Source organism: Lactuca saligna, chromosome 2 (genome assembly GCF_052625555.1).
Source record: "Lactuca saligna cultivar CGN05327 chromosome 2, ASM5262555v1, whole genome shotgun sequence".
NCBI classification, from domain to species: domain Eukaryota; kingdom Viridiplantae; phylum Streptophyta; class Magnoliopsida; order Asterales; family Asteraceae; genus Lactuca; species Lactuca saligna.
In genome coordinates, this window is record NC_136418.1 from 174,781,454 (window position 1) to 174,853,542 (window position 72,089).

At 34.8% G+C, this 72,089-nt stretch overlaps 1 protein-coding gene and 1 long non-coding RNA gene across 7 annotated transcripts; both read right to left on the reverse strand.

The window, feature by feature from the left end:
• Nucleotides 1-6,842: 6,842 nt before the first annotated feature.
• Nucleotides 6,843-9,878, reverse strand: LOC145032884 (uncharacterized). 5 transcript variants are annotated; one of them, XR_013677224.1, is made up of 6 exons: nt 9,336-9,878; nt 9,026-9,107; nt 8,891-8,942; nt 8,414-8,609; nt 8,177-8,306; nt 6,843-7,257 (listed from the first exon to the last, which is right to left on the reverse strand). It is a non-coding gene; the product is annotated as an uncharacterized LOC145032884 (long non-coding RNA). The 5 variants fall into 5 exon arrangements; XR_013677225.1 differs by lacking the exon at nt 6,843-7,257 and adding an exon at nt 7,790-7,882; XR_013677226.1 differs by lacking the exon at nt 6,843-7,257 and having other exon boundaries at nt 7,790-8,306; nt 9,037-9,107; nt 9,336-9,877.
• Nucleotides 9,879-29,361: 19,483 nt separating this feature from the next.
• On the reverse strand, nt 29,362-31,404 carry LOC145032885 (uncharacterized). Of its 2 annotated transcripts, none has more exons than XM_078981843.1 (4): nt 31,036-31,404; nt 30,374-30,941; nt 30,003-30,116; nt 29,362-29,913 (listed from the first exon to the last, which is right to left on the reverse strand). In XM_078981843.1, exons 1-4 carry the CDS (start codon nt 31,267-31,269, stop codon nt 29,783-29,785), a joined length of 1,047 nt encoding a protein of 348 aa, XP_078837969.1. In that variant the 5' UTR covers nt 31,270-31,404; the 3' UTR covers nt 29,362-29,782. The 2 variants fall into 2 exon arrangements, with proteins under 2 accessions (XP_078837969.1, XP_078837968.1); XM_078981842.1 differs by having other exon boundaries at nt 30,374-30,944; nt 31,036-31,402.
• Between the last annotated feature and the right edge of the window lie 40,685 nt (nt 31,405-72,089).

Consider the following 72,089-nt stretch of genomic DNA (forward strand, 5'->3'; position numbering starts at 1 on the left):
CCCAACTCCAAAAGGATGGAGTGTTGGAGTCATTCGACCTTAGGGAAGATGACACATGCGAGTCTTGTTTACTTGGAAAGATGACTAAGTCACCCTTCACGAGTACTTGTGAAAGGGGTGAGGGACTATTGGACCTAATACATACCGATGTATGTGGACCCTTTAGATCAACCACGAAGGATGGGAACCGCTTCTATGTGACTTTTACCGATGACTATAGTAGATATGGGTATATCTACTTAATCAAGCAAAAGTCAGAAACTTTTGAAAAGTTCAAAGAGTTCAAGAATGAAGTGGAGATTCAATTGGGCAGGAAAATCAAGATGCTTCGATCCGATCGAGGAGGAGAGTACCTAAGTCTTGAATTCCACGATTATCTCAAGGAGTGTGGAATAGTTTCGCAATTGACGCCTCCTAGGACACCGCAGTTGAATGGTGTGGCAGAAAGGCGTAATCGAACCTTATTGGATATGGTTCGCTCTATGATGAGTCGTGCTTCACTACCTATCTTCTTTTGGGGGTATGCCTTAGAGACTGCCGCCCATATCCTTAACCGAGTCCCAACTAAGAAGGTTGCCAAAACACCTCACGAGATGTGGACATGGAAAGCTCCCTCGTTGGCACATATCAAGGTTTGGGGTTGCGAGGCTTTCGTAAGACGAGATACGCACGACAAGCTTGAACCTCGAAGTGAGCGATGTATTTTCATCGGCTACCCGCAAACTTCCTTTGGATATCTCTTCTATAGACCGAAAGACAATATTGTTTTTGTTGCGAGGAGAGAAGTTTTCCGAGAGCGAGAACTCATAAGCCAAGGAGACAGTGGGAGGCAAATCGAACTTGAAGAGATTCAAGAGTCGATAGATGAAGGAACCTCTACCGCTGGCATTCAACCCGAGGAGGAAACTCCGGTTGAACCGATTGACGAATCCTTACCTCTTAGACGTTCCGATAGAGTTAGAGTTCATCCCCAGTTTTATGGTTTTCATATTACTACCGAAGGGGACACATATATTAGTGATGGTACACTAGTAAATCTTGATGAACCTAATAGCTATAAGGAAGCCATGGCAGGCCCGGAGTCTGCGAAATGGAAAGAGGCGATGGATAGCGAGATCCAATCCATGTACGATAACCAAGTTTGGAATTTGGTTGATTATGTGCCCGAACATAAGACCGTAGGGTGCAAGTGGATCTTCAAGAAGAAGACCGACGTGCATGGGAACGTACACACATATAAGGCGCGATTGGTCGTGAAGGGCTTTACTCAAACTCCCGGAGTTGACTATGATGAGACCTTCTCACCAGTTGCGAAGATTAAATCTATTAGAGTGATGCTAGCAATTGCCGCATTTCATGATTATGAGATTTGGCAAATGGATGTCAAGACCGCTTTCCTTAACGGAAAGTTGGCTGAGGATGTTTACATGGCTCAGCCAGAGGGGTTTGTGGATCCGAAGCATTCGAATAGAGTGTGTAAGCTTGAGAAGTCCATTTATGGACTTAAACAAGCGTCTCGCAGATGGAATCTTTGCTTCGATGAGAAAGTCAAAGAGTTTGGATTTGTACGAAGCGAAGACGAATCTTGTGTATATGTCAAAGCCAGTGGGAGTATAGTAAGCTTTCTCGTGCTATATGTCGATGACATATTACTCATAGGGAACGACATCCCGACTCTGCAGGAGGTTAAGTCCTGTCTCGGGAAGTGTTTCGCTATGAAGGACCTCGGAGAGGCTTCTTACATTTTGGGAATAAGGATAGTAAGAGAAAGAAGTAAGAGACTAATTGGACTTAGTCAGAATACTTACTTAGAGAAGGTACTAAAACGTTTTAGTATGGAAAACTCAAAGAAGGGAGAACTACCGATACAAGGAAATGCCAAGTTGAGTAAGACTCAAAGTCCGAGTACCGAAGCTGAGATAGCAGAAATGAGCCGAGTACCATACGCTTCCGCAGTTGGCTCAATCATGTACGCTATGACTTGTACTCGCCCTGATGTAGCCTTCGCTTTGAGCATGGTTAGCAGATATCAAGGGAACCCTGGCAAAGCACATTCGATTGCGGTGAAGAACATCCTTAAGTACCTTCGGAGGACGAAAGAATGGTTCTTAGTCCTTGGAGGGAGTGATGACTTGAAGGTGCGAGGGTATAGTGACGCCAGCTTTCAGACCGACAGGGACAACTACCGTTCGCAGTCGGGCTGGGTCTTTACCCTAAATGGAGGAGCAGTGGCTTGGAAGAGTTCCAAGCAAGAAACCGTAGCTGATTCAACGTGCGAATCAGAGTACATCGCAGCGAGCGAAGCGTCGAAGGAGGCAATATGGCTAAAGAACTTCATTGGTGATCTTGGAGTTGTACCGGCCATAAAGGAGCCTATGGAGATTTTCTGTGATAACGAAGGTGCGGTTGCCTTGACCAAGGAACCGAGGGATCATGGTAGATCTCGACATATCGACAGAAAATATCACTTCATTAGACATCGTGTAGAAGAAGGACAACTCGTAGTGAAGAGGATATCATCAGAAGATAACCCAGCAGATCCGCTTACGAAGGGACTGAGTAGGGTTAAGCACTTGCAGCATGCTAGGAGTATTGGGCTGAAGGATGATATTAGTATAGATTAGATAGTATTAGAAATGTATAATAGATAAATGTAATTAACATTTGATGATTAAATAAAGGAGTTTTATTTATGAGTAAAGTTACTGTCACATGTTAGTTGTTTAACTATTGTTTCACTTTGCATGTTTTGACTTCCAGAATAATTGAGTTTATTAGGAATAATCGAATTATTCAAATGGTCCACAATCGTTCATATGTTGGGAGTAGATATGAATGAAGATTGTCATGAATTGGTGTGTAGAATGTATAAATGGTGTTAGACATAGCAAGGGTTGCTGCAACGTTCATGAGTGCTTATGAACTGGTTTTGAGCATTGGAATAAACCCGCGCTTGCTGGAATCACCTTATGGAATACGATATAAAAGGTGATCGCAAGACGATAATATCATATAGTCTTAAAACCTAGATATATGGTTTATTATTTGTTAATTGATTGTGCATTGATAATGCGAAAACGCATCAGTAACTTGATGTTATAAAACGCATTATTGTGTATTGTTGGTTAATGAATAAGTAAATGCATATAAGTCGAAGTTTATCTGTAAATTTTATCCTAAGAGGGTAGAAGAGATATTTTGGCCACTCGATGATTTGATTTGACTTATGTGCCGGGCCCGGTCAGAACTAAATTGATGTGTTCGATTAAGTTCTATGTCGAATAAATCGGAGATCGAGAAATTTAAATGCATGACTAACCATTCCATAGGATTGTCAGCATGATATTCAACAGAGGACTGTACGATCCCTTATCTAAAGGACAAGATTGATTAGATCAGAGTTGACAGCGTCTTTGAGAGCTACGATTGCAAACCGAATTGTACTTGTATAGTTACTAGACTTATCCAAGTGGGAGACTGTTGGAATAGTGTCTAAGGCTATAACTATATCCGGTTGTGCATGGTCCTTTTGGGTTGCCTTCACCATAGCAACTTGAAGGATGATTTGTTAAGAGAGAGTAAATATTATAAGGAATAATATATGGCTATTTGATTAATATAAGTCATAAATTAATTGGTATTAATTTGGTGGCTTAAAGAGATTAATTAAATAAGAGGGTATAAACCGTCAATTGTTTGATAGTTACACTTTAGACTGTAAATCCTTATCCTAGATAGGATGGACGATTTCTAGGGCTTGGATAAGCCAAAATCGTCCATAGGGTTATCTATGGAATGGATTTGGATAGCCTTAAGAGAAGATTATCCAATTAGGGTTTAGGTTGTAACCCTTAAGGAGTCTACAAGTATAAATAGACCCTAGGGGTGAGGGAATTCGACACACAACCTAAAGCAAGGAACCTCTGGCCGAATTCCTCCCCTCTCCTCTCTCCTAAATCATCTTGCTTGCTATTGGTGTTTGTAAGCCATTAGAGGAGTGACATTTGTGACTCTAGAAGCTCCAAGACAAACAAGATCAACAAGGAACTCAAAGGTATGATTCTAGATCTGTTTCATCATTGTTATTTAACCTAATTAGCTATTAGAAGTCTTGGATTCAAAGCATGTTTAATTAGAAAGCCTAGATCCGAGCAATAGGGTTTTGCATGCGCACATAGGAAAGTTCTTATGGCTAAAACCCATCACATATTGCCTTCCGGCCCATAACATAAATAGCATACATAACATAACAGAACATAGAACAGCCATGCATATCGGGTCTACTATGTGACTGATCCGCCGTATCGGCCTTCAGCCCACCCTCCGTGTCTAGTCATGTCCCTCGAGTCTGCAATGTGGTTGGTCCGCCCGCACCGGGCCTTCAACCCACTGGTCCACTCTCTGAGTCTACAGTATGACTGGTCCGCCCACATCGGGCCTTCAGTCGGCCGGGTCCACTCTCCGAGCCTTGGCACGCCTGGTCCACCCTCGTGGGGCCTACAGCCTATCCGGACCGCTCGCTGGGCCTTCGGAACAACCGGTCCACCCTGGGTATCTTGGCCTACAGCACAAAGTAGGACCCGCCTCAACCCAACTCCAGTCCAAACAACCATGTGCACATAACATACAATCATATAACAGTTCATAGTCCATAAACCGATCAAGCAGATCACATAACATATCATTACCCTAACCAGGATACCGACCTAACTGGTCACTAGCATAGCATCACTCTACATATCGGGAAATCGACCTTAACCAGGTCTCTAGCATATACCATCCTAGCTACTAGGATGCAGACATATCAAAGCAATAACATAACAACCATATCCGAATCTCAATCCAATAAAGGGTTGGCCTTGGTGCCTTAAACCCTGTCGATATAGTGAGGATAACTCACCTTGCAAATGTCGATACTCTGAATTGAAGAAGCAGACTCTCGAACCACCAACTCACTGCAAATCCCGAACTAACCAACATAACAAGCATAAGTATTAGGTCAAACATACTTCCACTGATCGGGCCAAGACCAAAGTCCAAATCTCACACAAGGTCCAACATTGGCCCAATTTACCAAATTGGGCCCACCTCACCAAATGGGCCTAGATCCAATGTCCATAACATTAATTAGGCCCAAAATACTCTATTCATAATTTCCATACTTAGCCCAAACACCAACAACCCACAAATGGCCCAAACTCAAAAGGCCCAAAATGAAAGTCCACAGGAGGAGTACGTTGGGCGTACCCTCCTTGGTACGTTGGGCGTACTGCAATGATCACCAAAAGAAAACGGGGCACTAGCCCGCTACACGGGGCATACTCAGAGGTTACGCGGGGCGTAACTGCAATGCTCATAAAGTCCTTTTAACCTCTTAATGGCTTAAGCTCTTAAGCCCAAACTTCAGATCCATAGGTCAAATATGATTAGAATTCATAAAGTCTCAGACTTTATCACTTGGGACGTCCTTAAGCTCTTAATCCAAGGTCTTAATCCATTAAGACCTATATATCTCATACATGGAACAACTACAGCCCTTGGGACCTCATTTTTATCACTCAAGACCTCTCCAAAGGTCTGAAAGGACAGATAATCTTGACCAAATCGAAATATGCAACAAGGTGAGGACTTTTGGGACAAGAATGGTGACAAAGCTTCAAAATACATAGATCTATGCAATATGAAGGTCAAGCAAGTAGCTTTATACCTCAAACAAGCTTCAAAGGGTGGTATCTCTTCAGATCTACAAGCCTCACACGTTCTTCTTCTTCTTTGAAAACTTCTCTTTTCTCCTTCAAGCCTTTCTTTTGCCAAAAAGAGTTTTCCAATGTCAAACACACCCAACAATGGAGGAATACGGGTCTTCTAGGGTTTTCTAAGGTTAAGGATGAGTATAAGGAGGCTAAGGGGTGAACCAACATGTTCCTTATATAGTGGCTGACCCTAAATTAGGGTTTGGAGTTTCTGAGAGTACGTTGGGCGTACCTCTAGTACGTTGGGCGTACTCACCCAGCCAACCCGCATCATTCACCCTATTACGCTGGGCGTACCCAGCCAAACTTCAAAATACATGCAAGCATGCCATGCATGCATGGGACCTTTTCCCCACTTACTCCACAAAGAACTATAAACAATAATCATCTTCAAAACACCGTAACTCCTCTAATCTAAACCCGCTCCCAAATAACTTTACATTCATACGAGGGTGACGAGAAGCCCAATGCTTCTAACAACATACACCAGCCCGAAACTTTCTCGGATAGAACCCATTTCCCGAAAAGGACCAGAATTACCCTTCCTCTAAAATCTCAGGGACTCATAATCTAACACTTAAAGAACGGGGTGTTACAACTGTCCACCGTCGACCCCGTCCCGAAATTAAAACAAGGGTTAACAAATACCCTCATACGGGATCGGGTCCCACAAAACTTTTTAACATCCATAAAATTATATAAAAAGAACTAGACACCTCCAATCTGCCTCTTATATTTGTCTAAACCTATCACTTCTCATCCTTTTATAAGAGAACCCACATCGCAAGATTACAATGCCACCTATTCACTTTTTTTTGCCACATAAGACATGTCCTTGCTAATATAGCAAGCCTTGCAAAATGATTTTTAATATTAAATAATGTTTTTTTCATTTAATATTTATTTATTTAAACTATATAATTATAATAACACACACACACACACACATATATATATATATATACTATTTGTTTACCGGTGCCAAGCGACGGGTGCGAATAATTGATTTCAAAAATTAGTTTCTTGATGTGATTAGGATTTTTGAGCAAATAGTTAGTACATCTAGACAATTATCAATAAGATTCATGATAGCATAAATGAATTCAATAAGAATTAAAAATAAAAAGTTGGAATTGTTCACAAACGTACATGAAATCGAGATTGATTGTGCATTTTTAATCGTACAACACTTCTTTATACACCACATTCGATGTATAGACTTCATTGCCTTTAAATTGTTTTCCATACTTCATTAATATTTTTGTATTGATACGTGATATCCCTCTGAATAATGTCACATAAAGTTGGTCATGAAGAAAATCGGTTCTAAAAGATAAATACCCACATTCGAAGTTTTTTGTCCCTATGCTTTATTTATTGTCATCGTGAAACGTAATCGAATTGGAAATTCTTTCTCTTTGGCTTGAATGAGAACATGACATTTTCATACAGACATAGAGGAATCCTTGGCAGCAATAAGCTCTTTCAGCATGTTTCCCATGACCTATTTCATCATCAATAATATAGTGCTGAAAACTTTACATATCAATCAGGTATCGTTACATGATCCATTTGATGAGTCAAAGATCATGTAACAATATTATTAAGCATTCAACTTTCATTTAAAGGTAATGAGGGGGTAAATGACTAACAATGAGCGTGTTCAAAAATTCTACAGGATAGAAATATTTATATCGTCTATTGCTTCATCAAAACTATAGTAAATTCTCTCTTCTCCATGGACATCTTAATTGTTTTTCCATGACTAAAGAGCTACAGAAGGGTAAAACAATCATATGTCATTCAACACTAAGGCCAAACGCAAGGGTAAAACAGTCATTTAGGGTCGTTTGGCAGTAACTGTATGGGGGGGGGGGGGGGGGGGGGGGGGGGGAGATGCAAGGGACAAATAGGCATTTCTTATTTAACATTAATTCCATATTGGGTGCACTTCGGTTTTGTCAAGTCTACAAATGAACAAAATTATATCTGGAAACAATAAAGATCAGGGAAAAAATAGATATTAACATGCAGTATACACAAGATCCTTGATAGATTTAGGCATATAAATGTTTTGTAGCACAAACTTCTAATGAACTGTAGTATATGTTGCTCAATCTTTTCACCCCCTGACCAAGAATGTCCCCAAGTCGGTGGAAAACATTATGCACCAAGAACAAAAGAAAAAAATGTCATGCATTGCATTGCATACAAGGTAAATATAGACTAAAATCCATGTCTACACCATTAAATAAATAAAAAAGTGGTTAAGGATGCAAATATTTTGTATTCAGGACCTTGATGTTTGATATGGGCTACACAAAGACTTCACGATTCATGGTTTGTAGTAAAATCAAAGTGAGAGTGTTGCAAAATAACTAAAAAAACATTAGTTAACACTAAGGAGTTACTTATGGGCCCACCTCGAAAACAATTGACTTCGTCTCTAAATTAGCATTGTCACAAAAGCCATATTTTTGGGATATGATCAGTTGAAAACTCCTTGTCAATAAACAATAATATGGTAACCATGGCGTAGAATCCATGTCAAACCTGTCAGCAAAGAGCCGGATATGAAAATAAATCAAATAAATTCTACTCGGTGGAAATATTTAAAAAAATGCAATTATATTTAACCATAACATAACAAAAAGCATTACTTGTTTGCGTCAAAGAATCCCAGTTATAATCTTATGGTGTTAACCAAATAGACATTAATGGTTGTTATCTTTGATGTTTGCAGCCTTTTGAATATTTTCTCTTCCACCCTTACACTTATACAACATTTTCCTTTTTTCTCCTTTCCTCTTTTCTTCGAAATCCATTTTTAGTCGCTTCAAAATCCCTCTACAAAATCTGCATAGGTTGAAAACAAATTAGTATTAATGAAAAGAAAAATAAAAACAAAGGAAAAAGTAAGTTCATTGCTTTTTGATCAACATTATCCTCATTATTGCACCACCCCTACATAGAGCTCATCAAATGATTCAACCTTTTTGATCAAGGAACCATTTGGTCCATATATCATACAAAATGAGTTCATTTCCTTTTTTGTTAATTAAAAAAACTATTTTTATTTAATTACACTAAAAATCCATAGAGTAGAAAACAAAAAAGGAATCAAAAGGTCATGGAACCTGCAAAGCTTGTAGACCATGTAGTAGCTAGACACCACCAATAATTGAATCTCTATTACCAAAAAAATGCAAATCGGTTAAATAAACCAAAAAATCTCATGAAAACTGGATCAAATACTTAAAACAAATCGATACATGTTACCGACAACACAAGAGATCTAGGGCTTTATTATTGCACCTCCATTTTGTTAATCTTCCCAAAAAACTTGAAGAAACCCTAAATCACCAGAAATAGGAAATACATGAGAACTTTCTTTTTAAAGGATGATGCTAAAAATTGAACATTTCATCGGGTGTTGCTGAAAATCGATAATGGTAGTGATCCGTGTCTAGATTTCATTCCATGTCCATGAAAGCAACATACACGAAAAGTTAAACACACACACACACACACACACACATATATATATATATACAGTTAGAAAGGGGAATTGAAGAGACATACCTCACTGACGGTTTAGATTTAGCAGTAATGGAAGAGGTGCGTTGGTGAGCCTTTGATCTCCTAGAGTGGTAGTGAGTCGGCAATATCTCTTCGATTTAATATCCTGCTTTAGAGAGAGGTGGGTGACGGTGACTAATATTGAGTTTAGGGCTTTTAGATTGAACGATGTGAGTGGCAATGGTGGTGACAGCTAAGTTTATTGAAGGCGAAGAAAGAAAGGGGTTTCACAAATGATAGATTTTTAATGGTACGGGGGTAATGTTCACCATATGGGAGAAAAGAGCGAAGGGAACATCTGTCGGTGGTGAACAGTGGTGGTGGTGGTTGAGGCAGAGCAGCGAATGACAAAGTAGTAGGAGGCCAAAGCTTGGTTTTTATTTAAAGATGATGTAATCGCTGGTGGTAAAAGTCAACGGTTGGGGTTTATGGGGAGACCCATGACAGATCAATGTGATGAAGGAGTTAGGGGATGAGTCAAGTCAAAACAATGAACAGAAATTGCGCCATATGGGGAAGTGCCGAGATAAGGGGATGAGTCAGGTCAAAACAACTGCTCCTTAATAAGTGGGGAGATAAGAGGTCCTTGACTTTTTCAGTGGTCGACCAAATGATTTCAATGTATAAATTTGTTGTATATAATCTATTAAGGGGTTGTATCTCTTAAAATTCAACATTTGAGGGTAATATTTATATATATATATATATAATGCAAGGACCAAAAGTGATAAACTTTTGAAACCTTTGTGACAAAATTATAAATCATCAAAAACTTACTATTCCTTAATATATATATATATATATATATATATATATATATATATATATATATATATATATATATATATATATAATGGAAGGGATCAAAAGTAGCAAACATACAATTACCAAAATTATTACTCTTGAATGCCTAAATTATTGATCAAAAAGTTAATATTCCTACCTGTGATATCTTTTATATATATATAACAAATATTAATAACTATTATGTATTTAAAATATATATGATTATAAACATATTAAATTAAAAGAAGTACAATTATTTAAACATAATCAATAGATTACATGAAACTAACATCATTTTCCGTTTAATTACATTTTGATTGCATTTCATATAACTTTCTTTATTGTTCTGACGGTGTTGTTGCATTAATTTCTAATAATTTCATCATCTTCTTCTTTATGAATTAATATATTGAATTACAAAAACAACAATTACATGACGACGCTTTTTCATCAAACACTAAAAAGAAGAAAAGGCGATGTATGAAAGGAATAGTGAAGATGGATCTATTGAGCGCCCGAACTATAATGAAGATTTATTCCAATGTAGATTTCACATGTGAAAACCATTATTTATAATGATGTTCGATCCATACTTTCAAAGTAATAGAGATTGTACGGGTAAACAAACTTTATCGTCTATCCAGAAATGTTGCCACAATGCGTATGTTAGCATATGGTGTAGCTGTAGATATCGTTGACGAATATCTACGTATTGCGAAAACCACCACAATAAAATGTGTCAAGAAATTTGTAAAAACTATCATTAGTGTGTGAAAACCAACCGTTGAAGACCTTGAGCGATTACTTCATATTGAACAACAACGAGAGTTTCTATGTATGTTAGGTAGTATTGATTGTATGCGATGTATGAAAGGAATTGTGAAGATGGATCGAATGAGTGCCTGAACTATAACGAAGATTTATTCCAACGTAGATTTCAAATGTGAAAACCATTATTTATAATAATGTTCGATCCATACTTTCAAAGTAATAGAGATTGTACGGGTAGACAAATTTTATCGTCTATTCAGAAATGTTGCCACAATGCGTATGTTAGCATATGGTGTAGTTGTAGATATCGTTGATGAATATCTACGTATTGCGAAAATCACCACAATAAAATGTGTCAAGAAATTTGTAAAAGCTATCATTAGTGTGTGAAGACCAACCGTTGAAGACCTTCAACGGTTACTTCATATTGGACAACAACGAGGGTTTCCAGGTATGTTAGATAGTATTGATTGTATGCATTGGAAATGAAAAAATTGTCCAGTTGCATGGCACAGAGAATATGCTAGAGATGATCATAAAATTCCAACAATAATGTTAGAGGTTGTTGTGTCACAAGATTTAAGGATATAGCATGCTATTTTTGGTCTTCCGGGTACATTAAATGACATTAATATGTTAGATCAGTCTCCTATTTTTCATGATGTGTTAGAAGGGAGAGCACAAAAGGTTAACTTTCAAGTGAATGGTAACAATTACTATTTAGGTTACTACCTCACAATGGAATTTATCCTGATTAGGCTACTTTTGTAAAATCAATACCATTACCTCAGGGACCGAAACATGCACTATTTGATAATAAATAACAGGCAGCTAGGAAAGATGTTGAAAGAGCGTTTGGCGTATTACAATCAACGTTTGTTATTATTAATGGACCATTGTGTATGTGGTGCAAGGAAATAATTTAAGAAATAATGAGAGCATGTGTCATTATGCATAATATGATTGTGGAAGATGAACATCATTAATATATTCGTCAATTTGATTATACAAATAATGATGTTAATTTTAATATAGTTAGGCTTGAAATTTCCCGAAGTCATCTTCCCTCATATGAAATGTATACTCGGAGTCATGCAAAAATCTATAACATATCCATAAAATCACCAACTACAAGCGAATTTGATTGGAGAGATTTGGAATCAATTTGGAGACGAAGAAAGTGAGGATTAATATTATAATATTTGTTTTTTAATTCATGTTTTTTTAATGTCTTAATATTTAAATAACTAATAAAGTAAAATAAGTTTAATATTTATTATTATGTTGTAATTTTATATTTTAAAATATTATTTTTATTATAATAATCAAATTTATGTTTATTTATTATTGAATATATATATATATATATATATATATATATATATATATATATATATATATATATAAAGTAATTGTTGATGTGACGTGGGAATCATTTTTAAAAGATGAATGTTTTTCATTGATGTAGAGATAATTATATATTAGAGCATTTTTGTAGTTTAAAGACTAATATCTTCTTTTTTTTCAATGAAACCATAAATATTTCAGATATATTTCCAACTAAACCATTTTATCAGATTTCTCCGATAATTTTGTTAAAAATTGAATATATATATATATATATATATATATATATATATATATATATGTGTGTGTGTGTGTGTGTGTGTGTATGTGTGTGTGTTCACGTTAATTTGAGATCATGCTAATTTTGTGAGACCGTGAGACCAAATCTAAAAATAATTTTACAATGCAAAATAAAAGGAAAAAACCAAAAAAAAAATTAATTATTATTTTCGGAACTTTATTTATCCAAAAAGAAATACCGTTTTTTTTTTTTTTTGAAAATACGTGAAATATTCTAATAGAATATTACACTTTACATTTCTAATATGATTTTTACAATGTTTAGAATATTCTGGTAGATTTGTCAAATATGTAGAATATTCTAAATATTCTACTAAAATATGTAAAAAAAATGTATTTTTTGTATTTTATTTTAATTTTATTTTTTATTTTTTTTTGGAAAATATATATTCCGAAAATAATATTGGAAAAAAAATTTTGAAAATTTTCAATTGTTTTGCATTTTAAAAATGTTTTTGTTTTATCTACTAAATGAATGGTTAGGATTGTGTCTCACGGTCTCACAAAATTAGGTTGTCTCATATGAATCTGACCCTATATATATATATATATATATATATATATATATATATATAAACGAAGGCTTTAATCAAAATATAATAGTTTAAATATATTTACCAAAAGGTAGTAGTTTTAGGTTTATTTACCCTTGCATTGCATTTTCAAAGGAATACAAGGAATATGCTAGAATTGTAAAATGTTGATATGCCTGTATCTTAGATACTGTTTTTTTTTTTTAAGAACCACTTGTGACTATTTTTGTAGAGCGGCGTTGCACTTGTCATTTCGTAACAGCTTGTTTTTTGGAAATCTTAAGACTATAAAATATTTACACTTGACCACTTTTTGTTGCGCGGCATAGTATACGCCCAGCATTTGTCATCTTGTCGTTGTTTGTTTTTGAATTATTTTACGAAATTTCTAAAAATTGTTTACTATATTTTCTTATTTTTTTATAATTTTATTTTATTTTCTTTAAAATTGATAGCTTGTTTTATTTTTTTTAAGAATTTTTTAGAAGTTTTATTTTTTCTTTTTTTACATTTTTTTTAGTATTTTTTCAATATTTTACTACTAGAATTATTAAAATTTCGGTGTTAAGAATTATTTTCATTTTGTAAATTAGTTTATTGCATCAGCCTACGGATGTTAAAAACAAACAAGGTTCTTTATTACAGGTGTCGTTTGGTCCACATCTTCTTCTGCAAAGGGTTGCAAAAGTGATCTGCGGACTTAATGAATTTTCGCTTCGGAAAAAAAAACATTGAGTGTGTTTTACAAGGACAGTTTTTCTTTGTCATCAATTGTTAGTATCTCGCTCATATATAAAGTGGGTGAATTATATGGTGTGCTTGCAACCTTTAATTTTTTTAGTAAATGACTTGGGCATAATATCACAAAGTTATTTTCGATATCATTTTGATACATAATTAATTTAAATTAATAATTAATTATGTATTTTCACAAAATATCCTAGTTTTTAGAAAAATAAGTATTTGCAAATGTATTTCTAATTTTTAGGAGCCTTTTGCTTTTGGTGAATTACCGATGCTTAATGCAATAACCGGTGAGCATACTTACGACATGCTTATGATATCGTGGACGTCCGAATACAAATTATTGGAGTAGTTTTTAGAAAAATAAGTATTTGCAAATGTACTGCTAGTTATTATCACACTTATTAAGTTCCTAAAGCGTTTTTACTTTGCAAAATCGTGTAGTATATGAGTTAAAACCTAATAGATTAATGAAAGAAAGTAAACGCATACTATTTCTTGTTAATCTAAAAAGTGCATATAGAAAGATTCAAACATGGTCGCCTCCGATACTTACCACGCTACTAACCAACTCATCTAGTGAAATCTTAGTTAATTCTGTAACGCAACTCTATATATATATATATATATATATATATATATATATATATATATATATATATATATATATGTATATATATATATAGAGAGAGAGAGAGGGGATACTGTTGAGTATAGAAGATTAGGTATAGAACCCTAAAAACGTTGTCGTATTATGTCAAAACTCATAGTCGTGCTATTCCTTTCTACATACCTGGCATTGTTTCCTTCTTCCTTTCAGTTATTCTTCCCTTCAGCTATTTCCTTATAGATGAAATTGGTGTTTTTGGGTCGTCTTCTTCTTTCAACTTTCTCCACCCCAGAAATTTCTTCAAAAACAATTTCAATTTCATAAAAAAAATGAAAATCGAATTGCATAGGCTATAGTTATTAATTCTGTGACTTTCTCAACTTCAGTTTTCCTCGTTGTCATTCTCCTTTCTAAATTACTGCAAACGTCTTTCTCCATTTTGTTGCAATCAAGGCCTATTTTCCCCCAAACTTCCGACAAAACTAATTTGGTTCTCATCCCTATTCCTTGTTAATTTCCCCCAAACTATTCGTCAATTTCAATATTGTCCTTCTCCTAGACCATTTGGCCCCAAGAGCCAACTGTCCAGGAACAAAAGAAATCATGAAGACATAGTTTCTAAGAGCCAGATCCGAAGATACAAGACACGTTAGACACGGTGAAGATAGACGATAATCATAAGGGTGATGCTAATAAAACACCTTTAGACACTCTATAATCATTTTTATAAAAAGTCAACCTATAATCAACTTCTTTTAATCATCTTTTTCGGAAAACAATGCAATTTCAACCAATAAAAATATTTCAAACATTAATTAGGGTTGTCTAAATGGTAAAATAGGGTGTCTTATTAGCCAACCCCTAATCATAATTGAAATGGTATTGCTTTTTTACCAAATTCCATTTCTTAATTTCTTGTTGTTTTCCACTAATTGAAATACACTAGTTTATGTATTTAGGTTAGTTGTGAGACGATATTCTTAATGTTATTGGAATGTTGGTTTTTTCATAGTAGTCTAAAATCATTGTGTTTAATTCCTTAGCTTAGTTTGATATATCTCAAATTCACATGACATGTACATGACAACCGAGTTGTAAGAAAAAAAATACCCAAGTTGTTTCTTTGTGGCATTCGAATGTCTATAGTTTGAAAGCTTAAGTCCTAAGTTTGTATTAATTTGCATACATAAATTTGACATTATAATGAAATATTTGCTATTGTTTTGCATACACATATTTGACAAATTTAGTCTGATTTTTTCCTTTTACGCAAGGTATATTGTGGCATATGATGTGCAGGGAACTCTAATCCTGTTGTCAGCAAGAGGATTAAGATATTTGTACATATTCGGAACCTTTGCATATTTGTAGATGCCAAATATATCAAGTAATAGAGATCAAAAAGTCAAGAGATGGATGACATGCCGGTTAAGTCTTCCTTTTTGGTTTTATACACAGATCAACATGGATGTTTCAAATCGAGACACCGTATCTGATTGCAAATGCCATTGTATTCAAGATATTGCATCTGAATCTAGTCTTTATGTCAAGAAAATTGTTGTTGTAAATTTTTGTAAACACATATATACTGTGTACACTTCTAATAATTTGTTTATTAAATTTATTAGGACTCATATTGAGCTTATTAAAGCGTTACACTTCTAGAATTTTTTGTTATCATAGCATCCTACTTTCTATTTTTGTCTATTACAGCATTGTACTTCTAGTTTGTTTCTTACTGCGTTGTATCAGAGAAGATACGTACTATTGGTGCATCAAATATTTCATAGCAACAAAAATCGAAGAATTTATATTGGGTCTTATGACACAAATATGAAGATTCAAAATTATTAAACAGTAAAGAAAAATCCTAAATGAGAACCCATGATGCTTAATCACCAATAAAATTATAATGCAACTCTAAGTCTTAAATAACTAATTTCATTATTTTACAGGAGCAAATAGCAGCTCAAAGTCTCAGATAACCAATTTCATCTGTTAATTAGAAACTAAAAATATCAAGTAACCAATTCCATTAGTATATAGTACTAAGTTGTGACTCAAAGTTTCAAATAAATAGTCTTTCAATTGTAATAAAGCAATAGTATAAATTGTATTTCATTGCTTTTGTCGGTATAATACTCAACTCATGAGTGTGTGTATCATTAAACACGTCAGCAAACAATTTTCCATCTTTCCCTTTTGAAATCTGAAGCACTGCTTTACATCTGGTCCTTAAATCTCTGTCATTTCTTTGCACCTCCACATAAACTATTAGCCTTCGATCATTCGAACAATTCTTTGTTGCAAGCCTCATTTGTCGTCTTATTTTTATAGTCCCAATGAATATCTATAACAAATCCATTTAAAAAACATATTGATTATAATGGCTCATCAGTCATGAGGTACTTGAATTTCTAAGTTCATGGTGTTATGCATTCCTGTACCAAACACATAACGTATATCAAATCAGTACAAACCCATAATGTATACATATTGATCAATTGAATATTTCTAAGAGTCAGTTCGATTTTTTCGTTCTTTCATAGAATTAGAACACACTCCGAACAAAATGAAAAACTAGTAAATGAAAAATTAATTCAAAGAAGTTTAGAGATTGGTCATATCCAGGTTTTCCTTAATTTGTTTCAATTCAAAAAAAAAAGGAATTGATGTTTTGGTTTTTCTCTAATTTTAGACTTGTAGTGTTTGAAATTATTGGTTTTGTAATAAACCTGCTCTTGAAGACGAAAATCCGATTGTAATTAATCGTTATCTCCATCTTCGATTTATAAAGCTATAATTTTAGTGGTTGACAAGTATGGTGACTTCATTGGAATTTTACTTATTGGTTTGTTGAAGCTTTGACTCACCAGTCACTTTTAATAAGCTTTTGCAATTTGTTGGCTTTACATGTGGTATCTGTTTTCATATATGGATAGAATTAGAATCGTATTGACGATAATGACAAAATTTAACTATCTTTTTGTATGTTGATTCCATTTGAGTCCTAATCAACAAAACCAAAACAAAAATTAAATGTACTTATTTCATAATTAGCTTGAATTTCATGTCCATACTAACCAAAATAGAGAAGCAACGGTGTTTACCTTAAATCAATTTCATTGTCCGTGGAGAACCACCTATTTGAAGATTCGACTTAGATATTTGAGATTAGAGATTATGATAATTACGATTGCAGGTTTGTTTAGAGTTTCGGATTACCGATCGGTGGTGAAGGAAAGAAACGATATGCATGTAAAAAAAAACGAACGAGATTTTAAGGATTTTTCACAAAACGCTGTAGTATTAAAAGGTTCTATACTCAAGCATATATACATCACAGTCATATATTTCCTTTTCCTATATATATATATATATATATATATATATATATATATATATATATATATATATATATATATATATATATATAAAGTTATAATTAATTTGTGTGTATAACATTAGTTATATTTGTCAACTATTTTAATTTATTATTCTTATTATTTATTATTTTAAAAAAATTGGTGGTATTTTAATTTCTTGATGATGATTATTTAAATTATCAAAAACTGTTTGTAATCTAACGTAATTTAATTTCTAAGTTTCTATTATTTTTAACTATTATTATTATAAATTAATTTATAACCACTTGGTTGAAGTGTTTTGACCTCTATTTTATATATATATATATATATATATATATATATATATATATATATATATATATAGAGAGAGAGAGAGAGAGAGAGAAAGAGAGAGAGAGAGAGAGAGAGAGAGAGAGTGAGTGATTGAGAGATATAGAAAGTATAACATATGTATGAGTTTTAATTAATTATTTTTTTGAAACGGTACAATTACAAAAAAAAAAAAAAAAAAAACATATTTAAAATATTTTCGACATCACCCTATATAACATATAATCAAGATATTAACGATTAAACCACAATATACAATGTTGTATTACAATAATCTAAAAACGAAGAAAATATAAAAATGAATTAGTATAACAAACTTATAAATTAAAAGTTCTAATATAATATCATATCTCCAAAAGTAGGCATAAGACCTCAACCCAACACAAATACTTTTAGATTGGTTTCTTTCTGAAATTTGTATATGATTTGTATGCATGTCTTCACAAAAAATTGATATTTTTATAGTTAACTTTTCACAAAATGCTAATTAAACATAATATAAGTTATAAACCTTTTTTTGAGTTGCATTTGTTAAAAAATGAGGTTTCAAATGAATGTGGTTTAAGAAAGTTAAAAATGAGGTTTCAAATGCATGAGATTTAAGAAAAAATGTTAGTTTTATAAGTATGTATGATATGAAACATAATTGATTTTGGGTCGCAAATCGTAGCTAGGTTTGGGGCCATCGCCAACCTTACCCCCTATTGGGCATGTTTATAACCAAAATTAACGTGTCTACATTATCAAAGTCCGGTATTCTCTCCTTAAACTAATATGTGACAAGTATATTGATATGCAATTTTTTATTAAATTACTAAATATCGTCACTAAATAAGATAATTTTAGGGTCATAAAAAAGTAAGATTTACATGTGTTAAATAACATTAGGCTAGGCGATATGGTGGACTTTTCTATACGTACGAATCGATGTGGCATTCACTCATGAACACCGGCCCATAAGGACGTAAACATGTTGCGGAGTGAATCGATTCACGTACGATTACGACGTACGTGATTGGCTCTCCTCCAAAAGGTCAAAAAAATGTTTGTTACTTTATATACATTTGTGTATTAAAAAAATTTACATTTTAAATTTAAACCGTATCACTTTAATTATAAATATTAACCGTTTTATACACATTTCGCACTACAAACACGTCAATTTTTTTCTATATCCTCATCTTTTCTTCAAATTATGGATCCAAATCAAAATACTTCAACCACTTCAATCACCCCAGTTAGGCAAGTACCCCAAAGACTCCAAATGATTCATACTCACATGTTGGTTACATGCAAATGTTAATATCTCCAATTCAACAATCTTTATTCACTGACCTTCCACATCACCCAAACTACTACCAACAACCTAGACCACAACAATTCAACCATTCACAATTCCAATCTTTTCAACAATAACCTTCTCAACCTCAACAATTTCAAACACAACTATCTCAACCTCAACAATTTCAAGCACAACCATCTCAGCCCCAATCTCAAATTTAATTTTTCCAATCCCAACCTACAAATCTCGACAACGATGAAATGGTCCAAGAAACTTAACCACCACCTTGAAGAAGACAAAAGAAAGGAAATGGTAAAAAAAATACTCGAGGTTGGATCGAAGAAGAGGAGAAAGCCTTAGTGAGAGCTTGGATTTTTCATATCAGAAGACAAGCAAACCGGCAGCGTGCAATCGGAAAAAAGTTTCCGGAATCGTGTTTAGACTACTTTCACACATAATTAGGAAAGCGTTCATATCGAGCGTACTATTACGACACAAGGATAATTAGATTTAATTTACCATATGTATATTAGTCAGTCAATGTTTACCTAGTTTAGCTCCTAGTTAATCTCCTAATTATTTGTATATTACGTTGTATATCAAGGCTATATAAAAGCCTCATCCCTGTATTTGTATTCAATAATAAAAAGTAAAGGATACACGATTTAACCCTAATACCTTTATATGGTATCAGAGCCTAAATTGCTCAAAAGAGTCGATCCCATTCTTTCTCTTCATCCTTATTTCATTACCTGAAATGGCCAAAACCATACAAGTCACTGCTGCAACTCACTTTCCCATAAAACTCACTGCAAATAATTTCCCATTGTGGCGCCGTCAAGTTGAATCTGCTCTAATTGGGCTTGAACTTGACTCCTTTATCACCGGTGAGCAACCAGCCCCAAAACGACTACTAGAAGACAAAGATAGTTCCAAACAAAATCCAGAATACCTAATCTTGTATCGCCAAGATCAAACAATATTCAGTGCGATTCTTGGTTGTTGTTCCGACTCAATTCAACCCTTAATCTCGTCCGCCACCACATCCAAAGAAGCCTGGGAACGCCTCAATGCCAGCTTCGCTAGTGCCTCGATCTCGAGTTATCTCTCTCAAGTCAAAACTTGTCAAAAACCCAAAAGGGACCCGCACGATTGCTGAATATTTGCAAGACATGCGAGCCATTTCCGATGACCTAGCTCTCGCACAGAGTCCTGTCACAGAAGAAGACCTACTTGTTCATGTTCTCTCCCAACTTGGTGATGAATATGGTACAATTGTTGCTGCCATTAAAATACGTGAAACACCCCTTTCCTATTCTGAGTTGTTTGACAAATTAAGTGATTTTGAACGTGCTCTCAAAGAACAATCTGCCTCACCCACTCCTGTTCTCACTACTGTCGACTACACACATCGACAATCCAATCGATCGAATGGCAGATCAGACAACTCAAACAATCAACATGGCTCAAACAATCGGTTCTCTAACCAGCAACGTGGACCACCCAATCGCACCAATTGGTCTTCTTCCGGACCAGGTGGTAATCGACCTTCCAAATCTAACATTTTTTGTCAGTACTGTAACATTCCAGGTCACATGACATGTGATTGTCGAAAACTTGCAAAGTTTCTACGCGAAAACAATGTCACTACTCCCAGTCTACAGTCAGCATCTCCAGTTGCCAACGTCACCATGTCTGGTCCATCTCCTGCTTCATCACCATGGTTATTTGATAGTGGTGCTTCGAACCATGTTACAGGTGATCGTTCCAACCTTCAAAGTATCTCTGATTATGGTGGACCTGATGAAATTGTTCTCGGGAATGGTAACAGTCTACAAATTTCTCATGTTGGTTCTAAACATATACACACTTCATTTAAAACACTAAATCTCCCTAATGTGTTATGTGTTCCACAGTTGAAAAAGAATCTTATTTCTGTTGCAAAATTATGCAAGACTAACTGGGTTTCTGTTGAATTTTTTTCCCCATTATTTTCTTGTGAAGGATCTTCACACGGGGGCGCTGCTCATGCGGGGGGAGAACTTTGAAGATGTTTACTATGCCAAGCTACCATCTAACCTCCAGATCAACTCTGTCATCAAAACTTCACCCAGTCAATGGCATCACACCTTAGGACATCCTTCCACCAAAGTTTTTAAGTGTCTCCTTTCCAAATTAGGTCTTAGTCCCAAACTTTCGGATATGCATTGTTCATCTTGTTCAGTCAATAAAAGTCATAAATTACCTTTCGGTTCCAATTCTTTTGTTGTTTCCAAACCGTTGCAACTTATATATTCTGATGTATGGGGCCCTGTCCAAACCTCAATTGACAAGTTCACCTATTATGTTATCTTCGTTGATTATTATTCAAAATATGTGTGGTTTTATCCAATGAAAAAGAAATCAGATGTTGCCATTCTTTTTCCTCAATTTAAAATGTTTGTTGAAAAGTTCCTTCAAACACCAATAATCTCCATCTTTAGTGACAATGGTGGTGAATACATGAGTCTTTTGCCCTTTCTCAAAACTCATGGTATATCCCATTACACTACATCACCCCATACCCCTGAACAAAATGGTACAGCTGAAAGGCGCCATCGCCACATCGTTGAGACAGGCTTATCTCTTCTTCACTATGCCAAACTCCCTTTAACCTTCTGGTCCCATGCTTTTGAAACTGTTGTCTATCTAATCAATCGCCTTCCAACCTCCATTCTTCATCATTACTCACCATACCATCGTCTTTTTGGCCAAACACCCAACTACACCAAACTCAAACCCTTCGGTTGCCTATGCTACCCTTGGCTACGACCCTACACCACCTCCAAACTCCAACCACGATCCACGCCTTGTCTTTTTCTTGGATATTCAACCTCAAAATCTGCTTACAAATGTTATGACCCTCTCACACATAAATTATATCATTCACGCCATGTTCAGTTTGTTGACAACCAATTCCCATCTCTCTCAACCTCAAATACGTCCCTACCTACTCCAGATCACTTCCTTGTCTCGCCATCCCCTACTAATACTTCTCCTTCTCCTGCATCCAACTCTGATTCTACCAACACCAATACTACACCAACCTCTCCACAAATTGCTACTCCTCTCGATACTAAAAACACCCACAGTCTACAAACTGACAACACCACTAACACCTACTCAACAACTTCTACTCCAACGTTTAGTATTCCTTCACCAAATTATACACCCACCTCAACTTCTCAAACTCACTTCAGAACTACATCCTCCACATCTGATTTGCAAACCCCACTCACACCTTTATCACCAACTTCAAACCAAACATCACCATCTATTTCTGAAAACTCTTTACCAACATCAACCGCATCATCCTTACCTGAACCAGCAACTCCAGTTAACTCTCCTTCACCCACTGTTCGCACCAGGAAAAAGAATTCCAAATACTTTAATGACTCATTTGTCAACACCACTACTCTTCACCCCATACCCACTGCCATTGAACCTCATACGCATACTCAAGCACTCAAAGATCCTAAGTGGCGTCATGCAATGGACCAAGAGTTCAATGCTCTCATGAAAAACGGAACATGGGAGTTAGTTCCTCCTAGTAATCATACTCCAATTGGCTGCAAGTGGGTATTTCGAGTTAAACGCAATCCCGATGGTACAATCTCCAAATATAAAGCCCGTCTTGTAGCTAAAGGTTTTCTTCAACAACATGGAAAGGACTACTTCGACACTTTTAGTCCAGTAGCCAAACCTGTCACCATTCTTGTCATCCTATCTCTAGCCCTTTCGCATAATTGGACCCTACGACAACTAGATGTAAATAATGCCTTTCTTCATGGCACACTCCATGAAGAAGTGTTCATGGTTCAACCACCTGGCTTCATTCATCCCGATTTCCCTAAGCATGTATGCAAACTTAGAAAATCTCTTTATGGCTTGAAACAAGCCCCAAGGGCATGGTACACTGAATTAACCTCCTTCCTGCTCACTTGTGGTTTTCGCAAATCTCATGCAGACGCCTCTTTGTTCATATATAATCACAACAATACCTTATGCTTCTTCATGGTGTATGTTGACGATATCATACTCACTGGTAATAACAATGACTTCATTCAATCCTTCATCCATACTCTCGCAAACCGTTTCTCTATAAAGGACTTAGGCCCCCTTCATCATTTCCTTGGTATGGAAGTCATTCCTACTGCTAATGGTCTCTTCCTGTCACAACATCGACATATTCAGAATGTCCTTACTCAATTCCATATGGATGGTGCTAAAGATGTGGCAACACCGCTGAACTCCTCACAAGTTCTTCACTCCATGGACGGCTCTACGAATGTTGATCCAACACCGTATCGCAAACTGCTAGGCTCTCTACAATACCTTGCTTTTACCAAACCTGATGTGTCCTTTGCTATTAACCGATTAGCACAGTTTATGCATTCTCCTTCAGAAACTCATTGGCAGGCACTCAAACGGGTATTACGTTATCTCAAGGGTACAATACATCATGGTCTTTACTTAAAGAAAGGTTCCTCTCTTAACTTAACAGCATTTTCTTATTCTGATTGGGGAGGCACCATGAATGGAGGACGTTCGACAACTGCCTACATACTTTACTTGGGATCTAATATCATTTCATGGAAATCTGCACGCCAAAAATCAGTTTCTAGATCCTCCACCGAGGCTGAATACAAAGCCTTGGCAAATGCAGCATCTGAGGTTTCATGGGTTCAAAATTTGCTCACCTATCTTGGCATCACTCAATCCACACCTCCTACACTTTTTTGTGACAACACAGGAGCCACCTATCTCTGTGCTAATCCGGTGTACCACTCACGCATGAAACATGTGGCATTAGACTACCATTTTGTTCGAGAAAAAGTTGATGTTGGCTCATTAAAAGTTCTGCACATTCACTCTACTAACCAACTTGTTGATGCCCTCACAAAGCCTCTCAGTCGCGGCCCATTTCTTCGTCTTCGATCCAAGATTGGAGTCTCCGATGGATCCTCCATCTTGCGGGGGCGTATTACGACACAAGGATAATTAGATTTAATTTACCACATGTATATTAGTTAGTCAATGTTTACCTAGTTTAGCTCCTAGTTAATCTCCTAATTATTTGTATATTACATTTTATATCAAGGCTATATAAAAGCCTCCTCCCTGTATTTGTATTCAATAATAAAAAGTAAAGGATACACGATTTAACCCTAATACCTTTATATGTACGACGCGGTCAACTGAATATAGCGTAAACTACGAGTGGTTTGCACCGAATTTAATGGCATATTTGAAAATCTCAAAAATATGCAGAAAAGTTGAAGGATTCAATATTTTATCAACAGTGTGATACCAATACAAGCTTACCAAAGGCGGTAAACCATTATATCACCAAAAAGTGTGGGATATTTTTCGTAAGGGTCCAAAATGGGTCTTTAATCCGGAGGCACATTCGGAATCATCCACTGATTCCAACAAAAGGCCGAAAACTTCCGAGTTAGATGTGGGTTTTGACCTTAATCTTAATGATGACTTCGATGACACCGAGGGTGAGGGTTCGGCAGAAGTCCACCTTTATTGGCTACCGGGAAGAGACAAAGGAAAACGGGTGGCATCTTCATCCGGAAAATCGACTACCACCGAAGTATTTTCAAAAAAAGTTGACAAACATCTACTTTTTCTCGAAAAAAAAAAGTATGAAAAAACAGAGGAAACACTTAGGTCATGGGGTATAGCATGCTTTTTGACGCATAATAGGTGACATAGAGGGGGGTATTTATGCATGAAACCCCCCCCCCCCTACGGTGAATGTGACACGGATTGATGGGTATCACGGATGGTTACGCTGAATCTGATTCACCAAAAGTTTTTGACCTTTTTTTGGACCGTTTGGTTAAAAAAAAAAAAGAACTTTCAATTTAATTCTTCTACTATATATACACAAACACATAAACACACAAAACACATATCTCTCTACAAATAATATCTCTCTACTTTCTCATTTTCTCCAAAAATATAGAGCAACATCAAAATACCTCTACCACTCCAAACATTCCAACAACCCCAAACACTCCAAATGATCAATATCAAGGTTACGTTCAAATGCTAACATCCCCAATCCAACATCAACCTCTATTTACCAACATTCCATTTCAACCAAACTACTTCCAACAACAAATACCACAATCCCAATTCCAATGTTTTCAACAATTTCAACCCCAACAATTCCAAACACAACCATCTCAATAATTCCAAACACAACCATCTCAAGTCCTTTTTCTCAATCCCTACATATAAACCTGGACAACGACGACGACGACCGAGTCGAAGAAACACAACCATCAAGGCGAAGGAAATCAAAAGGAAAAGCTACAAATAAAAAAGGAACGGCTTTGATCAAAGAGGAGGAGGAAGTTTTAGCTAAAGCTTAGATTTCTGGATCGTGTGACTCGAGGACGGGCAATGCGCAAACGGGAAACAGTTTTTGGCTTTGTGTTTAGATCACTTTCACTTGCTCTTGGAAAGGCAAACGGGTTGAACGTACGATGCAATCAATGAAAAATGGCGTGAACTACGAGCGGCGTGCACCAATTTTAACGGCATATTTGAAAATCTGAAAAATATGCATAAAAGTGGTAGCAACGATTTCAATATTTTATCAACCGCTTGCCAACAATTCAAAGTTACCACCGATGATAAAGCATCCGGCCACCAAAAGCATGGGAAATTTGTCGTAACGGTCCAAAATGGGTCCTTAACCCGGAGACTTCGCATTCGGGATCGACCACCGGCTCAAACAAAATGCCAAGAACTTCTGAGTCGGATGTGGGTTTTGGTGTCAACCTCAATGACGACTTCAATGGGACCAAAGGGGAGGTTCCACCGGAAGTCCAACTTCGTCGACCACCAGGAAGGGATAAAGGGAAAAAAGCGGCGTCTTCAAGAGGAAAAGCGATTAACAAAGACTTGCTTGCGGACAGAATTGACAAAACTCTAAGTTTTTTACCAAAAAAAAAATAGAGTCAACGGAGGATGCTCGGTCTCGGAAACATTCACCGATCTTCAAATTTTAAACATGAAGTCGTAACCGGATATCGACCCGGAAAATTGAGTCGTGTTTCTGAAAATCCAACAAGAACTTCGGGAAAAGTATGGAGTTTAGGTTTTAACGTTTTTAATATTTATGTTTAATTTCTATGGTTTTTAGTTATTTAGGTTTTAAGTTTTATTTTTTTATGGTTATTCGGAATCTAGATTTGAAATTTTATGTTTTATGTGTTTTATGTAATTTGAAATATCTAATTATATTATTAATTTAGTTTTTTTTAGTTTAATCTAAGTATAAAAAAAATAAATAAATAAATAATAATAATAATAATAATAATAATAATAATAATAATAACAACAACAACAACAGCATTTTATAGTGACAACCATTTCCAATGTTAGTGAACATTTGGTAAACCTGTAATAGGGGTGATGTGGCGCATACGTGAAATCATTTTTCTAGTAAATACATTGTGATCATACTCCATGACCTCAACGGTCTAAAAATTTTGAATACGCAACCCCAACCGGTTATCATGCTGGAAAATCTAACAACATTTTTAAAAGTTCAACACAAGGTCATCAAAAAATATGGCAATTAGTTTTTATATTTTGATTTCTATGTGTTATTTTATCAGTAATGCAGGTTTAAATTTGTAACTTCTAATTTTTATGTTTTTTCAATTTGTAATCTATATTTAAATTTCTAAGTTTTAATGTTTTATGTGATATTTTTTCAATGTTTAATGTAATTTTTTGATTAGAAAAATGTCAAATTATGTTTTATATCAAAAAATATATATAAATAATATGGGGTGGTAAGAATTTACAAATAATAATGGTGTGATACTAATGATGTGAACCGATGCATTCTTCTAGTAACTGCACTGTGTTAGCCTTAGAAGAACCGACACAGTGAGACAACCAAAAATGCAAAATCTCTCAAGGAACCAAGCCGATCAAGGTTACATAACCGTTGCTTTTATCCAAAATCTTTTTCAAGTTTTTTTTTTTTTTTCCTTGTGCGAGATCAGACTATATTGGCTTTGTATTTCTTTTATAAACGTTTAAATGTTAAAAAAAAATAATAAACTTTTATGGATCAGAGTAAACCCAAAACAACACGTAAAATATCTTTTTAACAACCAAGGTATGGTCATGGGAGCACATTCCTACAAATGAAATGATTTCATATGACGTTTGATGTCTTGTACCTAACCTTTTCAACAAAACTCAATGTCTAATCTCTATTATATAATAATAATAATAATAATAATAATAATAATAGGGTAATTCTAACCGCACGATTTGAATTCCAAATACACGAATTTTTGATTGACTCGATATAAATTACTGAAAGTTTTGACACTTTTTAATATATTAAACTAAATAAACGTTTACTTTTCAATTTTCATTAAATGCCCTTATATTTATAGTTGATTTTCATATCATACCTTATACTTTTTGAAACTTTAGCTTTTATATATATATATATATATATATAGAGAGAGAGAGAGAGGTAAGAGTTATATGGAAAATGAATACAAGAAAGATAGTATAGAGATTTGATTGTATTTTATTAAAACTATATTGTTTTTAATGAATCTATACCTAATATTGGGTACATAACAGTCACATATTCCCTAAGCCTTATATATATATATATATATATATATATATATATATATATATATATATATATATATATATATATATATATATATATATATAATTTTAAACAATTAAATACTTATTGTGTCCATTTGATTTTCATCTGCTTCATTTGTGTCCATTGGATGAATATCCGTTTCGAATGGCGATGTGTCGTTGAAACAATAGTTACTTTCATTGAAACAATAGCCATTTAATATAATCTATATTTATAACAAATATCGTATGTTTGCTTTTAACGAAAATCACTTTCAAAATGACATTGTTAATTGCTTTCGGTCTAACATATAAGAAATATCAATGGTCTATATATTGAAAGAAATTGAAACCAAGTTTTTATTTTTATCCATTCTATTTTTGTTAATGTTTCATATAACTTATAATTTTATCTATAAATATAAATGTTTTCTGCTATATATATATATATATATATATATATATATATATATATATATATATATATATATATATATATATATATATATATATATATATATATATAAGGCTTGACATTTGATGTAAGGATGGTTAAATAGATGTTACTAGAAACAAGTTAAAATTTTTTAAATAAATCGATCGTTAAAATTATAAATTTAAAATGATAAAATATATCGTAGTAAAAAATAAACTTAAAATGGATTTAAATTCCTAATGATAAACGTTAACATTTTAATATATATATATATATATATATATATATATATATATATATATATATATAATAAAAGTAGAAGCCTAATATATAAAACTTTACAAAGCAGAAGGGAAAAATTATAAATTTGATGTATATTAGAGGACCCTAATTGAAAGTTTGACAAAAAGAATTAAAAACACTGATTAATTTACATAGATACAGAATTCAATGCCAATACACCAATAATTTCAATGACAATACACCAATAATTCGTGTATATAAGAGGACCCTAATAATAATAATAATAAAAGTTTAACACTTTAACCTATTCAATCAACATATCAATCAAAACAACCATTCTTTCAAATAAAACCCCTTGACAATATATTAATGGAGAGTGCTCGGACCATTGGTTATGATATTCAATCAAAAGTTGAAGTTTAGTTTCGATTCCTAAACTACATAAGAAAATAGAAACGTTACCACTTACATCTAACATGTTTCAATTTTCATCACCAAAAATGATAACAAAAACATATACAAAATAACATATTTATGCAAAGATAAGTGCAAAAGGCAATCAATTGCCAACGAATTACGTATATAATATAATAGTCGAAAATATAGGTTTATTATAAAAAAGGAGAAAAGACAATTCAGAAGCATGAAGGTAGAGAAATGGCTGACAAGGGAATGGAAGGGTACAAATTCCATTCCAACCCAACAACTTTAGCCCTCTTTTATTGATTTTGAATAAAAGAGACAACTTCAAAGTTCAAACCATTCCGCATAATCCCAAAAATACCCTTCCACTTTCCCTTTTACAACAAAAAACAACCCCACGCCCTATTTATTCTTTACTACCCACGCCCATCTTTTTTTCAAAGAAACAAAACCTACCCCACAACAAAAAACTATTTCAAAATTCAAACCCTTGGATCCCCTTTTATTTTTTTCTTCATCCCTCCTATACTACTATTACTATTCAGATTCCTACAATTATGTGTCCTATCTACTACCCTTTTGACCTTTAATACGTCCATTCTTGGGGGAGGACGACTTCGGAGTGTCCCATCGGCGTTTCAGGGACGACACTCACGAGGGTGGCGCTCCACCGTTGCTGGGCTAACATCGCAGCGTTTCTTCGAGCAATTGCAATTTCTGCTTGTTAACCATGTTTCAAGATGTTAATGAAGGGAAAAAATACAGATGGGATCATGAATGTGACTTGAAAGAGAACTTGAAACTACCGTAGTGTGGGGCAAATCCGCCATGGATGGTTGGTTGAGCTTGTGCCATAATGGGGCCCATGTTTTTGGTGAATGACTGAGCCACTCTAGCTGGCAGATGAGCAGGCGAACATGCTGTGAAACAATTAATTACAAATAAAACATCAAGTTAATGATGTAAAACAGCAACAAATTAAGTATACGATGACGTAATAGATCGATCTGAAGACAGATAGTTAAGAAGACGAAGCTGGATTACATGTAATGGAATTTGAATTTTAAATTACAAAAGGAAACGACAGAAATAGAGCCAAAAAACAAACATCGGTATCCAAATTCAAATTTTCAAAGTGTTTTTGTCAAAGAAACGAAGAGTCGGAAAGTGAACTCACCAGGTTTTTTCTTCATTTCCTGTGGATCATTACAGTATCTCCGGGGCAAAAACACGCCGGTACCGGCACATTCCCTTTTGACAACAGCGGTCCCACCGCCACATCGGCCACCAGATCCGCCAAGAACAGGTTTGGCTATGACCCCATTCGGGAGTTGATGAAGGCGTTGATTTTCAACTGGGAGCGGAGGCCATGGAGACTGATGAAATCCCGCCGGCCGGCCACCTCCACATCGACCTCCGCCTCCAACCACTCTCTGACGAAATTGTTGCTGCCTGATAAACTCTTCGCTTTCTGTCCTCCATATCGCACAGTTAGAATGATGATGGTGAGAGTGAGGAGGTCCTAGGGGACGTGGGGCTCCGACTAGACCTCTGTTTGCAAAAACGTTGTCTCCGACGTTATTCATCCTCATCTTCATCCTCGCCACCTGGCCTGCCGCCGCGTAAACTAGATCCCAAGAGTGTTTGTCTGCTTGAACTAGCGGTGTTGTCGGAGAGGAATAACTCTTTGTAGGCCCAGAAACAGTAAAGTTCAAAGTAGATTCCGGCGAACCAGAGAAAACCCTCTTCTAATCAGACAAAAAACCACACCAAAATTAGAAAAATAATATAGAAAACAAACGACCTAACAACACTAATTTAGAAAGAAGACGAAAGTACCTCAAAAGGGTAAGGAGTGTTGATACGCTCTTGTAAGGAAACAGAGCGAGTGTAGCGGCGAGTTACGCCGGCGATGTCATCTTCGTCGCTCTCAGACTCTGTGGAAGAAGAGGAGGCGAATTCGTAAGAGAAAAGGTGCGGATTGTGATTGTTGAGAAGGAGGGGAAAGTCGTCCTCGTCGGTGAGAAAGTCGGACGGCAGCCATGAAGCAAGGTCGGCGAGAGTGTCAGACATTTGGGAAATGGAAGAAGTGAGTGAGGGTGGGAAGGAGTTTGCTGGATGGAGAAGATATTATAATAACGAGGGATTAAAGAAATTGAAGAGAGTGGAGGGAATGTTCAAGAGACAAGATTGCTTTTTATCAAGGATTCCAGGGTTTTTCCTTTTCTAAAATAATAATAGTGAAATCATAGATTTGGATCTAAAATCATTATTTTTTTGAACTTGGTTTTATTATTCCAACATTGTGCGCGGGTTTAAAATCATTATTAACATCGAATATGTTGGTAGATTTTTAATTATATGTAATTATAAAAATATAAATATCTTGATATTTAATTTCTGGTATGATAAATATTGATTTTTTTTTGTAAATTAGTAACCAATTATGAGATTTTGTCTATAATAGTAAGTCTATACCAAAATTCATCATTTTTAGACTCTTTAAATGGACAATTATATTGATGCATAAAATATAATTTGTTTTTTCAAAATTTTAGATTAGATTCGGAGTGTAATTAATAGTAAGTCTTACGTTGTGAATGCTGGAAATTGAATTATATACACTCTACATTCACAATATGAATAAATTCACTTATAAAATTCATAAAACCAATTTATTAGTGATCAACATGTTAAAAAAATTATAAAATTACAAGGGAATATACTTTTATTTACATGTAAATTTCACTAAATTATTTGTAAATGATTAAAATTTTGAAATAGTAAATAAGATTTAAAACTAAATTATTACAATTCAGATTCACAGTGTGAATCCGACCAGATCAATGTGAATTTTTTTATATCAATGTTGATGTTTACTTATAAAGGACAAGAGTTGAGAATTTTGGTATATTTAGTTTTTTATATATAAAAAAATACACATAAATATTGGAAAACCAACTTAACGAAATTTGTTTATTTTAAGTTGTTTTTTATATATTCATATAGATATCTATTGAAATATGATAAAAAAAATTTATGAATTTTGGTATAATCGGTGTTTTTCAATTAAAAAAACCTAAAAAAATTAAACGAAAAAATGAAGTATGTAAAGTCCCAAAAAATATGAAGTAAAAAATTTGTGTTTTAAAAACAACCAAAACATCCATTCATTCATTCCCAAAAGATAATCAAAGTGTAATGTATTCTCATAACATCAAATATCAGTCATAAAAGATAATGTGAAAAAACTCTAGGGATGCAGTACGCTTAAATCGGGTCATTCCCTTTCGAACCAGAAGTACATGAAACATTTAAACATAAAACCGTAAGCATAAATCTTAGTCAGTTTTCCAAAATACAACATATCATACATAACATACAAATGTGTGAATGTTGTGGTCCTCCCACAGTCTTACCGTCACTCAGTGGTGCAGTCCTCCTGTAGTCTACGTTGTCATGGTTCTCCCATAGTCTTTTGTACAGGTGTTGTGGTCCTCCTATAGTCTTTCATACAAGCTTCATGATCCTCATATGATCGCTAAAGTCATAAAGTCAGTCTAGCAACCTACATAGTATAGTGAGAAGACTCACCTCATACTCGAATCAGATATACCACAACTCGTATAAACGTGAAACCAGTGCTACAACCCACATACCGAAACACTCAATGTCAAACCTTACTATACACTCTAATCCAACAATTTGACCAAAAGTCAACCATGTCAACAAGTCAATGGGGAAAGTCAGTGTCAGCTCACCATTACACCGTGGCAATCATGTCACCACGTCTAGCAACTACACATGGACAACTTAATGAATTAAGCACTTAACACTAATCCTAATAGATGCAAAGCTTAAATCTGAATCTTCTCAAGGTCTTGATGGATAAAGTTTCCAACTTTAATCACTAAGACATCCCAAAAAGTCACGATATCTAATCTTAAGCTCTTAATAGTTGTACTAAGGGCATGGACACCAAACTAAGTAATGAAAAACCATTTTCCAACCAACACAACGGTATATAAGCCAAATAATGTACTCAAATGCTTTGGAGTTCACTTAAACTCCAAAGACAAGAACATCAGGACCTAAAAGTTCATAAAATGACCTAAAAAATATCTAAATAACTAATGAGTAAGTAGGGATGTCAAAAATTCTCATGGGACCCCATTCTCGTGGGGGGCCCATCCCGTTTGGGGAGATTTAAGAAAAAAAAACTGGGGGCGAGAGCACGGGCAAGGTTAACCCCCGTTTTAATTTCGGTGGCGGGGTGGGGTGGGTAATTTCGTCCCGAAACCCCCATGGGGACTCCGTTAATAAATTATACATATATTAATTATAGACAAGATTGCAAAAATGGTCCCCCGTGGTTTCTTATTTTATGTGGTTATGGTCCAAACATTTGAAAAGTTGCATATTTTGTCTTTTTCAACAAGTTTTATTGTGGTTTTGGTCCCTCATCCGTTAAGTTTAACTGGTTGGCTGTTAATTTTTTTAAAATGACAATTTTACCCTCATTGACCATTTTCGCAGTTTTGTCTTTTACCATACCATAAGGACCATTTTTGCATACATTTTTTTTTTATTTTATTGAAGTATTACATATTAATAAATATTATTTTTAATATATAGTATTATATATTAATAAATATTATTTTATTGGATTATCAATTTATTATAGTTGATTTTTTTTTTATTTTTTTTATTTGAGTAATTATTTTTATTGAGTTATTACATATCAATACATATAGTTTTTAATATATAATATTTATATCATAATAAATATTATATTATTGGATTACTAATTTCTTTTATTTAATATTTTTCATTCTTTTTTAATTATTTTTATTGGATTATATCTTATATTTCTTTTAATTATAATTTTCTTCATATACTAAATATTCTTTTATTGGATTATTAATTTATTTTAGTTAATTCTTTTTTTTTAATTGTCGAAGTAATTCTTTTTTATTGAATTATTATATGTCAATACATATAGTTTTAAATATATAATATTTATATAATAATAAATATTATATTATTGGATTATTAGTATCTTTTAGTTAATTTTTGTAATTTCTTTTTTTTTAAACTATTTTTTATTGGATTATTATTTTTAATTTATTGTTTTCTTCATATACTAAATATTATTTTATCAGATTATAATAATAGTTATTGTTAATTTTATAGGTTCCACCACAAAGTCATGGGATACGCAAAATCGTCGTCTCTCATCATCAAAATCATTAGGATCACTGCCAAACAATTTCATTTCATCTAACTTATAATGAGAAACCATTGGGAAAATTCCACCACCATCACTCGGTCACCACCACCATTTATAAATGTTATCGGGGTTTATTGCGCATTATGTAAGATATGAAGGAATCCAGTGGATTATGAAGAAGTTGTCGCAGGTGGCTATTAACAACGTTGTGTGGAATACGAAATGGTATCTATTGAACCTCCGATGAAGGTGTTTGGAGGTGATCCTGGTAATTTTTGACGATGATAATCGACACCTTTACGTATTTCGGCGACTTTGTGATAAAACTAATAAAACTAAAAAAACAAAAAATAGTATATATTCAAAATAAAGTAATAATCCAATAAGATAATATTTATTATATTAAAAAATAATAAATTAAAAGTAATATTTCAATAAATTAATAATTCAAAAAAACAAATTAATAATCCAATAATATATCATTTATTATGATGTAAATATTATACATTGAAAATTATATTTGTTGATATATAATAATCTAATAAAAATAATTGCTCCAACAAAAAGAAATTATAAAAAGAATCAACTAAAAAAATTAATAATCCAATAAAATAAGGTTTCATAATATCTAATAATCCCATAATTTAATATTTATTCAGATATAAATATTATATATTAAAATCTATATCTACTGATATATAATAATTCAATAAAAAATAATTACTTCGACAAAAAATTTAAAACAAAATAATTGACTAAAATAAATTAATAATCCAATAAAACAACATTTAGTATATGAAGAAAATGATAAATTAATATTAATAATAAAATAAAAAACAATTAAAAATTACAAAAATTAACTAAAAAATTAGTAATCCAATAATATAATATTTATTATGATATAAATATTATATATGAAAAATTATATGTATTGATATATAATAATTTAATAAAAAAGAATTACTCCAACAATTTTTTTAAAAAAAATTAACTAAAATAAATTAATAATCCAATAAAAAATATTTATTAATATATAATATTATTTATTAAAAATAATATTTATTACTATATAATACTTTATTAAAATAAAAAAGAATGTATGCAAAAATTGTCCTTATAGTATAGTAAAAGACAAAACTGTGAAAATGGTCCCCTGTGGTAAAATTTTCATTTTAAGGAACTTAACGGATAATGGACCAAAATTACAACAAAACTTGTTGAAAATGATACAATCTGCAACTTTTCAAACGTTTGGACCGTAACCACATAAAATGAAAAACCACAGGGACCATTTTTGTAGTTTTATCATAATTATATAAATATAATAAAAAATAACATGATTTTAAGCTTCTAAAATTCATCAAAGAAACATGTTTTTAAGTTATTAGTATAATGTTTTTAAAATGCCATAACTTTTTATTTTTAACATGTAAACTTATGCTATAAATATTTATTTGTTACCTAAAAATAACTTCTTTTAATCTAAATAACAACTTCTTTTAGTTCAAAAAAATTCAGTAAAAAATCAATCGGGGGGGGGGGGTAATAAAGGGGATTCGGGGGTGAGGGCGGGGGTTGGAATGCTGAATATTCTGGGGGCGGGGGCAGGGACGGTGGAACGGGGAAATTTCGGGGGCGGGGGTGGCGGATGCACTCCTCGTCCCGTTTGCCCCGTTGACATCCCTATGAGCAAGGTTAAGACTTTATACCTCTAAAAGGTTATAAATATAATGAAGATGTTGGATCTAATCTAGAACCAAGCTCACATACCACAAGATGGACTCCATTTTCCTTCAATATTCACAAATAAAGCAACCACATGAGTTAGTGCTTTTAAATATGACACTAATCTTGCAATATAGGGTTTTGAATCCTAGCTGTCACCACATCGTGGTGGTTAGCAGATGCACATTTTCTGAACCGAGACGCTTCGTCGTAGTCATCCCATCATCACGTCGTAGCCAAGTCAACATTCTAAAACTTAGATTAAAACAAATTAAACTCAGAAGAATCATACTTGAAAGCGGATGTTACAAAGTGATTTTTTGGTATAATCTACTCCATATGCGTCCAATATACAAATCTGCAATGCTTCCCTTAGTCGTTAACCATTATAATTCCAACGCTCGCGATAGATTATTGATTTCTCGTTAATAATGGTTCTCTATTGAATACGGGATTGAAAACGTATCGAACGAAAACAATTGAAGCTTGTAATTGTTTGCTTGTTTAAGGTTTATTGGACTAACAAATGAACACGAACAAGAATCAAACATATTTTCTTGTTTGTGTTTGTTTGTTTAAAAAATACATTGTTTGTGTTTGTTTATTAAGATGTCGATCAAATCTAAACAAACATAAATATAATAAATATTCAAACATGTAACTATACATAATTAAAAGAGTTATACATAAATCCTATAATATAAAACATCCAAAATAAAGAAATACCACAAATATAAATATGAAATACGAGTATGATCTTAATCCAAATATATTTCCAACCAAAACTAAATGAAATTTTACAATGAACCATAAATGAACGTTCACAATCGTAATTGAACAAACATTAACATTGTTCATGTTTGTTTGTTTAACTAAACAAATAGAAAATTATGTTCATATTTGTTTGTTTATATATTGAACAAACATAAATGAACTTTTTTTCCAAACGGTTCACAATGGTTGGTTTATTTACAACCCTAATTGAACCTAATCCCTCGTATTCCAGTAACATAATGTGATATAAAGCGACAAAATTGTAAATTTGGTCCTTGTGGCCTGTTAAAAATTGGATTTTTGTCTAAAAAGTTATGGAGTTGCACAAGTGGTCCAAAGTAAGTATTTTTATTGTTGGTTTGGTCCAAAACATTTTGAAAATAATTCAAATGATAGATTTTCCCTTTTTTTCATCTTCTTTCATTTGTAACAATCAAATAAAAAGTTAAAACCACCTAACCCCACCTATTACATCCTGTTTCGAACAAAAAAAATCTTATATCGGGATTTGTGGACAATAAATGGATCAAGTAAAGTCTTTAGGCTTCATAAGAATAGGTTTTAGACCCTAATGGATGCTGATAATATTGGTTATATGATCTAAGCCATTGGGTTGTGTTTTGCAGCCAAAGGGTAAAATGGGAAAAGTTATATGGTGGGCTTCTTGCTTGGATTATGGTTTTCGGTTTGACATGTGTTAAACCAAAATTAACTAGATAAAAGTGAGGGGCTCATTAATACCTTTACGTGGATATAAAAATCATCAAAAACGAAGTTGAAATGAAGAAGTTATGGTTCGTTGACGTTGAGATGAAATTAGGTGAAACGTCGTGGTCACGACATGGGGATCATAGCCCATTGCATAATGATCATTAAGGCCCAATCTCACGATTATTTTAGGGTATTTAATGTATTTAATCTTAATATTACATATTTTTGGTCATTTTTATCAGCCTCCATCATCTCTAGAACACCTTGGATAAACCCTAGCCTACACCTTCAAGATTTAAACTACTTCTCTTTCCTCCCTCCTCTTTTGGATGCTTTTATGTTAATTTGATGGAGCTTAAAGATCAATAAGGTTCTGTTGGTAGCAAGATATTATGTTTCAAGTTTTGATCCATCAAAGGCACTACATTTTTGGACCATTGTGAGTATATAGTTCCAATATCGCTATCTAGTTCATAAGATATTGTCATTTGGGTTTTGGCACTTTTGGTCTATTTTATAGGTGATATTGGAGTTGAGTGGACTCCAACATCATTTGATCATTTTGGAATGTTAGTTGGACCTTATGGACTAAGAAAGTTATTATATTTTGCCTTCCCTTTCAGTCATGCAAGTTATCTTGGTCATTTAGGTCATTTTTGTTTGTTAAAGTTTACATCTTGAATGATTATGGCATTATTATGGATAACGTTGGAAACGCTATCCATCTAAACATCTTTTTGATTCAGATCTGAAAGTGGGAGACTTGGACTTAATGGATTAAGTTGAGAAAGATGCCACTTTTGGTCTATTTTATAGATGATATTGGAGTTGAGTGGACTCCAACATCATTTGATCATTTTGGAATGTTAGTTGGACCTTATGAACTAAGAAAGTTATGATATTTTGCCTTCCCTTTTAGTGATGCAAGTTATCTTGGTCATTTAGGTCATTTTGGTTTGTTAAAGTTTACATCTTGAATGATTATGGCATTATTATGGATAACATTGGAAACTTTATCCATCTAGACATCTTTTTGATTCAGATCTGAAAGTGGGAGACTTGGACTTAATGGATTAAGTTGAGAAAGATGCATTTTTGGATCCCTTTGAGACTTAAAGTCTATATCTTGGTGGTTTGGACCTTCCTAAAAGATAAAGTTGGAATTTTTATCCATTAAGGCCTTGGAAAGAATTGGATCTGGTCTATGAAGCTCTTAAAATTGGAAATAAATGGATTGAGCTCGTTTGGGTTGTTCAGACAAATCCCCACGGTGTGACTTTTGCTACCATTGTGTGGCGATTAGGGAACCAACGACCGTTTTGGCATTTTGTGCCCATGACGTGGAGGGCTGTTGGTTGGCAATTTTGAATTTGACTTTTACCATTGACTCTTTGACTAGTTTGACTTTTGGTTAAACTGGAGTAGCATTGAGCATTTGGCTAAGGATTTGTTTCAGTTTGACTATAGGAAGCTTGGGTTGGATGTTTTGTTGCGGAGGTAGCTATTGAGCTTTTGTTGAATAGTTTAGGTGAGTCTCCTCACTGTACTTGTGGGGCGAAGGCACCAATGTAGGTCTAGTAGGTTATATGATGTATACTAGTACACAAGATGTTGTTATGATGTAGTGATTTGTTAGATTGGTATATCTGTTTGTTGGTTATATGTTTATCTATTACATATGTCGACATGGTGTGGTTGCGTTGAGGCTTTACTACTTTATGATGTAAGCCAAAAAACTCACGGGAATCCAGTCCGATGATTGTGGGCCATGGGTAATCCAGTCTGATAATTATGGGCCTAGTATGCACGACAATCCAGTTTGATAATTGTGGGGGTAATCCGATCCGATAATTATGGAGCCAATAATGTGTTTGTGTATGTTTTATTGTGTGGGGTATTTTGGGGAACTCATTAATCTTTGTGCTTGCAATTCTATGTTTATGGTTTCAGACACATTTGTTCTCAAATTGGAAGGGCCCGACTTGATCGCACTACATCCCCTGGAGATTTATTTTGCACTGAATGTTACAGATTACTCTTATGTTTTGAGAATAACTTGACTCTGATGATTTTTAGAACAATGAATAGTTTGACATACTTAAAATGAAAAATTTTACTTGTTGTTTTTTGGATGTTACAATGAAACGACCCAAAAATCACGACTAAAAATTTCTTTAAAAATATTACTAGAATCATATTTATAAAAACTGTATCATAAGTCATAACATAAATTCTCGAGTATTAATTCAGAACATAATATCATTATCAGAGTCAAACGTTCCCAGGCTAACTGACTATGGTGTGTGCACTGCAATCTCCCCGAGCTCCTCTTTTGAAAACTGAGTACCTGAAACCAAAACTAAAAACCGTAAGCACGAAGCTTAGTGAGCTCCCTCAATCAACACATACCATGAAACAACATATAAAGCACGTACTGGGCCTTGCCCACTGCATCGGACCAATGTCCGGACTAACTGGGGCCTTGCCCCCTACATCGGACCGATGTCCGGAAACTGACTGGGACCTTGTCCCCTACATCGGACCGAAGTCCGAACTAACTAGGGCCTTGCCCCCTGCATCGGACCAAAGTCCGGAAACTGACTGGGACCTTGTCCCCTGCATCGGACCGAAGTCCGGGCTAACTGGGGCCTTGCCCCCTACATCGGACCGAAGTCCAGAAACTGACTGAACATAGCATAGCATAACATATCAACTAGCATGAACACATATAATGCATACTACATCAGGCCGTAGCCCGAAACACATAACACATAACACATAACACATAGCACATAAATCTTGTCTGAGCCACGAAGGCATCAAACATACTAACTACTGCATCGGACCGAAGTCCGGAAACTACTACTAACTGAACGGGCCGGCATTGTGGCCTTAGACCCGTCCCTACTGGAAGGAAACTCACCTGATGCTGCTGAACTGCTGTTGCTAATCCTTTTGACTGCTACCTGACCTCTGACTTCGACTGCTGCTCCACTAGCTCCTCAAGCTCCAATTGTTCTGAAATGACTCCACAATCCCAGATCTACAGTCCCTTCTTGCACCTCCAAGGTCTCTCTTCCTCCTCCAAGCTTTAGTGCACTCTTTAAGGCAAGATCTAGCTCAAAAACGGATATGATGGCTAGGGTTTGGTGTTATGGGGTAGAGAGGCAGTAAAGGAACCCTAGGAAGGAGAATGAGACGCTTATATAGGCTCCAAGTCCCGAATTTAGGGTTTTCCTCGTTCAGACCCAACTCGTCGAGTCTCCTTGGCCGACTCGCCGAGTCGGTCGCTTACACCTCGACCCGGATCCCGCTCGGACTCGCCGAGTCCCTCCATGGACTCGCCGAGTCTCTCCTTAAAATTGAGGTCTTCTTTCTTTTCTTGACTTTCCAAACTTTGGGGTGTTACAACTCTCCCCCACTTAAACTAAACTTCGTCCTTGAAGTTTGCTATGATCAACTGCCTGCGAACTGCCTCCAACTCTCTATCTAGGAAATCTAACACCCTTTTGTCCATCACTCCAGCCACTCACCATGCCGATCATTATCATTGGTACATACTGAATCCTTCTCCTTTCCATAATTTTCCTAGCGTTACTTCCTCTGACTGGCAATTCTGTACCCCTCATCCGCCTACTGGATGCACTGAGACCACTTTGGTCCAACTAATCTACCGATATCCGAGTTACCGGACTCCCACCGGTCACTATACTCCATCGCAATCTCCTAGCCGCTCCCAGTGACTCCGGAAGATACCTCGACTGTCCCTAACTGTCCTATCCATTCTGTCATCCATACTGAATCGATGTTGTTGGAATCAGCTTGCTTATATCCCATCTGATTACTCAACTCCTACTAACTCGAGCCTTTCATCCTGAAGAAAAGCTACCTGCCTAGCTATCTTTACATATCACTTATACTCGGCCAAAGGCTCAACTGATCCTGCTGAGAGAGAGACTTGCCATTTCCAAATCAACCAACTATACCGTCAACACTTGCATTCCAACGCAAATACAATACTGAACCAAAACCCTGAAACCTTCCAAACACTGAATTGCCTGCAATACTGAACCTTCCTGAAACACTAAACTGCCTGAAACGCTGATCTGGCTGAAACATTGAGCTGCCTGAAACACTGAACTCAAACCCAACTGTGGAGTCAAGGGATTCCTCACTTAGTCGCTTCCACGACTTCTGAATGAAATCTTCCTCTAGGACTAGTTTCCACTAGTTATCCTGTCACTGTGGCTCTAGCAACCTTCCGATCCAACCGATTGGGTCCATACGTCACATTCTGACATCATCAATTCCACGACTAACAACATGATGGCTCCCAGACTGACGGTAGCCCGCAACCTACCCGAACCCCAACGGTCCACTGCTACTCTGATCTCATAACTGATGTGACGATCTATAGCCCAAATTGCTGACTTAGCCATAACTGATCCATTTGGGAAATCCGAAATCTAACCCGTGGATTCCCATATCCTCACTGCTGCACTAGAACTGGTGGGTACTACTACTTTCCCACGTCCAACACGCGCTCATGCCACCTACCAAACTGATAAAGGCTGCGACTACGCTCGCGGACTTACAACTCTCTAGTACTATCTGGCTACTAGCGAATGCTACGGCTACCCCCGCAGACCTACAACACCACTTACTACTATCTGACCCGAGGACATCCTGACTATCCCTAGTCCCGCTAGTGATTCCTCATCCCGATTTCTCAAACCAGCCCTCAGTCTTTGAATTCTGCATCATCCTCGACATCTTATATCCTTGATATACTTAGCGCTTCGTCGAGGAATTCTCCGGCTTGGTTCCCAAACCAACCGTCTACTAATCCGGATACAAGAAGCTATTGCTGGGAAGTTTCCAACCTCCCAACTCCTGAATCTACGCAACCTGCATGCTGCCTCAGACACTGGCTACTAATACGAAAACATCTCTTGTTACCCGTTCTCAGGTTCCTCATTCCGACTCACTTGAGTCCGACAGGTGGTCCTCCAATCCTGGATTCCCAACCAGCTTCTAACCATCTCGATTAAATGAACTAACCGCTGGGAAAAGTTCTCGAACTCCTAATTCTGAACTTCTCAATCCATCCATCACTGTGCTACTACCACTTCTTCTCAGAGGCCGTGCACTCATTCTGAGTCTACGCGACTCTTATCCATGTATACCCGGAGGGTTCTCCCCCACTTTGATCCTGCTTACCCCTTGCTGGTTCACATTCAAAAGAGATCCCGACCTTTACTACCATTCCAAAACTTCTACTGAGGAACCCAAGCCCGCCAGGTAGGAATTTGACCATTCCATCCAAATCACTAACCACTCCGAACTAGCGAAACGAACCAAATCTCTCCCTACCATGCTACAGTTACTGCATCCTCCGAAACTTCTCCATATGAGCACATCCCCTAACTACCAACCAATTATCCGAGGTATGCAAATGGCATATAACATGATCACAAGCAAGCCACACTATAACACAAAACTTATACCACAAAGCGATGCAGAACCAAAACCATATAATCATGACATAAGCTGACAGAAAAGCAAAAGTTACGTACCTTCATTACTCAGTGCTGCTCGAATCCCTGCTGAAATCTACCGGAAAACTCGACTATGAGCCGTAGGCACCCTTGCCCAGCCTCGTCAACTGCTGGCGGTACATGAAGTCCCAAGGGCAGGAGCTGGCACCTGCCCTGCTGGATACAAACTCGGACAGTGGGCCTTCTTGTGGCCCCTCTGACTGCAATGGAAACACAATGGATCAAGTCCTTGGGCGATGGTAACAACACAGTCTCTGCTAAAATGACCAATCTGGCCGCACTTGAAACACCCAGCATCGCCACCACTTCTACGCCTACACACACCCATGTGCGTCCTTCCGCCCTTCCCGCATCGATTGCGGCTCTGATAGTTCCTCGTCCTCAAATCTGAACCCTTGGGCCTCTTACTCGAACCTGTGGCAACCTGAGTCTCATCCATTTTCCTCTTCCCTTCCGACTCCCTGCCCGACTCTCGCTCCTGCGTTACCCCAACGGCAACGCCTGCTGACTGAACAATAGATGTCTGATCCTGAAGCCTCGCTATCAATCTATCAGTGATCCTCACGACCATGTCTGGCAGACCCTCGCGAATGGCTCGCGAAACTTCCTCAACTATCCAATCATGCAATGGTTTCTCTTGGAGACAGAATGCCCCACTCACCCCTGCCCCCTGATAGCAGAAACTAGAAATGGGATCTCCCTCCCTGATGGATCCCTGAACTCCATAAGATTCGGGACCTAGACGAGCCCCGATCTATCCTGAAACTAACCCGACCCTAAAGGCCTCAAGATGACTGTCCATGAGCTCCACAATAGCCTCTCTAACTGAACCGAAAATCACTGGAGTCTGATCAATGATGTTGCGCATAATCTCTGCGGAAATGAAATCCCTCACCTGATCATCAAGCTGCCCGGCTCTGAAGCCCGAGCCAGACCCCTCCTCGACACCTGAACTGCTAACTGGTAGCTCGCGTAATGTCACCATGCTGAAAATATAACAAAATCCTGATCAATTTACATACTACTGCTGAGGGATCTCTCACATACTCTACTAGTTCCTTGGTTTCGCCTCGGCCCCTCTTGAATCGAGTACGGATCCTCTGCTTTCAGTAGTATGGGCCCCTACTACCTTCCACATCTATCCGTACTTTCCTCAAGAGTTACCTCAACTCCACCAAATCCCCTTTCCTCTACTACTAATCTCTGCTGCTCTCATCCTAGGCTTGCCCTAGGGAACTTCTGACTCTACTCAAACCGGTCCTCAGCTGCTGAAGGCCTCCTTGTAATGCCAATTAGCCACCACCTGAATACTATCACATGTAATGAGGCTCGGATAATCCTTCGAGTAAAAGTCTCGTCCCTACAACGGTTGGACTCAAACGAGAGCTGCGCAGTAGGGCCAAATCCAGCACTCTGAGATTATTCAACCCTGCTCACATGTGATGTGACGTATTCACCTAATGGCTAACTCCCACCACTCAGAGTCCCACAAAGCACAAAGCAAGCAGCATTCGGATAAAGGAAACATACTCAGGCAAGACTATTCTCATAACGAGAAACTACACTAGCATACAATGCTAAGCTCGCGCTACCAGGCATAACCTAAACAGGCTATCCTACTGTTGTCTACTCAATACTAGCATGCAATTCTCATAAAGTTGAACACATAAAGCAGGCACATAAGGCATCATCCTAGATCCTTAGTCCTATTCTAGCATGCTGTTCTACTGAAGCTGGAACCGAAACTGAAACTGATACTGATAATCATAATATAACTTGTATGGGTGAATTGGGAGTACTTACTTGAGCTCGGCTGATTGCATGCACCACACCCTTCTTCCTTTTCAAAAAATCTTTTTGCTTTTTCAAAAAAATGTTTTCTTTTCTCAAAATTCTTTTGTAACTACGATTATTTTCTTTTGAAAACTATATACCACTTCCTTAGTTTGAGTTCAGACACACTCAGGAGCGCGCCCGAATCCCTCAAACCAAGGCTCTGATACCAACTTGAAACGACCCAAAAATCACGACTAAAAATTTCTTTAAAAACATTACTAGAATCATATTTATAAAAACTGTATCATAAGTCATAACATAAATTCTCGAGTATTAATTCAAAACATAATATCATTATCAGAGTCAAACGTTCCCAGGCTAACTGACTATGGTGTGTGCACTGCAATCTCCCCGAGCTCCTCTTTTGAAAACTGAGTACCTGAAACCAAAACTGAAAACCGTAAGCACGAAGCTTAGTGAGCTCCCCCAATCAACACATACCATGCAACAACATATAAAGCACGTACTGGGCCTTGCCCACTGCATCGGACCAATGTTCGGACTAACTGGGGCCTTGCCCCCTACATCGGACCGAAGTCCGGACTAACTAGGGCCTTGCCCCCTGCATCGGACCGAAGTCCGGAAACTAACTGGGACCTTGTCCCCTGCATCGGACCGAAGTCCGGGCTAACTGGGGCCTTGCCCCCTACATCAGATCGAAGTCCGAAAACTGACTGAACATAGCATAGCATAACATATCAACTAACATGAACACATATAATGCATACTACATCGGGCCGTAGCCCGGAACACATAACACATAACACATAACACATAGCACATAAATCCTGTCTGAGCCACGAAGGCATCAAACATACTAACTACTGCATCGGACCGAAATCCGGAAACTACTACTAACTGAACAGGCCGGCATTGTGGCCTTAGACCCGTCCTTACTGGAAGGAAACTCACCTGATGCTGCTGAACTGCTGCTGCTAATCCCTTTGACTGCTACCTGACCTCTGACTTCGACTACTGCTCCACTAGCTCCTCAAGCTCCAATTGTTCTAAAATGACTCCACAATCCCAGATCTACAGTCCCTTCTTGCACCTCCAAGGTCTTTCTTCCTCCTCCAAGCTTTAGTGCACTCTTCAAGGCAAGATCTAGCTCAAAAACGAATATGGCGGCTAGGGTTTGGTGTTCTGGGGTAGAGAGGCAGTAAAGGAACCCTAGGAAGGAGAATGAGATGCTTATATAGGCTCCAAGTCCCGAATTTAGGGTTTTCCTCGTTCAGACCCAACTCGTCGAGTCTCCTTGGCCGACTCGCCGAGTCGGTCGCTTACACCTCGACCCGGATCCCGCTCGGACTCGCCGAGTCCCTCCATGGACTCGCCGAGTCTCTCCTTAAAATTGAGGTCTTCTTTCTTTTCTTGACTTTCCAAACTTTGGGGTGTTACATACAAATTGGTATCAAAGCCTTGGTTTGAGAGATTTGGGCATACTCTTCGGTGTGTTTGAACTCAAATTGATGGGTTAATAAAATCGTTTAAAAGAAAATGAGTTTCCTAAAAAGGTTTTTAAGAAAAGGGGTTGTGATGCATGCAATCAGTCGAGCTCATGTAAATATTTCCCAAAATACTCACACATGTGTTATCTTTCTTGTTTTGGTATGATTATATGAGAATTGCATGCTATATTAGGGCTAAAGATCTGCTCAGGATTTGCATGATATAATGCTAGGAGAGATGCATCGTATGCTTGTTGATTGAACTTATGAAACTGACATTATTAATGTGGTTGCTTAATATATGCATCATAGATGTACACAACTAAGATATTATAGCCTGAGAATGGTTGATTTAGCCTTATTTTATGTTCATTGTCTGGTCATGGGCTTAGGATAGAATAAAGTATTCGGTTGTCTATCGAATCCAATGTAATGTATGACTACATACACAAGTGGATGCAAGGTTAGTGGAAGTTACATGAGTGAGTATGGTTTGTAGTAGGTCGACAAATAGGGAATTGTTAGTTAATCTTAAGATAATTGATGTGGGTCGTATGCATATCCTAGATGTTGAGTCTTAGTGGTCAAGAATTACGTGTGAGGATCTGCCTGATTTTAATGATGTCGTATTAGTCATTCGGTTTCACTGCTCGAATGTTGCTTGCTTTGTGTTTGTAGGACTCATATTGATGTAACTTAACCATTAAATGAATATGTTAAGTTACATGATACAAAGGTTAAATAATTTTAGAATGATTGATTCGACCCTATTGCGCAACTCTCGTTTGAGTCTCACCGTTGTAGGGTTGGGTATTTTAGTCGATAGATTATTTACGTTTTGTTGCATGTAATTGTATTCATGAAGTAGTTAGCTGGCATTAATAGTTGGGGATCCTAGGAAGTGCCTTAGAGGAATTGTTGTGTTGGTTGGCGATGTGTATTTGTTGAGAGCGGGTATATGTGATTCGATCGGATGGTAGTGGACATGGTTGGTTACTTAGAGGATTCACAATGATACTTGAGGAAAAGTACGAACAAGTGTGGAAGGTAGGGATGTCAACGGGACCAAACGGGAGCGAAAATAGCTGCCCCCGCTCCCGCACCCGAAATCAGTTGTTGCCCCCGCTCCCGTTCCCGCCCCGGGATGCCCCGTTTACATAGCCCTCGGTCTCGCCCCCGATTACCTTCATCGCTCCTGCTCCCGCCCCCGTTCCCCCGTTTATAGGCTTAAAATTTGATTTTTTTTTTGCTAAAAAACCGTTTTGTTTTAGGCTAAAAAAAGTTATTTTTAACAACTTTAAAAGCTTAAAACCTAATCTTTTAGAAACTAAAATTTTAAAATCCAACATTACAAAACGACAATTCCAACAATATTACAAATATAAAATACGACAAATCCAACATTACAAATATAAAATACTTACATATCCAAAAATATATGATCAATTCGCTACATCTTCAACATCCATTAATTGGAAAACGGAAAGTGAAACCTACATTCAACCTAAAATTAGAAAATCTATTTTGTATATATATTTTATAGTAAATGTATATTTTTTACATAAATGTACAACCGGGGCCCCCGCGGAAGTACGGGACGGAAATGCCGACTCCCAACCCCGGTCCCGAAAGTAAACGGGATTTAATTTTGCCCCCGCCCTGGCTCCTGCTCCCGGTTAATTTTTAAATTTAGTCCCGTACGGTATCGGGGTCCTGCGGGAACGGGATCCCATGGGGGGGGGGGTTTGATATCCCTAGTGGAAGGTAGTATTGGGCCCATACTACGCGTACCCAAACCAAGGAAAAATTTTGGGGACTCTAAGGAGCTGGTTAGGGTACATAACATTGTTTGGGACCATGATTCATTGCAGTGTGTTTCCATCTTTATCAGTTATCGGTTATGGTTGTTCAGGTTGAGGATGGTTTGATTGCTTGGGCCTTTGTGGTCATGTCAATTTAGGTTTTAATGGTGCAAACATGTAAGACTTAGTAGATTTGAGGTCTCGAGGGCCTTGCTTGAAGTAATGTCACTGGAGTTGCATGACTCAAGATGGAAGCGAATGTGATGATCAGCTCGATGATTAAAGCCAAAGGCTGAGTGATTGGCAGACGGATTGTGATGTAACTATCTTTGATGGGGGTTATGTCCTTTCTGTTTTCTGTGTTCGGAGGAAAGAATGCATACATGAGATTTTCAGAGTTGGGAAGTATACCCAACATGGGGCTAGATGGTTGTGTTTTTTGGCGGAAAGTATGACAGTGTGGGAATGCACAAGAGGATTATTATTGTATGGTTGCCTTAAGATGCGATCAGGGTCTACTTTTTTAATATATTAAGGTCTGGTGCTAGCTGATTACTTCAAGTGATCAGGGGAAGTGGACGGGTAATCACAACTTTGTTGTCTCTAATGTATCCTAACTATGAGAATGATGCCATTTGCATTTATGAACGATCCTCGTGATGATTTGATGGTTGGGGATTTATGGTCGAGGTGACTGGTAGTCCATTTGTTTCTAGATAAATAATCAGTGCCATGAATAAACTGTCAGAATTATTTGTTGTGCATCTGCATGTGTTTTTTTTTTTTTATGTTAAAGGCATTTATGATTAGGAAGTTTCAGAGGTCTCCATCTAATATTCAAAATCTCTTTAAGTTGCTTGGTTTTTATCTGGAATATTATCTCTCACTGTATTATACATTCCAAAAGTCAGGGATGGTATGTACCAAGTTAAGTCAGTGTGAGATATGGTTTGTCTGTGACGCTGGTTTATGGTAGCGTGAACCCTAAGCGGGAGATAACTATGTATTTTTCTAGGATGAACATCGATCTGTTCGATTTTATGATTTTGGAATAATGGGTCATGGGAATTTGCGGTTCGGGGATGTGAGACTTTAATTCAAGATTCAATCAATACGGGGGTGCAAAGCAAGTTTACATCAGATGTATGTACTCAAGAATGCATGGGTTTTCTTTGCAGTGGGATGGTGTTGGATAAGGAGCTCGTTGTAGCCAGTGGTTCCTTTCATGAATGCCGATGATTGGGTCAAGAGTGCAACCGCCTATCTTATTCCATGGTTATGTGTGATCATGTTTTCATCTGAATTTTTGTTTGTAGCATCCTATATTGTGATATGAATTGTACGTTATGAAAGGGGATAACTCATGTGGCGGAATGATGGCAAGATCATCGTAGTATCGTAGTACCGTGAGCTTATCATTTTAGTTATGGAATGATGGCAGGATCAGCGTAGTACTGCGAGCTTATCATTTAGTGGTTAAAAGACGTCAAGATGTATCGTGAACCAGGGGTTGTATGATTCAGATGGGTAGGACTCAGTAGTTGTTTGATTGGTACTCTTAGGTCTCATATCGCTATTCTTTGACATGGTTTAGTGATTAATGCATTTTCGGGAGCTGGGAGACTCAGTGACCAGATGGTGTGGATCATTTCGATAGTAAAAGTTTGTTTTAATTGATGTGTTAGTTATGTACCGAAAGTCGCTTGATAAATGTTAGCAATTGTGAACCTTGTTTTATTGTGTGTTTTTTTTATTAGGAGCTCAGTTATCAGTTTTAGGTATTGGTTCTAAAATATCGAGTCACGAAGTTCGTTGTAAATGTCTAGAGTGATTGTTAGGTGGGTGTACACCTGAGCTAATGAGGGGTTTAGATGTAAAGTGAGTTTCTTTGTTAGACCATCATTATACTCGTGGGAGCAGCGAGTTGGTGATGACTTGTTAGGAAGTCAAGTGTATCTTTAAGGTTTTTGGTCACAACTTCCTGATTTGGGATTGGTTGAAATTCTCAATTGGTATGTTTAAGTATTTCTTGTGCATGATTTTGGTGGTGTTCCTAGTCAGCGACTAGGGGTAGGTACGACGATTAAATGATCATCAGTCTTAGAGTACGAGTTATGGAGTTAAGATCGGTGGGTTCCTAGTTTTGTGTGTTTATTAACGAATTTAATTGTAGTTACATTTTTTATAAGTTTCCCGATTTGAGTGGTTTTCACTAGGAGTTGGGCCTTTCAGTTAGGGAGAGGACGATAGTGGTTGTGATTGTATATTTTCAAGTTATTAGGTTGTTTATTGGTAACTATAGGGTTACGAGTGATATTTCGACTCTGTATAGATGCCTTTATTTTGGAATGGTTAGAGGAAGCTCATGGAAGATGTTGGTGTTATTTTTAAAGTTTTTAATCAAGAAGGATTTCGAGGACAAAATCTAGTTTTAATGGGGGGGGGGGGGGGAGTTGTAACATCCTATTTCGAAAAATATTCTTATTTTAGTATTGTGGACAATAAATGGTTTGAGTAAAGGCTTTGGGCTTCATTGGAATAATGTTTATACCCTACTGGATGTTGACACTATTGGTTATATTATCTAACCCATTGGGTTGTGTTTTGGAGCCAAAGGGTAAAATTAGAAAAGTTATATGTTAAGCTTCTTGCTTGGAGAATGGTTTTTATTTCGACATGTGTTATGCCAAAATTAACTAGATAAAAGTTTAGGGCTCGTCAATACCTTTCCGTAGATAAAAATATCTTCAAAAACATAGTTGAAACAAAGAAGTTATGGTTGTTTGAAGTTGAGGTGGATTAGGATAAAAATGTCGTGGCCACGTCGTGGGGATTAGAGCCAATGGCGTAGCGATCAGCCAAGCCTAAGCCCATGGTTTTTAGGGTCTCTAATCTATTTAAGCTCAATGTTACATATTTTTAGGCAGTTTATCAGCCTCCATCATCTTTAAACCCCTTGGGAGAAACCTTAACCTCCACTTTCAAGATTCGAACTTCTCTTCTCTCCTCTCTCATGTTTTAGATGTTTTTATGTTATTTTGATGGAGCTTAAAGATCAATAAAGTTCATTTGGTTGCAAGGAATGAGGTTTTAAGTTTGGATCCATCAAAGGCACTACATTTACAGACCATTGTGGGTATAAAGTTCCAATCTTGCTATCTAGTTCTTTAGATCTTGTCGTTTTGGGTTTTTGGCACTTTTCGTCCATTTTATGGACGATCTTGGAGTTTAGTGGACTCCAACTGATGGATTTTAGCCATAAGAACTTTCCTATGTGCGCATGCAAAACCCTAATGCTCGGATCTAGGCTTTCTAATTAAACATGCTTTGAATCCAAGACTTCTAATGGCTAATTAGGTTAAATAACGACATTGAAATAGATCTAGAACCATACCTTTGAATTCCTTATTGATCTTGTTGTCTTGGAGCTTCTAGAGTCACAAATGTCACTCCTCTAATGGCTTACAAACACCAATAGCAAGAAGGATGATTTAGGAGAGAGGAGAGGGGAGGAATTCGGCCAGAGTATCTCTACTTTAGATGGTGTGTCGAATTCCCTCACCCTTAGGGTCTATTTATACTTGTAGACTCCTTAAGGATTACAGCTTTAACCCTAATTGGATAACTTAGAGTTTAAGTTAATCCATATCCTTTCCTTGATAACCCTATGGACGATTTTGGCTTATCCAAGCCCTAGAAATCGTCCATCCTATCTTGGATAAGGATTTATAGTCTAAAGTGTAACTATCAAACAATTGACAGTTTATACCCTCTTATTTAATTAATCTCTTTAAGTCACCAAATTAATTCCAATTAATCTATGACTCATATTAATCAAATAACCATATATTATTCCTTATAATATTTACTCTCTCTTAACAAATCATCCATCAAGTTGCTATGGTGAAGGCAACCCAAAAGGACCATGCACAACCGGGTCAAATACTTGCCTAATATAGTTGCAGCCTTAGACACTATTCCAACACCAACATCATTTGATCAGTTTGGAATGTTTCTTGGACCTTGTAGACTAGGAAAGTTGTGAACTTTTGCCTTCCCTTATATCTATGTAAGTTATATTGGTCCTTTAGGTCATTTTGGTGTATTAAAGTTTAGATCTTGAATTAATGTGACATTATCATGGATGAAGTTGGAAACTTTATTCCTCTAGACATCTTCTTGATTAAGATCTGAAAGTGTGAGACTTGAACTTAATGGATTAAGCTGAGAAATATGCATTTTGGATCCATTTTAGACTTAAAGTCTAGATCTTGGTGGTTTGGACCTTCATAATGGATAAAATTAGAAACCTTATCCATTAAGACCTTAGAAAGAATTAGATCCAAGCTTTGTAGCTCTTGAAATCAAAAGAAAATGGATCAAGCTCGTTTGGGTTGTTCAGTCCAATCCCCACGGCATAGCCTTTTGATAGTTTCATTTTATATACTTATTTTTATAGTTTATTTTAGATTTTTTTTTCATAATTTAGTTAAATTCTATGCATACTTTCCTTTTTGTTATTTTGTGACCATTTCGGGTACTTTCTAGTTTCATGAGCATAATTGCAGATTTTAAGGAGACTAACGGTGCGGGATCTTCAGGAGGCGATTAGATTTAGAGAACAATAAAGATTTGTGGGATTAATATCTGTTGGAGGTGATGCATAAATTAGGATTTAGATGGATGGATCATGGAAGAATATGGTCTCTTAATTAAATGAAGATGGAAGAATTTTTCAAGCGTGCGAGAATTAATGATCAGGTGATTACGAGAGCTTTGGAAGATTTGGAAAAGTCAAATTGGGCTCAAATTGAAGAGAACTTGAAAAAATGGGCTAGAAGTTGATCAGAATCAAAGTGGGCTAGCGGACTAAGCAGTGCAAGCCCAACAAATAAAAAGGCCCATTCTCCATTAGTTCTCGCGACCCACGTAAGATTTCCACGAGGCCCGTGTAAGTTCCTGCAGGGGCAAATTTGTGATTTTACTTTTGGCATCTATTTGAGGAAGTTTGGTGGGATTTTTTTTGTGACATTTGCAGATCCGATTTTGGAGCACTTTCTCTGGAGTTTTTGGAGATTTTGAAGGCCAAGAACACTTGAAGAATATCACCTTTTCATCTCTAAATCTTGCTTCATGTTTGGTGCATTTTACTTTGGCTTTAGTTTCTTGATTTTAGCCATGCTCGGCTAAAAAAAACTTGGTTGACTTTGGTGAAATCCTTTGAATGTGTGTTGAATGTTGAAGACTCCATGAACTTGTTCTTGAATCTTTATGGGAGTGTTTTGTTTTTTAACATCTTATCACTACTTGTATGTTTTTATTCATGAGTTTAAATGTGTTTGTGGTGATTAGTTGACTAATTTCTTGATTAAGTATAGGATTCTCAAATTAGCAAGCAACAAATGATTTTTGAGTTAGTTTTGCTTCACACAATCATAAAAACATTTTTTCCAACATGGTAGTGAAAGCATTTGACTCCTATTGAATTTGGTGACTTTTTGGTTCTTAATGCTAGTTGACTTTCACTAATTACTTGCTTGATGGAAACTGTGACTTTGACTAAGAAAATTGTTATGCGCTTCTCTGACCATTTTAACAACTAAGAAAAGTCTAGGCAATTGCAAGCTCTTAGATTACTAGAGCCAAATTAAAGGTTTAAAACAAGTATTGGACAATTGGATTCTAATGATATGTTCATCAAAAGTCAAAGTGAGGAAACCTTAAGTCAATCATCTTTCCTTATTGATTTTACATCAAACTTTTTTCTGTTGAATTGTTCATTTAAGTTTTATTTTAATCCTAGTTTCAATTTAAGAATTTTAAAAAGATCACAACCTCCTTTTTTATTTATATTGTCATTTTATAAGTACTTTTACAAAGAAATTTTTCATAGAGTTATAAAATTGAACCAATCTCCACAGATTCGACACCTTTACCACTATACACTTTTTTATTGTAAAAGATTTAGGGTATTTAATTTTGTTGGCCTCGACAACCACCACCTTTTGCTGCCACGGCGTGATGATTGGGGAATTAGCGACTGTTTTAGTATTTTGTGCCCTCGATGTGGTCACGAAAGGTCACGATGTAGAGGGCTGCTTGTTGACAATTTTGACTTTGGTTTTAACTTTTAACTTTTTGACTGAATTGACTTTTGGAAGCTTGAGTTGGATGTTTTGTTTTTGTGGTAACTATTGGGTTTCTCATGAATAATGCAAGTTAGTCTCATCACTGTGCTTGTGGGTAGAATGCACCAATGTCGGCCAAATGGGTTACATGTTGTATCCTGGAATATAGGAAGTTATTATGTTGTAGTGATCTCTTATATTGGTATATCTACTTGATTATCTATTTGATGGTTATATGTTCATCTGTTGCATATGTCGACATAATGTGGTTGGGTTGAGGCTTTACTACTATACCAACAAACTCAGGGCCATCTAGTCCGATGATTGTGGGCCAAGGGTAATCCAATGTTATAACTGTGGACACGAGGGTAATCCAATCTGATCCTGGTGTGCAAGGAAATCTAGTATGATAACTGTGGGTCGGGGTAATCCAGTCTGACGATTGTGGAACCAACATGTGTGTTTGTATATGTTTTATTGTATGTGATGTTTTGGGGAACTCACTAAGATTTGTGCTTACGATTATATGTTTATGGTTTCAGGTACTTCTGTTTTCAAAATAAAGGGTCCGAATTGATCACACTGAATCCCCTAGAGATTTATTATGCACTGAATGTTACAAATTACTCTTATGTTTTCGGAATACCTTGACTCTGATCTTTTTTGGAACAATGAATGATTAATTTAACTTATTTAAAATGAAAATTTTTACTCGGTATTTTTGGTACGTTACATCGTCTCTCTCTCTCTCTCTATATATATATATATATATATATGTGTGTGTGTGTGTGTGTGTGTGTATCCCTCTCTATTGTTACGCCTGCACCAGAAAAAATGCATCTCAAAAATTGGATATTCAGTTCTCTAATTCAATAACCTGTTAACAAGATTAATAACAACAATGCATAAACATGTTTAATTGTATAAGAAAACAAAGGAAAAAATCAATGAATTGTGACTAACCCAAAAGGGCCACCATCATGTGGTGGATTCCGAGTCAAATGACTCGTCACCACCAACTCGCAACTCATATCTTCTGAAGGACGAGTCGTCTGCATATGAATGGTAATTTGAGCCAAATGAATCAATTTCATAGAACTTAAAAATGGTAATTTGAATTGTTTTAAATGACATATATTTATATTCTGGGGAGTAGGTTGGCAAAAAAAAAGCCAGTTTTATACACTAGATGTGACACTTGATTTTGTAGTCGATCGTTTTCTTCCATGAGGAGATTGATCATCGTTGATAGTTTGCGATTCACGCCTTAAAGGCATGAAGCTTCTCTCATATGTTTCTCTCTGCATATGTAGTGCAATACAAGATGAATGAAAAAGAGCACATACAAAAACACCATAACCAAAAACCAGGATATAAAAATCTATGAAGTCGAAGAGGAAGAACCAATAACGGTTTGTAGGTTTTATACCTTTGATTCTGAAACCAAACTTTGATTTTTTTAGTCTTGATGTTAGAAAGAATAGGGCATCCGTGTCTGAGCTGTTAATGACAGATGGAACTAGGTTTTCGTTCGCAAAATACCAAAAAAACAAAGAGCAACTAATCAAATAAAAACCCACACTAAGAGCAACAAGGACACATTTCACTTTGATAAACAAAAATAATGTTCCTTATTCATGATTCTTGATTCTTCGACTTTAATGATAATAGTTTAATACCCTTTTGTCGATATCAAACTAAACACGTTATAAGCTTCCAATTATTCTAATGCTTGATTGCTTTCAAACCAACCAATTAAAACCAAAAAAACACTCAATAATTGGAATCGGTTTTACCTCCTTTACTCGTCCCTAACCTCTGAAATATCTTGACTTGTTTAACTTGTAGTAAAGAAGGAAACGGACTGGAGATCCAAAAGGCTCTTTTGTCTAATAAAATGTGTTGATTTAAATATAAGACTTGCCAAATAAATCTTTCATATCCCCTTTGTATAGTCAACCGAGTAGTGGTCGGGTCGTTTAATTTCATAGGTTTAACTATGATGATAGTGGTCGGATCAATTAATTTAATGTTAGCTTCCATCCATTCTTTAGACTTTTTTGGTTCTGTAGGATTTTCATATGTTTAACTATGATTTTCATAGGTTTAAGTGTGATCATGTAGATGATATCAAACATGTCTTGGAATATCGTCATTGGATTATGACTAATCCAATTTGTATTTTTGATAAAATTTTAAATTGTTACTGATGTTTTATGGTCAAACAAAAAAATGATATATTCTTTTGTTGCATATTTTTCTTTCAAAAAAATGATATATTCTTTTGTTGCATATTTTTCTTTGTTGCATATTTTTCTTTGTTAGTCTAAATGATTATTTGAATATGTTAAAAAAACTAAATCTTTTACTTCGTTAATACAAAAGAAATGTATGTTGATATAAAATATACTACAAGATCTCTTTATCTATCACTATTAAAACTATTAACCAAAGAACATCTTATGGGGGAGAGAGAGAGAGAGAGAGAGAGAGAGAGAGAGAGAGAGAGAGAGAGAGAGAGAGAGAGAGAGAGAGAGAGAGAGAGAGAGAGAGAGAGAGAGAGAGAGAGAGAGAGAGAGAGAGAGAGAGATTTTTTATTTTAAATAATAAAATACTAGAGAAACTACTAAAATGACAATATAAGTCCTCACATGACGCACCAACTTAACTAGAGAAAAATAATGACAGTTAAGCCGAGAGCCTCATGCATTGAAGTTTCAATATTGAACCATTTGTGTGTGGAATTTTTTTTTGGCCAAACTACATTTGTTGTAAACTATACGGACCAATCTGCAATTTACTCACTTTTTTGTAAAGTTATAAATAGGAAAAACGTATTCTTATTAGCATCTTTTACGATTTTAAATTCATTTTTTAAATATATGGCGTCCCCTTGGGTCTCGTCATTTCTCTTTATTTATTTATTATTTATTTTCTTTATTTAAATAAAATGTGAACGTAAATTTATAATAATTAAAAAATTGTGTATTTATTAAGGTTGTCAAAATTACGATCATGATCGTAGAATAGTACGATTCTAAATATGAAAAAATATATATAATAGTTTTTTACCATTTTATGTTTTTGTGTTTGTAAGTTGTGACTAATGTGTTGAAAATTTTATAGGTTTTGAATGGAAAACTGAATATTATGAATATTTTTAAGCTTAAAAATTATAAGTTAAAATTATGTTTTTATTCAATCTATCCCAAAGTTATTGTCTACAAATAAAAAACACATAGATTAAAAAAACATTAATTGTCACTAATTTTATTAAATAAATTACAATTATATAATTTTGTTGGATTTAATTTCATCATTTTATTACATAAATTTTATAATAAATTACATAATAATACGGGATACTTAAATAAAAAATATTTATTTTTAGAAATAGATCATTATTTTGAACAAACAAAAAAAAACATAAACAATAAAAAGCGAATGAAGTATTTTATAGGATCTTAGTATCTTTATCCTGATTTTACAAGATCACGAACTTAACGAACTTAATATTTATTATTTATTTAAATAATTTACAGTTTAGTTATAAAAATAAAAAAATAGAGAAAACTAGAACTTTCACTGTGGTGACGTGCTGTTTTTAACACGAAATTAGTGACGGCGCACTTGGTCTGTGTCGAGGTTTAAACGGTTGGTGTCTATCCCAAAAGTAAAAATGATGGTACAACCATTAATTAATGTCCCCAATGGCCGGACTTCAACCTCAATGCTTCAATTGGATTTATTACTCTTCCCGCCAAAGCTAAATTAACAATCATAAACAACCCTTATACTATACTTATTTTACCATCAGCACCCATAATCTTTACTAAACTTGTTGAAATAAGCCCATACATTTTTTCTTCTTTAAAAAATACTAAATAAATAAAAAAGAAAATTTTGATAAAAGACTCAATATTTTGGTTAGTTTACGGTTTAATTTTAATCTTTATTTTTTAAATAGAAAAGTCTAAATTATCTAGTTTTATATAATATGTTATTTCCTTTGAAAAAAATTAATGATTTTTTCTTCAACTAAGACAAACTTTAAAATAATTGAGTATTTTTTGTTCAAAAAATACAAGTCGGAATTAAACTGTATACTGCCTAAAATATCAACATTTTATCAAAAAAATTGATAAATAGAAATGGAATATATATATATATATATATATATATATATATATATATATATATATATATATATATATATGAGTTTTTTTGTATCGCAATTAATAAAAATAAAAGAATAAATTACACGAATGGTCATTATGGTTAGGATAATTTGCGAGTTTGATCCCTAATTTTTCGTTTCAACTCCGAAGGTCCCTATTGTTTTTTACATGTTTGGTCACTATCTAACCTAAAAGGGCTATTATGTCTTTTTAATTTCTTTGTTAATTAGTTTTATTATTTATATACCGTTATTTATTATTTAGTATTTTTTTTTGTTATTGTACAATTACAAAGGACATACATTTATCCAAAACATATGTACAACCATTACTAAAGTGCATATTTCGGATACGTGAAGCTTCGATAAGTCTTCATCTTGACTTCTCAATCTTATAAACCTTCATTAGATAGCATATGTGTGTGTGTTCAAACCCTTTCTGAACTTATAGATATATGTCTTGAAAGTTCAAAAAATTTCTTTCCACTTTTCAAAATTCGAACTATGAAAAGGGATGTTGTAATCATATTGCAAATTTGAGATTATCACAACTACAAACCATAATGATATTTATCAGATCTTTAAAATCTACTAGCGGAAGTGTTTCCTCATAATCATTCTCGTGAATTAGAGCGAAACCTTTTGCCACCTAGTTTTTTTTTAATGGTGTACATGTTTCCCATCCATGTGAATCTGTCATTTCCAACCTATAATCATAAGACAAGGTTTATGACAAAACCAAATTCAAATTTAGCTTCCATGGAATGAGCTTTGCTTATTCTTAATTTCTTACCATATGGTAGCACAAGGGCCTACCAGTGATTCCATGTTGTCAACCAGTTCACCCATATTGATCAATGTACATTCACCGACCAATGTGCTCTGCCTTTTACGGTCAAATGAGAACCATAAAACTCATAAGCATTGCCAACCCAATTTGAAGGTGCACATAAATAATAATGTGTCAACTTAACATGATAGGTTATCAATCTCAGGACGTGTATTAGTGATAACTAAAAGGTTTATTCTTGATTGACACTTGAAGTCTTTAAGATCTTTAAGACCCCCACTGACTTCTTGACATATAAGTTTCTTTCTCGAGGAACATTCCTTGAGGAGCAAAAACAAATATTCAAAACTTAGTGTGGATTGTCGACAATAAACACTTCGTGGAATTGACCTTAGTTCATCCTTTGTTTTAACCAAAACATCACAACTTCTAATTCCAAATGCGCCAGATTAAGAAAACATTATTACTCAACATTTCATGAGGTGTTATAAACCTCCTTAGTATGAAATAAGTTTCAAGATACGATTCGAAATAACTAGAGCATGACTCTAAAACTTGATTAGAAAAGAAGTATAACCCATCTCTCGACTGAACCATTTCAACAATATATGATTCATTTCTTAATCAAACAATTACACTAATATGTTCTTTGAGGATTAACTGAAACATAGTTCCACAATCATTAAGATGATCACAAAACACGATACTATAGTACTTTACTTTCCTTTTAGATCGGAGAAACCTTTATCTTTTTTCCTAAAAGATTATTCTTATTCGTTCTGCCACTCTTTGAAAACTCTTTTCAAAATGTTAGAATTATGCTTAATCTTATAAACACAACCGTATTTACTGAATTATCAGTAAATCATGACGAATAAAACTTTCATCCTTTGTGGCAGATTTGAATTGTCTATATCAATGGACTAGATTCATTAGTCCTTCACTTTGGCTCACATAAAACATGTGATTAGTGAATTATTCATAATCTTCCATAGATCAAGATTCTCATACATCACAAAACTCAAATTGCATGACTCTAAGTTTCTATCTAATTGGAACTCGGGTGATGAGAATTCTATATCATTTAGTCAATTAAGACATTTACCACAAGTGAAATAACAAGAATCAAATCCACAATTAATATTGCTAATGTTCCTTTTGGAAACAGTGAAAGTAAACAGCCTCTTTCAGATCATTGATAGTGGGAACTTCATAGTTGGCTTTCCCCTTTGACCCTCCACTAGACTCTCCATGGTGGGCTTTCCCTTTCCACTCGGGTTGGCCTATAACCTTCATTTTCTTCCATTTTCCATGATGAATGGCTAAGACAAGAGCAACAACAAAACTAGGGGCATGATACTTTTTAATTTCCACTTTAGTAGTTTGCAACAAGCTATGAAGTTGCATGGATATTGTTTCTATGTTGTTCACATGATAAGTTAAAATGAATTGATCATAACTACTAGGCAAAGAATTGAGAACCATGTTAATAGCCAACTTCTTGTCGAAATTTACATTAAGCTCCTCAAGCCTTTCCACGTGTCTCTGCATTTTCTACACATGAGCACACACATATATTCTCTTTCCTTTAACTTACATGTCATTAGGGTCTTGAAGACCTCATAGCATTCTCGTTTTGATTTATTGTAAAACATTTCAGTAAGAGCGAAGTTCATTTTGAGTAACCAGTAATCCTCATGATACTTTTGGAGGTCAGGTCTCATGGTTGCAATTATAATGCAAGCAACCTTAGTGGCGTTGTCAACATGTTGTTGTTAACATCAATTTATTCAGGAGTAACAGTTTCCATATCAATTTATAGGATTGGGTTATCGAGTACATACATTTTGTTCTCCTAATGCAAATTCTTTTGCAAATTCCGCATCCAGTCCATATAGTTTGGACCAGAAACCATCTCCTTTGAAAGAATTGATAGAAAAGTGACGTTTGAATTATGGAGAGGAGGAGGTGGTGGAGGAGGAAGATCACCATTTTTAGACATATATTATAAAATATAAAGATTTAGTTAGTTGATGTAATCCTTAATATATGTTAACCCAAATTTTATATATACAAGTCTAGGATCCATATTTTTAATTTGAAATAAGAAGATGGGTATCCTAATCAAGTTGCGAATTTATATAGGTAGACAATGCACTTTGCCAATTTCAATAAAAATGAAACTCCTAGATATTTTGAGATTCATTAAACTATCAATGACATGTTTAATCTCAAATTATGCTCTTCCATTTATAATTGAGATACCGAGAATCACAAACAAGCTATGAATAACCATGCAAGCCCGCATGACACCCTCGTTCTAATTTATGATTTCAAATTATCGTGTCGTTTAACCACAAAAGCTCCATCAACAATCATAAATTCGAATTTTCTCATTATTTCCACTTTTGAGTCCCAAATTAGTGTGTCGGTTAACCATACATGCTCCATTAATGACTTACAAAAAATGATGTGTGTTTTCATGGATTAACATATAAGCTCACATTTTTCTTAAGTAACTACATTGTGAAATTTTATGTGTTCTAGTATTTTTATGTTATACTTTGAACGTGATTAATATCCTATCAAAACATTTTCCGCTAACGACAATCCACTACACAAAGAAGCGGTGAGTGAAAAGGGCACCCATTCAACGATCATTTATTGGTCGTTTCCTTATACCTCTCTTACAACATAGTTTCATAAATGAGGCCTCGTCTTGGTTTGACTGACAAATTATTAATCTTTTACATACAATATTATATACTCTCATAAATATGTGAGGGTGTATTATTAAACTTTTAAGAATACAAGGTTTAAATTCGATTAACAAAATTAACTTTTAATTAGTTAATACTCAAACCAATTAAATTATCTTTTAATTAACCATTTAATTATTTATATTAAATATTTATAAGAATTAAGTAATTATATTAGTTAGATTTTTAACTAAATAATATTAATTCTTTATCTTTCTTCTTTGATTTTCGAATTATGGTTTATCTATTTACCTAGTTTAATTATTCAGATTTTATACAATTAAAATAATCATTAAAACTAGTAATTATCTTACAATTCGAAAAAAAATTGAAACCCTAATCTACCAGGTAGCACTACACCAGCAGACAGGTGCGTCGCGGGATTAACATGTATTTTTCTGTTTCGATTATCAGTTTCATATATGCGGATAGGTTTCTGGGTTACAGAATAAATATTTGCACAATAAATTTCACATAAAACCATTTATAGGTACATACAACCTAGAGGTCTATGAATTTTCTCATTATAGCAACATACTTATGAAACAATCAACTAATCTATGTATAATCGAAATTTACATGGATTAGAATACATACCTTTGTTGTAATCGAATACAACAAGCTATATCTTCAAGACTCCATTTGAAAAACAAACACCAATAATGTGGATGCCTCCAATAGCTCACGCACAAAGCCATAGAAACCTTAGGAATGAAAATATGAGAGAGGAAGGAATAAGTGATTTTAATTTCTTGCTCTTAAAGGATAAGGTTTAAAATGACTAACTAATGTCTCTATTTATAGGTGGTAGAAACCCTATTCAAATCAGTTTCCTTATCGGTTATAGAAGGCTTTCAAAATCTTTTTGGATCCTCCCATGTAGGAGTGTTCCGTAATGCATTCCTTGCTTAACATTTAATCAATTTCAGTTCACCCCTTATACCTTTAATTAATTACAATTAATGCAAAATTAATTTCCAATTAGTTCTAATTAATTTTAAATAAATATTTAACCAATAATGTGGATGCCTCAAATAGCTCACACACAAAACCATATAAACCTTAGGAATGAAAATATGGGATAGGAAGGAATAATAGATTTCAATTTCTTGCTCTTAAAGGCTAATGTTCAAAATGGCTAACAAATGTTTCTATTTATAGGTTGTAGAAACCCTAATTTAACTAACAAAATAATAATATTTTAAATCTATTCAAATTAGTTTCCTTATAAGCTATAAAAGGCTTTCAAAATCTTTTTGGATCCAGCCTGTAGGAATGTTCCATAATGTAGGGTGTGTATGGGGCGGTTTCCAGCCTGTAGGAATGTTCCATAATATAGGGTGTGTATGGGACGGTTTGGTTCGGTTATTGGTCAAAACCGAACCATAACCATTATTATTGGTTAATGCATTTTGGTAGCCATTAGGTATGGTTAATATTGGTTATGGTTAATGGTTTTTGTCGGTTAACGGTTTTGGTTAATGGTTAATATTGGTTAACCATAATGTTCAAAGTAATATAAATGGCGAAAGTATAGTGGCATAAAAAATGAAAAGAGAATACATAAAGTCCTCGGACTAATGTTTGCAATTTAGCTTATAGTAATAGAATAAAATGTGTACCTTTGATACTCAGAGTGAGATAACACATAATCACATTTAAAATAAAAAATATTCAATAAAAAGTTAAAATAAAAAAATAAAAAATGGCATTAATAATTTCATATATTGATAATTGATATTAACATTAAAATAAAGTCAAACATTCATACATGTTCAATGTGATTAAATCAAAAAGTATAAAATAAAATAGCTAAACATTTATATTACGTGTTATCTGGATAAAAAAACAATCACTCATATACATTAAATGTGATTAAGTAAAAACAGTAAATAAAAAAGCAATATTTTTTAGAAAAAATACATTCTTAATATATCATAAAGTGAAGAAAAACTAAAAACTTAACTTACCTATAAGTTTTGATTATAAATTAAAAAGAAAATCCTTCGATTATAACTATAAAGTTAAAACAATCTTTGATTAGGATTAACGGTGTGAGAAGCCTCCGATTAGGATTATGAGTGTGAACATTAAACTAAATGTGAATAATGTTTAAAAATTATAGAATTAGCCGATTAGAAATTACAACATTAATTAATAATCTAACTCAATGCTTGATTGGAAAATTGTGTGTGTCTGCATAATCTATGTGATCATCCTTTGATGGTTTGATTGCACGTTCATCTCTTGATAAGTGAGGATTAATGAATTATATTTTGGAAATTTAATGGGTCTTAAATAAGTTTGACTATATTATTTTATATATAATCCATAATTTTTATGCATTAAAATATAAAGTTAGCGATTCGGTTAGTAATGGTTCAGTTAACTTATAAAACCATAACCGAACCGTTTGTTATCCGTTAACAAAAATTAGAAACCGAACCAACGGTTTTTAAAACGGTTCGGTTATTATGGTTCGGTTATATCGATTAATTTGGTTATTGTTCGGTTTTTCGGTTATTATGCTCATCCCTACCATAATGCATTTCTTGCTTAACATTTAAACAATTTCAATTAACCCATTATACCTTTAATTAATTATAATTAATCCAAAATCAAGTTCCAATTAGTTGTAACTACTTTTAAATAAATATTTAACCATTTATAACTAATTTATTAATCATATAATAAATTAACAAATCATTTCTTCCTTCTCCTAAATTTGTTTCCAGCTAATTCTAGTTATTGAATGCAATTCAAAAAAGATTTTACATTTTATCATAAAGTTATATCAATATAGTTATGACTTTATACACATAATTGAAACGGAAAAATAACTATAAACTTTGTTTTGAGAACTTTATGACATTTACAACATAGTGGTCCCTTTAACCTTGAATCTGGTGGCTTTGTTGTTACAAATTCTGGTTGTCAGATCTTATTCAAAGAGCTTTATCGTTTATCCCGCCGACTCACATTTAAGGACACTCGTGGTGGCTTCAATCACACTTCTTTATGGAGGACATTCGTGGTGGTTTCAAACACACATTATCATCATTTACGATTGCTAGCTTCTTTACGGAGTGTCGTGGTGGGTGCTCATAATCCTTATCCAATAATCTCGATGGTTAGTTTATTTTATAGATTATTTTGAAGGGTTCAATAGAGTTCCATTATTAGTAATCTCGGTGGCCCGACCTTTACGGATTATTGTCGTGGATCGAAGTTTCTCTCTTAATCCCGATGGCTATGTTTTTATGTATTCTAGCGATATATTCTAATTTATATGGTTAGACAATTTCGAATCAATAAGGATATCATATTTGCTTTAAATTTTCTTTCATCGCTGATCATTTTGATAATGTCTTTATGGATTTTCGTAATGGAACCTGCTTTTCGTCCGTGCTTTCATCATCTCGTTGTCATCCATAACTTATTTATGTAATATCGATGAATAATGTTTAACAAAAGTATAGTTTCAACGGTGGAAACAAATGGATTGAATTCTCCATCCGAAGTCAGAAGCGTCTTCTTAAGAAGGTTAGATGAGTGTAAAGCATCTAGGCTTTTTGACAAACGATTTAACATCACATTTTAATTCGTATTAATTATAGAAAATATTTATTTGAATTGTTTATTAGTATTTGAACTTTAAAAATATTTTTCACCGAGATAATCTAAACAAAATTATTAAAAAAAATGCAACGACCTCTTTTGTCAGATTTCAATGTTATATAATAATAAAAGCTCACAAATTGAGTTGAAAAGGACAGAAATTCGAATGTAGTGAAAATAGCGGTAAATTTTTGGCAACATTTCATTTGAATTTTGCAGGATTTATATCATTTAAAATGAAAAGCACTTTATATAAATGCATATGATTGAATGATTTCACGATTCAAATAATTTTAACTTTCATGGTTCCCAGCTAGGCTATTGTATGAATATCAAAAGCCTGAAACTTTTTTAATTGTATTGTATCACCACTCAATTTTAATAAATACCGTAATACAACAATAAAAAAACAACTAAATATTTTGTACAAAATGAGATTCACAAGGACGACTTTAAACAAAAAAACAACCCCTATACTAAAACTCTACCAAGTGAGAAGTCACAACAAAAAGGTTTCTTGATCATGATGTTATTGTATCAAATATTGGATATTTATTAACAACAAAGACCAATTATAGAAACTGTCGGATACTTAAGTACTACTTCCGTTTATAGCAAAAAAACGAAATACTTTCTTTTTGTGTTGGAAAAATGTAAGATTTTATTAAAAAAATTTGTATTGGGGCAAAACCGCAAAAGTGAATTAGTATTGGGTAGTGTTTCCCGCCATAGTCAAGGGTCGTTATCAGTAAAGAGCTCTATCTTCGATATATGAACAAGTGGGGTCTGGCTTTTGAGGCTTTCGTTTTCGCCAGTTTCTGTCAAACATACTTAACAACCAAACAAATATAATATTAAATCCAATTTGTTTTCCAAAAGTCAAACAGTATGTTTTTCAAATTCAAACTGATATCCATGCTTCGTGCTCCTGCCTATCATAACCTTTTAATTACCTGTGTTTTGTTTGGACATACTTCATAACAAAAAATTGATAATTCAAAATAATGTATAGACAAAACCTCACTAATAATTTGATATTTCCAAATAACATATAGACAAAATATCAACGGGTTTTTGTGGTTTTTCAAAATCTAACATATAATACTTAAGTTTTAAAAACATGTGTTTTCAAAACTTTTAATAAATAGTCATACATCTATATAATCATTTTTTTTACATTTCTTTTAGTTATTTTTACATTTAGAAAATATTAAAAAAAGGAAATAAAAATACATACCCCACCCACCCATTACCCTTGCCTTTTCCGGTTAATGTCCTTCGTTACCACCACCGCTACTTTCCAAAGCCATTTCCATCAACTCCTAGTTATTGGAGCACCACATACCCACCAACGTCACCATCACAAAACACCTGCCATCACCACCTTCCGGAACCTTATTTGCCACCAACTAAGACAACCAAACCACCACTCGTTCACCAAGACACACCCATTTCCCCCACCCTTCTTCCGTTGTCCTCCATCACTATCCACCACCAGTTTTAAGAAAAAAAAAGTCAAACTTCATCCATGTTGCACACATGCACAATTGATGAACATGATGATTTTGAAATCCAAATCCAAACACAAATAAGAAAAATCTCATATGAATCAACAAGATTACCGATTCAAGAAATCGGTTCAAATTTTAGCATCAATAAAGAAACATTTCATATTCGATTCCATAGGGAGTAATAGGGTGTTTCGCTAAACATAAAAAATGAGTTTTTTTTTAAAAAAAACTTATTATCGGTTTCACACTGGTATAAATTAAAATGAGTGTTTGGATAGACTATTTTTTAAAAACAGCTTATAGCGGTATGAAATCAGAGGTAAGTCATGTTTGATAAGTTACTAACTTCCAACTTATCAAAACTTCTTATAACTTATAGCTGTCCAACATCTCTAAGAAGATTTTTTTAGTCATTTTGTCAAACACTAAAAATAGTTTATCAACTTATAGCGTTTCAACACTATATAAACTAATCTAAACACTTTTTTAAAAACTCTGTTTTGACGCCGCTATAAGCTAATAAGCAATAAGGTAAAAAGTTAAAAGCTATTTTAATAAGTTTTGCCAAACACTCTCTAAAACCAGCATTGATTTCACGAGGAAATGAAATAGTTTCATGAGAATAGAACTGATTTCATGAAAATTGAACTGATTTTACTAAAATAGAAACGATTTCAAGAAAATAACCGAAGTTGTACTCCTATGGTGCATCGACGGTTCAGGGACGATAGACATGTAGTTTTTTGGTGGCTTAGGGAAGAACAAATGGCGGTGATAGTCTGGTGCATCGGCGGAGCAGTGACGTCGGTTATTAGGTGGTTGAAGAGTAAGAATCCATGGCGATTTCTCCACATTTGAAATTAACAAGTTCAAAATTTTTGGCGAAAATGACTTTTCTGATTGAAGCCTTGGGTGAGACGGGTGTTGTCTACCGAATCTGGAAGAACCGTTCAGCAAAACAGGGGCAGTCAATGGTGGTTGAGAGGTCTCTGACGACTGCTTTGAAGGTAAGAGGCGTCGATTTCAAAATGATGAGGATGAACATCTAGTGGGGGAGTTATTAATTTTTTTAAATGGTATTAATATTAGAACAATGTAAAATAAATTAAAAAAGGTATAAAAGTCTTTTTATATGTGTGAGAGATTATTTGTTAAAAGTTTGAAACCACAAGCCTTTCATTCTCTACTTCTAAATTCAATTTAATCAATGAATTAAGCATCCTATAATACTTAATTCACCTGAATCTAACATCTAATGCATCAGCTAACATAACTGCTAGGTTAGGGTTTCAAACCCTAGCTTCACACATAGTAGTTTCACCATTAAAATCAAACATAAAGCTTGTTCAAATCTTTAAACACTACTAATGACATCAATTAACAAGCTTCTTAAGCGTACTCATTTATATCTAACTTAATACCATTAATCTCCATTAAAGCCCTAAAAGCTTAAAGATGAAGGAGATGATTACCTTATAAGCTTTTGATGTCTAAGCCTTGTATCTAACTCTTTGAACCACCAAAAGATCGCCCTTCATCCCCATAATCTTCAAAGCTCCTCCTCTAAAGGAAATGAGTAGTGTTTTGGAAAGAATGAGACTGATTATGGGAGGTTAACACGTACGACACCTCACTGCGGTTTTCTAATCATTGCGTCGCGACGACTTTTTGATTCGAGGTTAATGGCTTTCATTTAGTTTCCATGCCATGACTATCTACCTTCCACATTGTGGTATTCTTTCTCAAGGGAATCCTACTTTAGCCACTACGCCGTGATGCCCATACACCCCCCCCCCCAGGGCAAAGTTTATTGCCTTATTTCTCTTATGGAGAACACACGTTGCATCGTTCAGATCCATCCACCGTGTCGTGATGCTGGTTTGACAACAACCTTTAGTTGATTCCATTCCAACCTTGGGATATTTTTCTTTAATCTTCAACCCTTCATAACGGTCGAATCTATATACCTAAGAATCATTATTGAATGATGTTGCTAATAATATATGATCCTATAGGGTCACACCTTTATCAAGATGACACATTTTGTATATTTATTATTAATATGCTTATTAATAAATAATTTCAATTCTTGTATATAATTAGAGAATAGTTATTGTTTTATGAAAATAATAATTATAAGAGAGTAAAAACAATTTATTATATCACATGGTATGATTTAATAAGTCATGTACAAAGTTTTGGGCACTTTGGTTTACCATGATTAAGCTAATGAGTTAACATCCATGGTTAATAAACTAGTAAAATAATTTTGTCTTATTTGAAGACAAATAGCGAAAAATTTATCATAAGTATGGAGGTTGCTTCTACACTTTTTATGACCATGCTCTTGTCTCTATACCCTGTCTCCCATACTCCTTATACTAACCATTACTATAGAGTATTTTAACAATTAGCCTTTACTTTGCATGGATTATTTAAAGGAGTGCTTTGCATGAGTTTTGAGCTAGTTTTCTATGTCCTAGAATCACTCTCTTATTCCCTCTTCTCTCTCACCAAAACCGTAAGTAGCATAAAGCTACTTCTCTTACTTTCTTTTGAATATTATTCAAGTCTTTGGTGGCTTAAAGTGCTTCTCCTTTAGTGCTTATTTGAGTTAAGCACTTAAAGGCTTAAGAAGTACTTTATACAAGAAGGAACTTGCATTCCAAATGTCTTACTCTTGATGGTTGATACACATAGAGAAATCATATTCTTTGATTTTTGCTATCTTCATCAACACCTCAAAACCAAGTAGGTTCAAAGGCTTCAAAGGTTGTCATTCTAAAAACTCTTTGGTTGTTTTTATTTCATTCTAACTTCTATAGATGGATAATTGATGGTTTGGTTTTGCAATAAACTAAAAATAAACATGTTATTTTTTAAGTCTTCCATTGCGATTTATAAAAAAACAAACTTATATTTTGTATCAAAACCCATCAGTGGTATTAGAGTCATACTTTATATGTTAAAATGATTTTTTATATTTGCTAATATTTGGTTTTTGGAAAATAAGCATGATTTTCTTTTGGTTAAGAAAAATCCATATTTGTCTTCTTTGACAACTTCTTGGTTAAAATTGTTTATTTTTATATATTACCATTTTTCATGCATTTTGGTTATATAAAAGTTGTCTTAAAAAAACAAAAGTTGTTTGTTATTATATTTGATATGTTGTTGAGTATAAAAAAACCATTTTTGACCTTTGTGTTGTGTTTGGTTGATACTTGCTTATTCATAAGATGTAATAGATAAATAGATAATTTTTTTAATTTGTTAATTTGTTGTAATAAATTAGTTAGACTAGTTGAATTTATTTTTAAATGTAACAAGATGAAGAAATGACCACCTTAAAGATGACTTAACCATTTAAGACCATAATCACAACCATAAACTTTTACTTTTGGTTTTGGGCTTAATTATAGTCTTAGTGGTTTAAGTGTTGCAACTTTCACAACATGAAGATTTGAAGTCTTTTTGCAAGCAAGAGTTGACTTGGAAAGTGCGAGCTTGAACACATTTTGAAGTGTCCCTTAAGTCTTTTAGGAAAGACTTAATAATTCTTGTGATAACTCACAAAAATTATAATAGATATGGCTTGGTTTATACACATTAAAATGCATGCATATGATGTTTAATTTTATGTTATTAAATGTAATGTTTTGTGTATAAAAAACGTTTTTACCGGTTTCCCTAAATGCAATATTCACAATGTGGACATATGGAGGCCACGACGTGATGATGAGGCTCATCAAATGTTTGGACGAATTCTCTCATGACATGGTGACATGGCCATCACGATATGATAGTAATTTTAAGAACGACAAAGTTGTTCATAATTGGAGTCTTGGATTGGGACTGACTTGTTAGCTACTACGTGATCATGGTTTGGCCACAACGTGAAGGTAAGATGTTGACTTTGACTTTGACCATTGACTTTTTTCTTGGTTGACTTTTGGTCAATTGGATAGTTTTAGAAGGTGGACTAAGGGTTTACCTTGTGTGTTTTATTAGAGGTGTATAACACCCGTTCATTAAATGTGAGAGCTATTAGTTGTTGGCGACGTCTGCAAGGTGAGTCTTCTCACTATATTATATAGGATGCTAGTTGTTTTTATGATACTTGCATGGAAGACCAGGGTGAGGAACCTTGGCATAGGTATGAAAGAATAGGATTTGGCTCCTGACAGTTGTATGAAAGGCCGAGATCTGTCCCTCACAATTGTCAGTAAGACAAGGGTCTAGACCTTGGCATTTGTATGTAGGATGCTAGTTGTTTTTGTGATTCTTACATGGAAGACCAAGTGGTGGCCCCTGGTATTTTTATGTAAGACCTGGATTTGGACCTCGACATTGTAAGGAAAGACCTTGATTTAGTCCATGGCAGGAAGTGATTGTAAGACTATGACTTGGCCCATACTATGAACTATCTTATGTAGGGCCGTCCCAATACATGGGAAAATTGGGCAAAGGCCCAGGGTAGGAAATCCTAAGGGGCATCATTTTGGTCCAATAAGTTGTGTGTGGTTCTAACTGGAAAAACGAAGAGGCATAATTTCAGTCGATGGTGGCAGGAAAAGGTGCGTGAATTGAAATTCATGAATATGTTATTGGTGCCTACGCGCATAGAATAACGAAGCGTTAAGACTCAAACTCGAGAATCAAGATGTAGAAAACGAGGAGTCGACTCTCTCCTGTCGATTTCTTTCTTAAAACATACAATTTATGTATTCCCTCGTCCCTCTTTTAATCGATTTATGAATACCCTCTCAGCCTCTAATCTGATTTCTTCTGCATACCCAATTTAAGGATACACAATTCTGAAAACT

Excerpts from the sequence above, each read along its gene's own strand:
- LOC145032885 (XM_078981842.1), bottom strand. The coding sequence starts at position 31,269 with ATGTCTGACACTCTCGCCGACCTTGCTTCATGGCTGCCGTCCGACTTT. Across the intron at positions 30,945-31,035 it reads ACACTCCTTACCCTTTTGAG|AAGAGGGTTTTCTCTGGTTC; the intron begins GTACTTTCGTCT and ends TTGTCTGATTAG. Across the intron at positions 29,914-30,002 it reads CGGATTTGCCCCACACTACG|AAATTGCAATTGCTCGAAGA; the intron begins GTAGTTTCAAGT and ends GTTAACAAGCAG.